At 41.2% G+C, this 72,089-nt stretch overlaps 1 protein-coding gene and 1 long non-coding RNA gene across 3 annotated transcripts; both read right to left on the bottom strand.

Moving 5' to 3' along the window:
- Nucleotides 1-12,316: 12,316 nt before the first annotated feature.
- Nucleotides 12,317-19,388, bottom strand: LOC106600649 (uncharacterized). Its single transcript, XR_006767601.1, has 3 exons — nt 19,285-19,388; nt 19,087-19,171; nt 12,317-14,551 (listed from the first exon to the last, which is right to left on the bottom strand). It is a non-coding gene; the product is annotated as an uncharacterized lncRNA (long non-coding RNA).
- Nucleotides 19,389-39,246: 19,858 nt separating this feature from the next.
- LOC123739073 (gastrula zinc finger protein XlCGF17.1-like) lies at nt 39,247-60,462 on the bottom strand. 2 transcript variants are annotated; one of them, XM_045713635.1, is made up of 4 exons: nt 60,354-60,462; nt 58,467-58,702; nt 46,304-46,552; nt 39,247-43,044 (listed from the first exon to the last, which is right to left on the bottom strand). In XM_045713635.1, the coding sequence occupies exons 2-4, from the start codon at nt 58,564-58,566 to the stop codon at nt 42,293-42,295; spliced, it is 1,101 nt and encodes a 366-aa protein (XP_045569591.1). In that variant the 5' UTR covers nt 58,567-58,702; nt 60,354-60,462; the 3' UTR covers nt 39,247-42,292. The 2 variants fall into 2 exon arrangements, with proteins under 2 accessions (XP_045569591.1, XP_045569592.1); XM_045713636.1 differs by having other exon boundaries at nt 58,467-58,712; nt 60,354-60,456.
- Between the last annotated feature and the right edge of the window lie 11,627 nt (nt 60,463-72,089).

The following is a 72,089-nucleotide window of genomic DNA, read 5'->3' as shown; positions in this document are numbered from 1 at the left end:
AGGCAGCAGAACGTTCTCCACGGCGTCTCCAGACTCTGTCACGTCTGTCACATGCTCAGTGTGAACCTGCTTTCATCTGTGAAGAGCACAGGGCGCCAGTGGCGAATTTGCCAATCTTGGTGTTCTCTGGCAAATGCCAAACATCCTGCACGGTGTTGGGCTGTAAGCACAACCCCCACCTGTGGACGTCGGGCCCTCATACCACCCTCATGGAGTCTGTTTCTGACTGTTTGAGCAGACACATGCACATTTGTGGCCTGCTGGAGGTCATTTTGCAGGGCTCTGGCAGTGTTTCTCCTGCTCCTCCTTGCACAAAGGCGGAGGTAGCGGTCCTGCTGCTGGGTTGTTGCCCTCCTACGGCCTCCTCCACATCTCCTGATGTACTGGCCTGTCTCCTGGTAGCGCCTCCATGCTCTGGACACTTCGCTGACAGACACAGCAAACCTTCTTGCCACAGCTCGCATTGATGTGCCATCCTGGATGAGCTGCACTACCTGAGCCACTTGTGTGGGTTGTAGACTCCATCTCATGCTACCACTAGAGTGAAAGCACCGCCAGCATTCAAAAGTGACCAAAACATCAGCCAGGAAGCATAGGAACTGAGAAGTGGTCTGTGGTCCTCACCTGCAGAACCACTCCTTTATTGGGGGTGTCTTGCTAATTGCCTATAATTTCCACCTGTTGTCTATTCCATTTGCACAACAGCATGTGACATTTATTGTCAATCAGCGTTGCTTCCTAAGTGGACAGTTTGATTTCACAGAAGTGTGATTGACTTGGAGTTACATTGTGTTGTTTAAGTGTTCCCTTTATTTTTTTGAGCAGTGTATATTAGGCTACAGTGTTCAATATAATAGTATAATAGTCTATTAGGGAGGAGTGAAAGAGACAACTTGCGCCATTCAAACAGGCCCTCGTCTTTTCTGCACTGCGTGCAAGTTTGAGCCCTAATCAATTGTCAGCCCCTGAGAAGGACAACTTTAACCGGAGAAGCAAACACATTTATCCACTTCTAAATAAATGATTATTACTGCACAACACAAAATAGCGATAAACCGGTGGTTTGAGCCCTGAATGCTGATTTAGGTGCCGTGGGGAACCTGTAAGATGCTCCATATCTATTAGTCTTTTCTATAACTTACTGTGTTTATGTTGGTGTTACAGCTGCATTGAAGAAATGACCACTGACCATGACGTTCAGAGAGCTGTGGCAGACCACACATAGCAAGGACCATCACATAGGGTCGTTGCTAACGCAGTGTAACAGTGTAGGTTCCGTCCCTCTCTTCGCCCCAACCTGGGCTCGAACCAGGGACCCTTGCACACATCAACAACTGACACCCTACGAAGCATCGTTACCCATCGCGCCACAAAATCCGCGGCTCTTGCAACGCAAGGGGAACAACTACTTCAAGTCTCAGAGCGAGTGACGTCACTGATTGAAACGCTATTAGCGCGTACCACCGCTAACTAACTACGGTTACAGCAGCAAAATATATCTATAATTTTATTAATTAATTGAATAATTATCCATCAAAATTATAGATATATTTACTATATTTACATATACTTAACAGTATTTTGTCTTATCACTGTACTAGATAGCATTCTTTGACTGAATGTTTTGTGCAAATACTGGAGTAATGTAATGATTAGTGTGATTGACAATTTTTTGGTTACTGCGTCCATGTGTATAAGCTACAAGTACATTTAAATTATGTTCTTTGCAAGTCCTTAAAACAACGACCTGAAAAATACTAATTTTCAACTTTCAACCGTAGGACGTCTTTTCAACGACATGAAAAATGCGTATTTTTAACGACATGAAAATACATCTTTTCAACTTTCACTTTCAACCAAAGCCAAACGGGCATAGTCCTCTTTTCAACGTCTTTTTAAAGACAGTTTGCTGGGTGGGCAGCTTGCTCCGATTCTGAATACGTTTGTGTCCGTTTCTTTCTAGCTGGCAAAACAAGTGAGCTAGACTTTGTTTGATCCTGCCATACGTCGATAACATCGTTTGTTTGTCACTGGTATGGGCTAAATATCCTAAACCTAGACAGTGACAGCAGCAAGCTAAAACCAGGGAAAGGGGGGAGATAATTCAGGTTCTGTTTCATCTGCTGCTGGCTTGATAATGTTCACTCAAATACGTTTTTCCATACATTAAATGAGATTTGTATTCTCTAAAGATTGTAATTGTGTTCATATCTGATGAATATTGAAGAAAAATCATCACAGCCGTTTTCCATACCAAAATGTGAACTACAATTTGGTGCGCACCATTTTACCATGTACAATAGGCAGTAAGCTCACCATGTGTCATCAAAATTACGATCTTGTGTTAGTGGTTTATATATGCGGGGAGCATAAATTGTACAAGCGTAAACGAATAAATAATGGTTCAAGTTAGAACCCATGTATATTAGTTAATATACTGCACCAACTACATAAATATATGATCGGATCCATTGTCTTCTATTTGGACTTTAAAACGCAGACAGCGGGCGCCGCCATTTTACCAGCTCGTCATACTTTTTTTAAATACACAAAACCAATAACATAAAACGAATCTCAAATCTCAAATAAATTGAATATTTTTAAATTACCTTGACGAAACGGTGTACATTAAGTCAAACAAACCCAAAATCTGAAGCTATATGACTTGTAAAATCGTTTTCATCACGACACAAATGTAACATAAGAAACCTGGCAATCCCTTGACGGATTTGTAACCTATCATGGTATGACATGTTCTTTCGATTTTAGATAGTTTAAACGTGCTATTACCTTATTTTTTGGGCCTTATTTCTATAACAGCATATTGGATGACTATAATTCATATTCCATTCACCCAGCTCAATGTAACATCGACAGGTTTAGGCTACTGCATGATACTCTAATTTTCTTATTTACCCATCATGAGGTTGCTACAACCTAGCCTATGTATGAAAGTTTACAACATAGGTGCACAGGTCGAGAGAAATATGAGTAATCAAGGTGACGTTGACACATTCAATACCACCTTGCACACTCTTGCCTGTATCTATCTGATCTAGGGTGTAATCATTAGTCCAACAGTTGCAAACAAGAGTTTCTATTGGACAAATTCCGATATGTTTATCTTCGTTTCGTTTGCTTCCATTTAAGGAACGTTTTTCGGCGGAATGAATACACCTCTGATCACACACAAACACAGTTCACTTTCAAAGCAGCCACATACAAACAGCAGATCCTGGACTATCCATTCACTTCAGTCAGTCTGTCTCATCTTCCAATGTCAGGAATCCATTACATTGAATGAGCAGGTCCTGGATGAGAGCGCGTGAGTGATTTCCATAGTTTTTCCTTCTGCGTGCGGCAGAAGCTCTTCCATGTAATAGCATGAATATAAAACGTTAACTTTAGCTGTGATTTGTGGGGGGGGGATCAGTCTTTAAGACAATTCATGGACAAATTCCATTGATATGTTTGGCACAAAGGTGATAACGAAACTGTCTTTTTTTTTCATTTAGAAAATGTTCTTCTCTATGGTGGCGTCTATTGGAATTATCTTTCTGAAAAGGTGGCATCCTATGACGGTGCCACGTTGAACGTCACTGAGCTCTTCAGTAAGGCCATTCTACTGCCAATGTTTGTCTATGGAGATTGCATGGGTGTGTACCTCGATTTTATACACCTGTCAGCAATGGGTGTGGCTAAAATAGCTGAATCCACTCATTTGAAGGGGTGTCTGTAATATTCATATGTGAATACATACTGAATTATAATTGGATGCATTTTACCGCCGTATCATACTGTGCGGTGATTGGTTAAGACCACCCAGACGGTTAGGTCATGGCCAGTTGATCGTGGTTGGAGATAGGCTAACATGTAGTTGTAGCTAGTTAATAAAGAGTTATGTTAAGAAACATCCTGTAGTTCTGCGTTTTATTATTTTGTACAAAGTGTATAAAACAAAACATGGTGTCAGAGTAAATGGTCTTAAAAGATGGATTTTTCTGGAGTTCCTTCACCTCGAATGGACTGGGAGTCTACAAACTTACCCGATGCATGGCGTAAGTACAAACAGCATGTGGAGCTAATGTTCACGGGTCCCCTGAAGGAAAGAGGAGAAGAGGAAAAATGTAGCTACCTGCTCCTCTGGATCGGTGAAAAAGGGAGAGATATTTACAACACATGGACACTTACCGAGGCTGAATCAAAGGTACTGAAAACATACTACGATCGTTTTGAAGCATATGTTGTGCCGAAGACTAATACAATTTTCGCTAGGTACAAATTCCATGAGAAAGTACAGGGAGCTAGCGAGTCTTTTGAACAGTTTGTGACTTAGCTGCGTCTGCTTGTGAAAGACTGTGATTATGCAAACAAGGATGAGATGGTCAGGGACCGTATTGTATTTGGAATACACTCACCGCGAGTGAGAGAGAAACTTTTGAATGTTGGGTCTGAGCTAACGCTGGACAAAGCTATCGACATAGCCAGATCTCACGAGCTAGCACAGGCTCAGATGAAAACCATTTCGCGCCGCAGCACGAGCGCATCACGTGAACAAGCAGTGCACGCAGTCAGGCAGACATCAAAGCACACCTCCGGTGCCCAGAGAGAGCGTTTCAGAACGGAGAGAGACATAACTCCAAAACAGAGCGACACAGACTCAAAACGCCCCAAAACATGTGGATATTGTGGATACAAAGTGCATGGCGAACAAGGAAATTGCCCAGCTAAAGGCAAACAGTGTACTAAATGTGGTAAATGGAATCACTTTTCAAAAGTGTGCAGAGCTTACCGTGGAAAAACAGTACACACAGTGAGTGAAGATGAAATGTCAATCAAAGAGTCAAATGATGATGAACTGTTTATTGATTCAGTGACACAGAAAAGTCACATATCAGAGACAGAGCAAGCCTTTGCTGACATTGAGATAGGAACACAAGGCACAAAGCTAAAGTTCAAACTAGACACTGGTGCACAAGTAAACATTATTCCTCTGAATAAGTACCGCAGCTTGACATCTGAGTGCGAGCTACAGCCCACCATGCGCAGACTGAATGGTTATGGTGGTGAACAGCTCCCAGTAAAAGGCACATGCACTTTCAAATGCAAATACAAGGAAAGTGACATGATGTTGGACTTTTACGTTGTTGACACTAGAGCACCTGCAGTGCTAGGTCTTAAAGCATGTTTAGACATGGACCTCATCAAGCTAGTTTTATCAGTAACAGCACCAGTAGAGACAGAAAATGTACTGGAGGAGTTTGCTGATGTCTTTACAGGAATAGGATTATTCCCAGGAGAATGTACCATTCACCTTGACCCAGACGCAACCCCTGTGGTCTACCCACCGAGAAAGATTCCCCTTGCTCTCCGTGCCCGTCTGAAGAAAGAGTTGGAGAGTATGGAGCAATCTGACAGTCACCAAGGTTACAGAACCGACTGACTGGGTAAACGCGTTAGTGGTGGTGGAGAAACCACGCACAGGCAAGCTCCGAGTATGCCTCGACCCAAGAGACTTGAACAAGGCTATCAAACGGCCCCATTACCCTTTACCGACGCTAGATGGTATCACGCACAAGCTAGCGGGAGCACACTACTTCAGTGTCATGGACGCTAGATCAGGCTACTGGGCTATCAAGCTCACAGAAGAGTCATCTAAGCTCACAACATTCAACACACCGTTTGGACGCTACAGGTTCCGTCGCCTGCCTTTTGGGATTATCTCAGCCCAAGACGAGTTTCAGCGAAAGATTGACGAAGTATATGAAGGCCTCGACGGAGTTGTGGCAATTGTGGACGACATCCTTGTTTATGGTCGAACCAAAGAGGAGCACGACCGAAACCGCCGCGCGATGCTGCAAAGGTGCTGCAAACGAGAGAGGAGTCCGGCTCAACCCCGAGAAGAGCACAGTCAGCGCTACAGAGGTCAGCTACTTCGGACATCTTCTCACAGCGAATGGAATCAAGCCAGATCCACAGAAGATCTCAGCCATAAAAGAAATGGAGCCACCAAAGAACCGTGCAGAGCTGGAAACAGTGCTTGGCATGGTCAACTACTTAGCCAAGTTCGCACCCAGCCTCTCCAATGCTAATGCACCCCGCGTCAACTGCTAAAGCAGTCCAGTGAGTTTCTTTGGGACAAGCAACACGACATTGCTTTCCAGAATGTGAAAGACTTGATCACGAGAGAACCAGGACCAATCCTTGCCTACTACGACCCCAACAAAGAGCTCAGACTCCAAGTGGACGCGTCGAAGTATGGACTAGGTGCAGTGCTACTGCAAGAAGGAAAGCCCATCGGCTACGCTTCCAAATCTCTCACAGACTGTGAAATCAACTACGCTCAAATCGAAAAGGAGCTCTATGCCATTCTGTTCGGATGTAAACGTTTCCATCAGTACGTATATGGACGACAAGTCATTGTGGAATCCGACCACAAGCCCCTTGAGTCAATCATGAGGAAACCACTAGCTGCAGCCCCGCCAAGGCTACAGAGAATGATCCTTCAACTACAAAAATACGACTTCACAATCACTCACCGTCCAGGCAAAGACATCCCTGTCGCAGACACACTCTCCAGGAAGTTTCTTACCTACAAGGACAGCAGCCTCAGTGAGGGCATGGACATGCAAGTGCACACTGTGTACAGCAACTTACCAGTTAGTGACACGAAACTGAAGGAGATCCAAGCAGAAACAGACAAGGACTCACAACTCACACAGCTGAGGGAAGTCATACAGGATGGATGGCCTGAGGAGAGGAGAAAATGCCCTCAGAGCGTCTCAGAATTCTGGAACCATCGTGATGAACTATCACAGATCAACGGAATCATTTTCAAAGGAGAGAAAATCATTATTCCTACCAGTCTCAGAGAAGAGATTTTGACAAAGATCCATGCTGGACACATGGGCATGGAAAAGTGCAAACAGAGAGCACGGGACATTTTGTTTTGGCCTGGAATGTGCAAACAAATAGAGGACATTGTTGGTAGATGCACCATCTGTCTTGAAAGACGCCCCTCAAACACCAAAGAGCCAATGTTACCTCACTGTATCCCAGACCGACCCTGGCAGGTTGTGGCAACCGATCTGTTCACCTGGAACAACGAGGACTACATCGTAACAGTGGACTACTACAGCAGATACTTCGAACTCGACAAGCTTCACAGCACCACATCTGCAGCTGTGATACACAAGCTGAAAGCAGCCTTTGCCAGGCATGGCATTGTAGAGACTTTAATATCTGACAATGGGCCCTGTTACAAATCAAATGAGTTTGAATCCTTCACAAAAGCATGGGAGTTAACACATGTCACCACAAGCCCACATTACCCTCAAAGTAATGGCCTTGCTGAAAAATCTGTGCAGATTGCTAAATCACTCATGGACAAAGCAAAAGCAGACAAGAGAGACCCCTACCTCAGTCTCCTTGAATACCGCAACACTCCAGTTGACAACTTCAAATCACCAGCCCAGCTGTTGATGAGCCGCAGACTTCGCTCAACCCTTCCCAGCACCAACCAGCAGCTGCAACCTGAGGTTGTCAGCTACAAGGAAATGCATGAAAAACGTGCACAGAGACAACAACAACAAAAGCGATACTACGACAGGTCAGCTAGACCACTGCCACCACTGATCGACGGAGAGTCAGTTAGAATCCAGGAGCATGGCCTCTGGAAACCAGCAGTCGTCATCCAGCCAGCTGACACTGAACGTTCATATCACGTCCGCACAGCAGAAGGAGCAGTGTACCGCCGCAATCGTCGTCACTTACTGAACACAAAAGAACAACACACTGATGAGATGAACTGTTCCCCTGAAAGAGAACGTGATGGACTAAACACACACACAGCACAACATACACCACACTTACCTGCAACACCACAAGAGCTGTTGACTGACACAGAAGCATGCTCAACATCATATCGCACAAGGTCAGGAAGAGAGGTCAAGCCCAGAGCTGTCCTCGACCTGTGAAATGTCAAAGGGTGTAGGCGGATCGCTGCCCTAAAAGCGTTCCAGACTGTAAACTTGTTATTGAAAGTTCACTTGACATGCTTTGGTATTGTATTTGTTTGAAATGTTAAGATGTCATTTCTACAGTGAAAGCTGAGTTGCTGAGAATCCCTTGTTTGAAAAGTAACAGTATGTTGGATCATTGTTTCAGAGTCTATGTTGATTCAGTTGGTGTATTATGCAATATAAATGGTTACTTACCTTGAGTTCAAACTACAGAGCATGTATCCAAAAGAAAAGCTTAGAATATGTAAAACATTTGTATTTTGTTTAAAAGAAGGGGGATGTAATATTCATATGTGAATACATACTGAATTATAATTGGATGCATTTTACCGCCGTATCATACTGTGCGGTGATTGGTTAAGACCACCCAGACGGTTAGGTCATGGCCAGTTGATCGTGGTTGGAGATAGGCTAACATGTAGTTGTAGCTAGTTAATAAAGAGTTATGTTAAGAAACATCCTGTGGTTCTGCGTTTTATTATTTTGTACAAAGTGTACAAAACAAAACAGTGTCCACATACTTTTGGCAATGTAGTGTGTAAACGGGAACCTATAGACCTATTTCAATGTTGAAATACATTTAATTGTCAATCAAGTGAGTTCTGTTTTGCTACTTGTTGGCTACTGTCTGTAATGTGTCTCAATAGACACTGAGTGTACAAAACATTAGAAACACCTTAATACTGAGTTGCACCCCCTTTGCCCTCAGAACAGCCTCAGTTCATCAGGGCATGTACTCTACAAGGTGTCCACAGTGTTCTACAGGGATGCTGGCCCTTATTGACTCCAATGCTTCCCACACTTGTGTCAATTTGGCTGGTAGTTGGCTGAATTCACTGTCATGTTCATGGAACCATTCCTGGACAATCCCAGCCTTGTGGCGTGGGGCATTATCCTGCTGGGGAAAAAAAAATAAAAATTGCAGATGGATAAACTGCTGCCATGAAGGGATGCACCTGATTGGCAATGATGTTTAGGTATCCTGTGGCATTCAAACGTTGCTCCACTTTTATCAAGGGGCCCAATATGTGCCATGAAAACACACTCCACACCTGATATTGTGTTCAAGTTCGGGCTCTGGCTGGGCCACTCAATGACATTGAGACTTGTTCTGAAGCCACTCCTGTGTTGTCCTGTTGGAAGGTGATCCTTCGCTCCAGTTGGAGGTCCTGAGCGCTCAGGAGCAGGTTTTCATCAAGGATCTCTGTACTTTTCTCTGTTCATCTTTCCCTTGATCCTGACTAGTCTCCCAGTCCCTGCCGCTGAAAAACATCCCCACAGCATGATGCTGCTTCCACCACGCTTCACCGTAGGGATGGTGCCAGGTTTCCTCCAGACGTGAAGCTTGGCATTCAGGCCAAAGAGTTCAATCTTGGTTTCTTCAGACCAGAGAATCTTGTTTCTCATGGTCAGAGTCCTTTAGGTGCCTTTTGGCAAACTCCAAGCGGGCTGTCATGTGCTTTTTACTGAGGAGTGGCTTCCGTCTGGCCACTCTACCATAAAGGCCTGATTGGTGGAGTGCTGCAGAGATGGTTGTCCTTCTGGAAGGTTCTCCCATCTCCACAGAAGAACTCTGGAGGTCTGTCAGAGTGGTTCTTGGTCACCTCCCTGACAAAGGTCCTTCTCCCCCAATATCTTAGTTTGGCCGGGTGGCCAGCTCAGCCATAAACTTGATACTTGTAACCTCACTTTTGAGAAAATGTCCTTTGAATGTTTTGGTACCTACTGGAGAGCTCATCTTTGCTTACACCCATTCAGCATTGTTCACACCCTCTTAAGCTTTAGCCCCACAGCTAAATGGCTAACATTGGCTTGCTTGCTAGCTACTTCCAGACACAAATGAGAGGACACCCAACTGACCATTTTACTCCCCCTAGCAGAGCTGGTTAGGCTGTTGTCATGTTATCCTGAGCGTTGATGACTAACTGTGCCGCTGGCAACAATTTATTTACGCTTTTTTGCAGACATTTACTGAGACCGGCCATATTCAACTGTGTTGAGCGTTCATAAATTCATCAAATGCAACTGAAATGGTTACTTGCATAGTGGAGTCTTTTGTTAAGACATGTAGCTAGCTAGGTAAACAATTAACCATAATCCCAACTCATGACATTACTACCCTGCATGAATCTGCAGGTAGCTAACCAACCAGGTTTAATGTTAGCTAGCTAACATTAGGCTATAACTAGCAAAGCAAATGGCTCTGAGATACGAATAATAAGATTATACACGTAATGTAAGTTTGCGAGCCAGCCAGCTAACGTTAGCTAGATGGCTAACAGTACACATAACCGTATACATCATGGATGGATGCGTCTCCCTGTCACAGATGCCATGTTTGCCCTTAGTTTGAAGATGTAATCCAGAGACATGTGTTTTCTCCATCTCCTTTGCTATCATACTCTAATTCCTCTGATTTCAAAACTCAGTCCTCCAGAAAAGTGGAGAGCAACACTTACGCAGAAGTACTACGCAATACTTTTTTTAAAATAAATGTGTTAGACAGGATTACCTACACATACTGACCAGCTCAAATAGACAGACGTAATATGTAATATGGCAGACCAATACAAACTCATCTCTAGGCATGTCCAGCCCACTTATTATCTCAGCCAATCATGGCTAGCGGGAAGGTTGCTGTCTTTTTCTGTGGCTAAACCAACTAGTCTCGCAATTTAAACAAATGTATTCGTATTTACAGATGGCACATCACATTAGACTATACTAAAACAATTTTTTAGCACGGCTGTGCTGCAGTCATAGGTAAGAGTACCATAGATCAGCAAAGCCATGCAAAAAAAATGTTTTTGTCCAAAACCTCTAGTGAACATTTGCTTTTATACAATGGGTTACCAATTAACCTCTCTAGGGTAGGTGGCACCAAATCGTCCCACCTACGTAACAGCCAGTGTAATCCCGTGGCGCGTTATTCAAAAACCTCAAAAATGCAAAAACTTCAATTTTTCAAACATATGACTATTTTACACCATTTTAAAGACAAGACTCTCGTTAATCTAACCACACTGTCCGATTTCAAAAAGGCTTTACAACGAAAGCAAAACATTAGATTATGTCAGCAGAGTACCCAGCCAGAAATAATCAGACACCCATTTTTCAAGCTAGCATATAATGTCACATAAACCCAAACCACAGCTAAATGCAGCACTAACCTTTGATGATCTTCATCAGATGACAACCCTAGGACATTATGTTATACAATACATGCATGTTTTGTTCAATCAAGTTCATATTTATATCAAAAACCAGCTTTTTACATTAGCATGTGACTAGCATTCCCACCGAACACTGCCGGTGAATTTACTAAATTACTCACGATAAACGTTCACAAAAAGCATAACAATTATTTTAAGAATTATAGATACAGAACTCCTCTATGCACTCGATATGTCCGATTTTAAAATAGCTTTTCGGTGAAAGCACATTTTGCAATATTCTCAGTAGATAGCCCGGCATCACAGGGCTAGCTATTTAGACACCCAGCAAGTTTAGCACTCACCAAAGTCAGATTTACTATAAGAAAAATGTTATTACCTTTGCTGTCTTCGTCAGAATGCACTCCCAGGACTTCTACTTCAATAACAAATGTTGGTTTGGTTCAAAATAATCCATAGTTATATCCAAACAGCGGCGTTTTGTTTGTGCGTTCAAGACACTATCCGAAAGGGTAAATAAGGGTGACGAGCATGGCGCAATTCGTGACAAAAAAAATCTAAATATTCCATTACCGTACTTCGAAGCATGTCAACCGCTGTTTAAAATCAATTTTTATGCAATTTTTCTCATAAAAAAAGCGATAATATTCCGGTAAACAGACGAAAGAAAATAAAGCATTCGGTCGACTCGGGCACGCGCCTAAGCCCATAGTACTCTGATCGGCCACTTGCCAAAAGCGAAAATGTGTTTCAGCCAGAGGCTGCCTCGATATCGTTCAGCTTTTTCCCGGGCTCTGAGAGCCTATGGGAGCCTTAGGAAGTGTCACGTTAGAGCAAAGATCCTCAGTCTTCAATAAAAAGAGCCAAGACGAAACACAACTTGTCAGACAGGCCACTTCCTGCATGGAATCTTCTCAGGTTTTGGCCTGCCATTTGAGTTCTGTTATACTCACAGACACCATTCAAACAGTTTTAGAAACTTTAGGGTGTTTTCTATCCAAAGCCAATAATTATATGCATATTCTAGTTACTGGGCAGGAGTAGTAACCAGATTAAATCGGGTACGTTTTTTATCCGGCCGTGTCAGTACTGCCCCCTAGCCCTAACAGGTTAAATAAAAAAAACAGGTCAAACAGTGCAGCTAGAATAACAGCAAAGTAGCTGCATCTGCATTTGTTTAAGCTGTTTTGGATTTCACATGGCATAGAAAATGTGCTCTCTGGTCAGGACACTGTTCAAAGAAGCTAGTCAGGACACTGTTCAGAGAAGCTAGCCATCTACACAGCAAACACAATTATTTCAAACTGACGCTGGTAACACAGCAAACTAGCTGCATTTCATGTCGTTTTACCTGTTTTTCTATCAACATTTCTTTGTATATATCCATAAAATCACGCTGATTCATGATTTTGATTGGCTGAGAAAAGATGTCCGTTCATTCTATTGGATAGGTTGCCAGAGACTCGATCCAGTCAAAGTATTATTATTCTGTATCTACGGATGCGACCAAGTCGTTTCTTATCCCTTGCTTGCTTGCTAGCTAGCCAACTACGGCTAACAGTCACGTGAAACCGTGTAGCTAGAATAACAGCCAACTAGCTGCATTTAATTTATTTTTACTTGTTTTTCTGTTGGGTTACCAATAGAAAAACAAGGAGTAAGGCATATATATGCTGAAAACTGATCATCACACCATCTCTATCTCATACATGCTGTGTCTACTAGCGCATTCCCACAGAAAACTACAGAGGGAAGCAGTACCATCCAGTCAACCATCAGACTACATAGTTTCAACAAGAGAAACCTAAGAGGATATTCAACACTAAGGGCCAATCCAAGGACATCTCAATATCTTTGCAGTAGAAGCTAACAAAACACACCAAAACTGACAAGATGCACACTGATCAGTAAAGAGAGGCTAACATTCTGTAATGCTCCTTTTCCTCTGCACAGTTCTCTCACAGTGAGAAACAATAGGATTACAGTAGTGTTCTACACTTTCTTCATTTGATCCAATTCACTTACCACTTCTTTAATGAGAATTAAGTGATGGAGTGACTTTAATCTTTGCTGGTCTGAGAGAACTGATGAAGCTTCTCTCCTTTTGTTACCAAAAAAGGATACTTTAAAATGGGTCCATTGCCAATCCACCGAAAACGTAAGATTTTAATCTGCAAAAGTCTTGGCTTGTGTGTATGCGTTGGTGTGCTTCTCTCCTGTGTGTGTTTTCTGATGAACTGTCAGAGCACTTGATGTTGTGAAGCATTTACCACAGTCAGAACAAGAGTAAGGCTTCTCTCCCGTATGTGTACGATGGTGTGTTTCTAAGTTTCCCAGTCGATAGTAACTACCCCACAGTCAGAGCAGGAGTATGGCTTCTCTCCTGTGTGCACTCCCTGATGAACTGTCAGAGCACTTGATGTTGTAAAACTCTTCCCACATTCAAAGCAGGAGTAAGGCTTCTCTCCTGTGTGTATACGTTGGTGTTTCTTTAAGCTGCTGTGTCGAGAGAAATTCTTTCCACAGTCAGAGCAGAAGTAAGGCTTCTCTCCTGTGTGTATACTTTGGTGTGGTTTTCAAGCTGTCCTGTGGAGAGAAACTCATCCCACATTCAGAGCAGGAGTAAGGCTTCTCTCCTGTGTGTATACGTTGGTGTTCCTTTAAGCTGCTGTGTTGAGAGAAGCTCTGCCCACAGTCAGAGCAAGAGTAAGGCTTCTCTCCTATATGTATTCGTTGGTGACATTTTAAGGTATCAATTTGGCTGAAACAAGTCCCACAGTCAGAGCAGAAGTAAGGCTTCTCTCCTGTATGTATTCGCTGGTGACTATTTAACTTATCCAATTGGGAGAAACTCTTTTCACAGTCCGAGCAGGAATAAGGCTTTTCTCCTGTATGTAAACGTTGGTGTATTTTTAAGTTGCTCCATTGAGAGAACCTCTTCCCACAGTCAGAGCAAGAGTAAGGCTTTTCTCCTGTATGTATACGTGCATGTGCTTTTAAGTTATCTAATAGGGAGAAACTCTTCCCACAGTCAGAGCAGAAGTAAGGCTTCTCTCCTGTTTGTATATGTTGGTGTCTTTTTAAGTGGCTCCGTCAAGAATCTCCCCCCCACAGTCAGAGCAGGAGTAAGGCTTCTCTCCTGTGTGCACTCGGATGAACTGTCAGAGAATGTGATGTTTTGAATCTTTTCCCACAGTCAGTACAGGAATACAGATGATCTCTTGTGTGTATTTTTAGGTGCATTTCTAGTTTTGATAGAATTGGGAAAATCTCCTCACAATGTGGGCAGTGGTGAGACCTCTTAGCTCTGATCTTCCTGCTGTTGCTCTCTGGATGTAGAGCATGTCTCAACATGACCTGTGTGAACAGCAGCAGAAGAAAAAAAGTCAGTGGTACAAAATATTATGAACACCTGCTCGTTCCATGACAGATTGACCAGGTGACAGCTATGATCCCTTATTGATGTCACTTGTTAAATCCACTTCATATCGGTGTACATGAAGGGAAGGAGACAGGTTAAAGAAAGATGTTTAAGGCTTGAGATCATTTGGATCGAATGTCTGCCATTTAGAGGGTGAATGGGCAAGAAAACAGATTAAAGTGCCTTTGAACAGGGTATGATCATAGGTGCCAGGTGCACCGGTTTGTGTCTAGAACTGTAATGCTGCTGGGTTTTTCCATGCTGAACATTTTTCCTTATGTATCAAGAACGGTCCACCAACCAAAGGACATCCATCAAACTTGACAACTGTGGGAAGCTTTTGAGTCAACATGGGCCAGCCTCTCTGTGGAATACTTTCAATGACTGGAACGAATTGCAAAAATCGCTGAAGCTGGATTCTTATATTTCCCTCACTAACTTTAAACATCAGCTATCTGAGCAGCTAACCGATCGCTGCAGCTGTACATAGCCCATCTGTAAATAGCCCACGCAATCTACCTACCTCATCCCCATATTGTTTTTATTTTACTTTTCTGCTCTTTTGCACACCAGTATTTCTACTTGCACATCATCATCTGCTCATTTATCACGCCAGTGTTAATTTGCTAAATTGTAATTACTTCGCTACTATGGCCTATATATTTGTCTTACCTCCTCACACCATTTGCACACACTGTATATAGACTTTATTTTTTTCTATTGTGCTGACTGTATGCTTGTTTATTCCATGTGTAACTCTGTGTTGTTGTTTGTGTCGCACTGCTTTGCTTTATCTTGGCCAGTTCGCAGTTGTAAATGAAAACTTGTTCTCAACTACCCTACCTGGTTAAATAAAGGTGAAATAAAAATACATTTCAAAAAACACCTTGCACAGTCCATTAGGGCACCAAGAGTAGTCTGTTCTTTCCACCAATCGATGGGTCGAAAAAAATGTAACATCTATTGCTCCATATATAGACACGTGTTTTAATCAAATCAACCACATGCACTGAGCTTGTCTGATAGTTTAAGCGCAGTTTGATTAAATAATTAAGACACACAAATGGCTAGAGGGAGTTCGACCGCAATTGATACGATTGTGCTCAGACTTCCAACAACAAAACGACTAGCACCCGTTGTCTCTCTCTCTTCCTGCTGCAGCGACCACCACAGAACATCAACAGTGTTCATCACACTGTCCATATTGCTGAAGCTAAAACATAATTACAGACATTTCTGACTGAAAAGTTCTGTTGCTGAAATCCCTCATTTGTTAACCTCTTACATCTAGACGTTCCGCTAGCGGAACACGCTCTCCAATATCCAATGATAGGCGTGGCGCGAATGACAAATTCCTCAAAAATACAAAAACTTCAATTTTTCAAACATATGACTATTTCACAGCATTTTAAAGACAAGACTCTCCTTTATCTAACCACACTGTCCGATTTCAAAAAGGCTTTACAGCGAAAGCAAAACATTAGATTATGTCAGCAGAGTACCAATGCCAGAAATAATCAGACACCCATTTTTCAAGCTAGCATATAATGTCACAAAAACCCAGAAGACAGCTAAATGCAGCACTAACCTTTGATGATCTTCATCAGATGACACACCTAGGACATTATGTTATACAATACATGCATGTTTTGTTCAATCAAGTTCATATTTATATCAAAAAACAGCTTTTTACATTAGCATGTGACGTTCAGAACTAGCATACCCCCCGCAAACTTCCGGAGGAATTTGCTAACAATTTACTAAATTACTCACGATAAACGTTCACAAAAAGCATAACAATTATTTTAAGAATTATAGATATAGAACTCCTCTATGCACTCGATATGTCCGATTTTAAAATAGCTTTTTGGTGAAAGCACATTTTGCAATATTCTAAGTACATAGCCCGGCATCACAGGGCTAGCTATTTAGACACCCGGCAAGTTTAGTACTCACCAATATCAGATTTACTATTATAAAAGTTTGATTACCTTTTGTTGTCTTCGTCAGAATGCACTCCCAGGACTGCTACTTCAATAACAAATTTTGGTTTGGTCCAAAATAATCCATCGTTATATCCAAACAGCGGCGTTTTGTTCGTGCGTTCCAGACACTATCTGAAAGGGTAAATAAGGGTCGCGCGCATGGCGCAATTCGTGACAAAAAAAATCTAAATATTCCATTACCGTACTTCGAAGCATGTCAACCGCTGTTTAAAATCCATTTTTATGCCATTTTTCTCGTAAAAAAGCGATAATATTCCGACCGGGAATGTCCATTTAGCTAAACAGAGGAATGAAAACAAACCTTTCGGTCGACGCGGGCACGAGCCTGAGTCTCACAGTACTGTAACCAGCCACTACCCAAACGCGCTACTTTGTTTCAGCCAGAGCCTGCAAAGCCACGATTCAGCTTTTTACCGCCTTCTGAGACCCTATGGCAGCCGTAGGAAGTGTCACGGGACAGCTAAGATCCTCACTCTTCAATAAACAGAGACAAGAAGAACGACACCTTGTCAGACAGGCCACTTCCTGCATGAAATGTTCTCAGGTTTTTGCCTGCCATATGAGTTCTGTTATACTCACAGACACCATTCAAACAGTTTTAGAAACTTTGAGTGTTTTCTATCCAAAGCCAATAATTATATGCATATTCTAGTTACTGGGCAGGAGTAGTAACCAGATTAAATCGGGTACGTTTTTTATCCAGCCGTGAAAATACTGCCCCCTAGCCATAACAGGTTAAGGAAAAACATTATCTATTGCCTCAACTTTTGCTCTCTTTGTGACCCATGTATACATCACATGCACCTGACCAATAGGGCCAAACCTACAGCATATCATAATCACATCAATAAATTGGTTATAACAAACTCAAAACACTGTAACAGCAAAATTGTTGCAGAGGACGTGACAAACTCGAAACGGGAGAATGTTTACTGGTTGCTCAGGAGGTAAAGGGGAAGTCAGATGTGTGGAATAAATGTGACTAGTTGTGGAAAATTCTGGAGATCAAGAAAAAGAAGGTAAGGAGCAAACACTGTGTGCATATTATGTGTGCCAAACAGGTGCTGTTAGATTACAAGAAAAATGTTCTGACTATTTGGAACAATGTAAACAACACTAAATAAATTATAAGCATAACTGAGTCTGTTGAAACGTTTGGTTAAGCCTTTATTACAGCATAGCAAAGATTTTAAAAAACAGCTGAATTTTTTTAATTGTTTATCCGACATGTTGCGTGAGGCTTTGTGCTCACGGAATCAGTAGGCTATTAAAAACAAACAGGCAACACAAGCAGGATCGGTCTTATTTCTGCAGATATACACTACCGGTAAAAAGTTGCAGAACACCTACTCATTCGAGGGTTTCTTTATTTTTAATATGTTTCTACATTGTAGAATAATAGTGAAGACAAACTATGAAATAACACAAATGGAATCATGTAGTAACCAAAAAGAAAAGTGTTAAATCAAAATATATTTTATAGCCACCGTTTGACACACGTTACTGGCTCAGACCACTGTTTTGCGAAACTAGTACCGGTAAGTTTCATTATGAAAAATTATCTTAACGGGCAAATTTATGAACGCGATGTGCTTTATCTATTACCTAGAGCACAAGTTGACTACAGCTGTTTAAAAAAGTCACTTAGCAGAATGCTATCAAAATGCTAACAAGCACTAAGGAATCCTCATAGAGAATACTAAATGCTAATGAGCGCATTGCGAACATTTTGTACAGTTTCTGACAAACTATACAAATATACAGGTCACTCAAAAACACTACTCAGTTTGCTGCACCCCCAAACGAATATTAGCCTGCAGGGCTCTTGATCCAGGAGGGCATTCTCTGCTGTTACCAAGCGAATGCTTGATTTTAGAAGAAGCTAACCACTTAGCTAGGTAGCTAACTAGCTACTAAATTAGCAAACCAAATAGACAACTGCAGAGCATTTAACACATTGTAGACTGTTAACTTAACAGCTGTAAGATATCTAGCTGGCAAATATTTAGTTGTGAATTCCATACTGTAATTAGATGGCGCATGCTGCACAACAGTAACTGACTCACAAGCCTCCGGTCTCTTCTCGTTGTGTGTTTGTCATCAAACACCACGTGACTGGGGGACTACCGTAAACTTCATAATAATGTGACAGATGTAATGAAGAAAGGAATGTTCTTTATCTCCTCACGTACTGCAAATTTACATGAGTAATTTAGCAGACGCTCAAATCCAGAGCAACTTACAGTAAGAGTGCGTACATTAATACTTTTTTCGTACTGGTCCCCCATGGGAATCGAACCCACAACCCTGGCGATGAGAGGGCCATGATCTACCAACTGAGCAACACAGGAAAAACATCTACCTTCTCATTGAAACAGTTCATCATGAAACAGTTCTACAGTAACTTTTCATACACAGTGAGAAGTTGGAATGAATAAACGTAGTTAGATAGAAACTGTGCTTACCATGAGAAACAGATTTCCCAATCTTCTCCTCTTCTTCATCTTTAATGTTGACATTCAGCTCGTGTTTGACTGCGTTCTTCACTCACTCAGTTTGACACAAAAATAGAACCTTAAACCTTAACTAAACGTGATAATACCTTAACGTTTTTTATGACATGTTCTTTCGATATTAAATAGTTTAAACGTGCTATTACATACCTGTAGCAATCAATTTGAAACGGAGACTAAAGTAATCGTCTCTACTGCACAATTCTGGCGCTTTCTTCGTTATGAAGAATGATGCGCGCCTGACCGGAACTTCCTGTTCTCCCACTACAGCCACAGAGTTACTAAACCAAGAGACGCAACAACGCGAGACTTGCGAGAACGCTTGGGAATCAGACCAAGCCGGGCTTTGAGAAGTTAAGGAAAGAAGTGAACAATTCTGATGCTTTTGCAGCGGCTAATGGGGATCCTAATAAATACCAAAAAGATTAGTAGGTTGATACTCTTCTTCCAACATCAGTAAAACCGATTGACTTTCCTCCTTCTTTCCATCTACACACGGTTTAGCGCTCCAAACACTCCAGGAATCTTCTGCATAAGAAGATGAACCTCATTGTCCGAGGAAACTCCAGATATAACACATTTTATACGACCTTTACATAACACCTTTATTAAACTCACCAGATCATTTTCTATCAATGAATGTCGACTTGATTAAGCAATAAGGCACAAGGGGGTATGGTATATGGACAACATACCACGGTTAAGGGCTGTTCTTACGCACAACGCAACGCAACGTAATTAGAACCAGGGGCGGAAATCCCGGGGGGGGACGGGGGGACACGACCCCCCCCCCCCATCCTGGGAAAAATATGATTTGTCCCCCCCAATATATCACTGAAACATAACTATGTAATTTAAATAATATTAATAATACGCAATGAAAGCAACAGTGCTGATTATAGACACTTAATAGCGCGTTTTTAAGTTTCAAAAGATTGCGACCCCCCCACCCTTTGCCTCACAATGGTTCGATCCACTGCCAGTTCCTTAGTTGGCAAGGTAACAGAGGGGTCGTATCCACTGTCTGAAAGGCACTCAAAGAACGTAACTTACGTGAGGTTAATCCAGTCAATCGCGCACACACACTAGCTAAATATGCAGAGCTAGCGCGCAAATATTAACTATTAAGCTAGCTAGTACCTATTCCATTTATGTGGCCTCGTCAAATATGGAATCTTTGCTATCGTCAATTTATTCCAAGATCAGCATGCAGATGATGTAAGTTAGTGCTTCAAAGTCCCTGTGATAAGGTTAGCAATAAACTGGTGTCCAAACTGAACAGAACTACACTCTCTTCTACCATTGTCTTAAATATATTTAATGGTCTCGTTGCAAAAGCTAAATTGTCGCAAGGGAACTTTTATTTATTTATTTTATTTCACCTTTATTTAACCCGGGTAGCAAAGATTATAGCAAACACCACTGAAACGGAATTGGTGCTTGCTAGCTTTGCAAATTCAGCTTTTGTTGGAAGCCAGCCAATATGAAACAAACTATTAAAATTACAAAAGGTTGCAGCATATGTTGTGTAAATGGTGAACTCATACAGCTGTCAACTCTTGTCATTTTAATCAGTTTCACATTTGCTAGCTACCTTTTAGATCAAAGCCCAAATAGAATGATAAAAGATAAGATGATAGAAGCCCATCTCCTACTGTAAATAACCTACACACTGTGTGTGTGTGTAGCCAGCCAGCCAGGTAGAAAAATGGCAGAAAAATAAAAGACGGACATCACAGTATTTTTCAATACACCAAAACGCAAAGTAAGAACCCTAGTAGCCTAATATCTCAAAGACTAGTTGATATGCAGGGACAGACTGGCAGAGACAGGGAGTCTCAGGTAAGTTTGTTGAGTCTTTGTTTGGCAACATTATGAAAGGTTCTCAATTTTTTTGACTTGTAAAATAGGAACATAATTGGAAAATGCCATGGATAACCCCACTCTCAACTTAAACTGGTGACTGAACTAAGATTTGTTAAAGGCAATGGTATTGCTGTTGTGATTAGTTGTGTAGTTTTGGGTACCGGTAGTTAGGAGTACGGCAAACACCTTATTTCTTTGGTTCCTCAATATACATTTACCATATTACAATGTAGGCTATTTTTTTTTATTTTTTTATTTCACCTTTATTTAACCTGGTAGGCAAGTTGAGAACAAGTTCTCATTTACAATTGCGACCTGGCCAAGATAAAGCAAAGCAGTTCGACAACATACAAAAACACAGAGTTACACATGGAGTAAAACAACATTCAATCAATGATGCAGTAGAAAAAAAAAATAAGACTATATACAATGTGAGCAAATGATGTGAGATAAGGGAGGTAAAGGCAAAAAAATGCCATGGTGGCAAAGTAAATAAAGTATAGCAAGAAAAACACTGGAATGGTAGATTTGTAGTTTGAAGAAAGTTCAAAGATAAAATAAAATATAAATAATATGGTGCAAAGGAGCAAAATAAATAAAATAAATAAATACAGTAGGGGAAGAGGTAGTAGTTTGGGCTAAATTATAGATGGGCTATGTACAGGTGCAGTGATCTGTGAGCTGCTCTGACAGCTGGTGCTTAAAGCTAGTGAGGGAGATAAGTGTTTCCAGTTTCAGAGATTTTTGTAGTTCGTTCCAGTCATTGGCAGCAGAGAACTGGAAGGAGAGATGACCAAAGGAGGAGTTGGCTTTAGGGGTGACCAGAGAGATATACCTGCTGGAGCGCGTGCTACAGGTGGGTGCTGCTATGGTGACCAGTGAGCGGAGATAAGGGGGGACTTTACCTAGCAGGGTCTTGTAGATGACCTGGAGCCAATGTGTTTGGCGACGATTATGAAGCGAAGGCCAGCCAACGAGAGCGTACAGGTCGCAGTGGTGGGTAGTATATGGGGCTTTGGTGACAAAACGGATGGCACTGTGATAGACTGCATCCAGCTTGTTGAGTAGGGTATTGGAAGCTAATTTGTAAATGACATCGCCGAAGTCGAGGATTGGTAGGATGGTCAGTTTTACGAGGGTATGTTTGGCAGCATGAGTGAAGGATGCTTTGTTGCGAAATAGGAAGCCAATTCGAGATTTCACTTTGGATTGGAGATGATTGATGTGAGTCTGGAAGGAGAGTTTACAGTCTAACCAGACACCTAGGTATTTGTAGTTGTCCACAAATTCTAAGTTAGAACTGTCCAGAGAAGTGATGCTGGACAGGCGGGCAGGTGCAGGCAGCGATCGGTTGAAGAGCATGCATTTAGTTTTACTTGTGTTTAGGAGCAGTTGGAGACCACGGAAGGAGAGTTGAATGGCATTGAAGCTCGTCTGGAGGGTTGTTAACACAGTGTCCAAAGAAGGGCCAGAAGTGTACAGAATGGTGTCGTCTGCGTAGAGGTGGATCAGACATTCACCAGCAGCAAGAGCGACATCATTTATGTATACAGAGAAAAGAGTTGGCCCAAGAATTGAACCCTGTGGTACCCCCTATGTGTTACAGCACTACTTTTGGTGTCCCCCTCAGGAATTGCTCTTGAGAAAATGTCATGTAATTGTCCCCTCCAAAGTTGATATCAGATTTTCGCCCCTGATTAGAACAGTAAAAAGTAATGTTTTGTCATACCCCTGGTATATGGTCTGATATATTACGGCTTTCAGCCAATCAGCATTCTGGGCTTGAATCAAGTTCATTATTGTAAATAAATACCCTTTGCGCATGTGCATAACTATAGATATGTAACGTTTGTCGTTAGAGATGGCGGACCAAAACGCAGCAGGTATGTGTATACTCATCTTCTTTATTTAACGGAAAAGAAGGAAAAAACCAAACAAACACGTATACAAAAAATAAGCAAAACGATGAACGACAAAATGACAGCCTTGAAGGCAACACAGCAATCCAAAGACAATCTCCCACAATTAGACAAACAAACACACCCAACTAATATAGGACTTCCAATCAAAGGCAACACCACACAGCTGCCTTCAATTGGAAGTCCACCCCAATTAACCAAACATAGACATACAACTAACTAGATAACACATAGAAATACATAAACACAGACCATAAACCAAAAACCCGGAAATCAAACACTCTATTTTCCAAAACACCACCCCGAACCACATAAAACAAATACCCTCTGCCACGTCCTGACCAAACTACAATACCAATTGACCTTATACTGGCCAGGACGTGACAAGATAAATCCGAAAGGAGAGTTTGAGAGATGAAAGCTGGCAGAGGATCTCGAAATCTCTGAGCAAGAAACATTTGGATGAACATAAAAAAAACGAATGTTAGGCTAATTTATGGCAATTGTGCAGTTATTATGTGCCAGATTGTAAGACTACAACCGTTATAAATGACCTATTTGCGAGATTGACTTGTCATTTCAAAAGACATAGGCAACAGACTAAAATCTGGGTTTATGTTTCTAATTACAGTTTGACATAGTTTGCTTGGATAAAGGCAGGTAGCCTGATAGACCTACATATAATTTCAGATAGTCTACAGTAGCCTAGACAAGATGTAGGCAAGATGTAAACTGAACGATTTAGCAGCTTGCTTACTTCAGATTTCCAGACTAATTTGTTCAACATGAATGCGAGGCAATTCCTCAATAAGAAGTGCTTGTTTCCCAATAGCCTGCTGGAATAGGCTACTGAGGGATGGGCTCATCATTTCAATCACTGAATTAAATATGAATATTGACTGAATATGCTTGTCAACAACAGACAGTGTTTTTTAACATTTATTTTACCTGTAGCCTAATCTGACTACTGTTACCGTCAATCTAATGCGTTCATAATAAAATGTATAAAATTTCTGTTTGAAAAAGCTTGCCTTAGCTTTCCTAACTGACTGAATATATTGGTTCCTGTCTTCCCTGAAAAAGTTGCATATCGCGGTGGCTATTCGATGCTAATGCAGAACGCCACAGGATGTTTTTGTGCTGGTTAACCCTGGTCGGGCTCGGACATCCAGCGAAAAATCCTATCCCTATTAGCATAACAAAATTAAAAATGTTTTTTTTTCAAATATAGGACTATGTTATATCGTTTTATAGATACACCTCTCCTGAATCGAACCACGTTGTCCGATTTCAAAAAGGCTTTACAGCAAAAGCAAAACATTAGATTATGTTAGAGGAGTATATAGTAAAAGTAGCCACATAGCCATTTTCCGACCAACCACATGCATCACAAATAACCAAAAAACAGCTAAATGCAGCACTAACCTTTGACAATCTTCATCAGATGACACTCCTAGGACATCATGTTACACAATACATGCATTCTTTTGTTCGATAAAGTTCATATTTATATATAAAAACAGCATTTTACATTGGCGCGTAACGTTGACTAACTATGTTCTCTCAAATGCATCCGGTGAATCAGCGCTACAATTTACTAAATTACTATTCGAAAACATTTTTTAAATGTGATATTGTCATTCTAAGATTTATAGATGAATATCTCTTGAAAGCACCTGTAATGCCAGATTTAAAAATAACTTTACTGGGTAATCACACTTTGCGATAAAAGGGGATGCAGTACTCAGAAAATAGGCTAGCAATACAGGTCAGCGCCATCTTGGAACAATCGCATATCAAATCTAGTCTTTTATACTATTGTCAATAATCCCTTACCTTTGATTGTCTTCATCAGAAAGCACTTCTAGGATTCCCAGGTCCACAACAAATGTATTTTCGTTCGAAAAAGTTAATCCTTTATGTTCCAATAGCTTGTTCTTGTTAGCTCGTTCTGAAGGCTGCACCAAAAGTTCCATCGTGCGCGGGACACCTCTTTTGAAAAAATGCATTTAAAAAAAAAATGTAGGTTCGTTCAAACATGTCAAACGTTGTATAACATAAATCTTTAGGGCCTTTTTCAACCAGAGCTCCAATAAGATTCAAGGGGGACGATTGCATTGTCTTTCAAAACGTTTCGAAAGGGGAGGGTAGCCAGGGGTGCCGGCATCATAATGGTGATGGCCCTCCTCATGTGCCCACTTTCCATAGCGTCTCATTCAGTCAGTTTTCACAGTAGAAGGCTCAAATCACTTTGTAAAGACTGGGGACATCTAGTGGAAGCAATAGGAAGTGCTCAATGAACCATTGCTCACTGTGTAATTTACAGGCAAAGTGCTGAAGTTGAGTCCGCAATTCAGAATTCCACTTCCTGTTACGATCAGTCTCGGGGTTTTGACTGCCATATGAGTTCTGTTATACTCACAGACACCATTCAAACAGTTTTAGAAACTTTAGGGTGTTTTCTATCCACAAGTATTAATTATATGCATATCCTAGCTTCTGAGTTTGAGTAGGAGGCCGTTTAAAATGGGCACGATATTTTTTCAAAAATCGCTGTAGCGCCCCCTATCCTAGGCGAACGACAAGATTAAGGGCAGTCAAGTCTGGGGTGAACCAAGGGCTATATCTGTTCTTAGTTCTATATTTTTTGAATGGCGCATGCTTATTTAAGATGGAGAGGAAAGCACTTTTAAAGAGCAACCAGGCATCCTCTACTGAAAGGATGAGGTCAATGTCCTTCCAGGATACCCAGGCCAGGTCGATTAGAAAGGCCTGCTCGCTGAAGTGTTTTAGGGAGCGTTTGACAGTGATGAGAGGTGGTCGTTTAACCGCGGACCCATTACGCACGCAGGCAATGAGGAAATGATCGCTGAGACCCAGGTTGAAGACAGCAGAGGTGTATTTAGAGGGCAAATTGGTCAGGATGATACCTAAGAGGGTGCCCATGGTTACGGATTTAGAGTTGCACCTGGTAGGTTCCTTGATCATTTGTGTGAGATTGAGGGCATCTAGCTTAGATTGTAGGACGGCCGGGGTGTTAAGCATGTCCCAGTTGAGATCACATAACAGTACGAACTCTGAAGATAGATGAGGGGTAATCAATTCACATATGGTGTCCAGGGCACAGCTGGGGGCTGAAGGGGGTCTATAACAAGCGACAACGGTGAGAGACTTGTTTCAGGAAAGGTGGAATTTTAACATCAGCACTCCATTATTGTTCAGACCAACCATACCCAGGTACATGCTGATCAGCGTAATGTTTACATAGCAGGTTAAGAGAACTAACCTGGCAGGTTGGGATAATTAACCTAGCAGGTTGGGATAATTCACATGGCCGGTTTGGAGAATGAAGTTAACATTAGGAAAATGGTTAGGATAATTAACGTGGCAGGTTAGGATAATGAGGTTAAGGTTAGGAAAAGGGTTAGGGGTTTGCTTAGATAAAATGCTAGTTGTCAAACAATCAACTGGTTGTGCAACAATCAAATCAGCCACACAAAACGGTCTTGAGTGGCAACAAATCTTCTCAATTAGCTGATTCACTTTCCATACACCCACCTCTGTTGATCCTCCCACTTCAGTCAACACGCCCACTTTCAGACACAATCTATATATGCTGTTACCAAAGACTCTTGCTTATGGCTGGCTGAGCTAGCTAGATTTTTCTACCCAGAGACCACCAAAGAAAATCCTGATTGGATATTTTTTTTCTCTTCAGTGTTAACCCTTCTCTTTCCAACAACAACTGAAGAGATGAAATCAGAAAATTAACACAATTATTGTTAAAACGAAATACAAATTAAAACGAAATTATATTAAAAAAAAGATATACATTTTTATCAAGCCTTAGCCTTCTCTGAAGGCCCTCATGGGTCCACACTAGTTAGATCTAGATTAAATAATCCTGACTTTAAATCTAGACTACGACAAGTCTGAGACTATTTTAAACCATGTCTGAGAAAAGCCATTTCAGTTAGTACAATTTAAAAGTGGAATTTATTCTAGGATTAGGCTTAATCTGTGTCAGCGGAACTGCACCATAGAGTTTACTAGATGAATGAAGTGACGAACCATTCAGACCAGCATTACTGATTGAACTTTCATAACTACATTTGTGCAGTTGGAAGTTCTTCATGGATGTGTAATGTCATAATTCAACATAGCAATAGACTGGGTCATAACTTAGAGGTTTAATTCATGAATAGCATTTAAAGCTAGAACCTGGTTTTACCATGACTGAAAGATTTCCCAATGTTCTCCTCCTCTTCATCTTTAATGATGACATTCAGCTCCATTGTTTGACTGCAGTCTTCCAGTTTCACTGATACCAACTTTATATCCTGCAGTGCAGACTGGGCTCCACTGTCACAATCAGGACCCAGTGACTGTAGGTTTATACTCAGTGTGGAAGGAGAGAGGCAGGTTGGGTTTGTCCTCACTGTCAATCTGTCAACTCTGGATAGGATCCCAGTCCAAAATAGAAGTCTGAGCTCAACCTCCTGGTCCTCCCCTGTGGATGCTACACCCCCTCCCATTGTTACTGTGTGTATGAACACATTTTGAACAATGGCTTCCTAAAATGCTGTGGCGCTTACTAACACAATAGCAAAGGTTGTGGTAGATGTGGATCATCACAGGTGAGTTCACAGCTCTTTCACTCTGAACAATGAGGCATGGAAAGGGTAATGCAAGCTTCCTCTCTGGTTCCATTCCCCAATAGTAAGTGGGTCATACTTGAATTGTGGTAGTAATATTGTCCCTGGACTTTGGCACCATAGAAAACACTAAAATTATTATTTTTTTAATTACAAATACATTCGTTTTATTTCACATTTATTTAAATATGAAAAATGTCCTTTATAGTGCAAAACATTATTTGTATGCATTGTAGAACATACTGGGGGCTAGCTAATTGGCATGTAGAGGTGTAGTGACATGTATTGAGTAGATACATAGACATTTAAATTATTTAGCATGCTATCAATTAAACAAACACATTTTCTGTATAGATAACCCATAGGCTGAGCAGTAGAATGTAGAATATTTATTTTTCATTAGCGGATCAATCAAGTTCCATGCAGTTATCCAAATACATTCTTCATCATCAAGGACGAAAATAATACATCTAGTTTTAAAAGACAATTTAATAAACATATGTAGTAGTTTCAAAGTATGTATATCATTAAACAACAGTCGCTTAGGGAGAGGTGAAATTTACATAATTGTTACCTGGAGGATAATGAGGGAGTGTCATTCTTTTTAGATTTCAGTCAAGGGGAGGGTTTAGTATTTTTACATTTAGTTCAGGGAGTGTCATGTAATTTGCAATCAATCAAATGTCACATTGCTCAGGGTTTGAGAATTAGTTGCCTATTATATTTCATGATGCCCCTCCTTCCTGATTCTCTGCTGGGTGTGCAATATCAAGTGTGCCAAGTGTAGTCTCAATAAAAGGATTGTTAAGTTCTGAACGAACAGAGGAGAAACTCAGATTGACAACTAGTAAAAGCACACACCAGATTTATTCAACCTACTGGATACGTCAGCTGCAAATACAACATACAAGTCACACAATGACATATTTATACCTTCCAACTAGGCGGAGTCACCACTCACCACCTATAAGATAAACAATCAGTCTATTTCTCAGAGGACCTAGGTCTGTTCTTTTTACTGGTATTGTCATGGCCCTGCCTGTTCAGAGCAGCGTGAGCGGAGAGGTGTGTGAGATAGGACTGTGGTTAGTGTCGTTGGGGTGGATCCCTCCGGCCCTCCTCCCAGAGGTTTCTTCTCTCTTCCAACATGATCCATCGACTATACTATAGGCCTAGGCTATACCAAGACCATGCTCGGAGACGAACAGTGCAAAGTTATATTTATAAGAAAATGTACTTTCTTTCCAGTTTTTTGTGTACGATGGCACTTCAGGAGGCGAGGCTGCAGAAATACAAAATATCTGTGTGCGTGGACTAAGCCTACTGATGTCCTGTTCAGTTTGAGAGGGTGAACCTGAAGATAAGGAAAACTAGAGCTATGGCTATAATTTATTTGAATAAAAACAATGGTTAATTGCAATTTTTTTGTTATTATCCTCTCAGTCAACCATATTTGAGTAATTTCTATCATTCTTTATTTTTTAACCCCTATTTGTCCGCTTTATTTTTACAGCTTTTTTGCTACATATACATTTTCCCAAATCATTTAAAAAAATCTATTTAACATACATGCTACTTTTATATATAACAACAATACATTACCAAACAAACTCTTTAAAACCAACCCTCAGCCACTTTCACCATAGACTGTCCTTGGTTTCCATGTGCCATATATTTATCAATTGTGCATATGATGTTTTACAAAATGTTTGAATCTTTTTAATCGTATATTATCCACAGATTGTGAGCTAAAGATGAAAACCGTTCCTACGAGTATTATTGTATTATTTATTGATTCTGTCTCTTCGCAACAAAATCTACAGAGCTGAGATTGTTGTATTCCCCATATATATATAGCATTCTGTTTGTGGCAATACTTTTATATAATAATTTAAATTGAAAAACTAAGTGTTGAGTCAACTGTAGTTTTTTGTACCAGTTCATAAACCATGTGCCATGGAATTGGTACATCGAACATTTCCTCACATTTATTTTGCAACCTGTATGGCGCAGCTGTCAACATTTTTGTCCTCAGATGAAACTGGTATATTTTTCTATTTATACCAATTCCTTTCAGCCAATTTGTATCTTTAATATATGGCAGGCAAACAAGTTCCCTACTTTCTCCCTTTTCCACTTGCCTCCTCCATTTTTGTGGTAGTGCTGCAATCAGTTGGTTGTAAATTTGGATTGAGAAGATATTCCCATATATTTTCGACAACTGCATATGTGATATAAGTCCTCACTTTCTATTCATAATATCATTAATAAATATAATACCATTTTAAAAAAAATCCATAAAGAATGTTTTTTATTAATCAATATATTTGAGTTTAACCATTACATTTGTTCTATCTTTTCTGGAGGATAAATTGAAATTGTAACCAGCTTTGTATGGCTTGTTTAAAGAAAGGGTGATACTTTAAACAAAATTTCATTTTCAATTAGTCGGAAATGAGAAGTTGTAATCTGTATGAAGGCAAAAAAGCAATTTTTGAACAAAGGATGAGCTGTGCTTAATCTACTGGAGAACCATTTTGGGTTTAAGTATAACTTATGTATGAGTGAAGCTTTTAGTGAGAGGTTTAAAGCTTTAATATTTAATAATTGTAGCCCCCCAAACTCATATTCATTATATAAATAGGCACATTTAATTGTGTCTGGCTTAGCATTCCAAATAAAATGAAATATTATTTGCTCATATGATTTTAAAAACAAATCATCTGGAGTAGACAATGCTATTAGTAAGTAAGTAAACTGTGATGGACCAAAGAGTTAATCAATGTAATTTTTCCATAACTAGACAAGTATTTACCTCTCCATGGTTGCAGAATCGTATCTATTTTTGCTAACTTTCAATTGAAATTAATTGTGGTAAATGAATTTATATTTTTTGAGATGTGAATACCAAGTATGTCTACTTCACCATTCGCCCATTTTATTGGTAAACTACAAGGTAGTGTCAACACATTTTTTTAATGATCCAATACGTAATATGGTACACTTGTCATAATTAGGTTTTAATCCAGAGGTGCTAGAAAAGTGATCAAGATCTTCAATGAGACTTGTGCAGGGATCCAGATTGCAGATTTAAGAAAAAATTGGAGTCATCAGCATACATTGACACTTTTGTTTTTATCCCCTGGATTTCTAACACCTTGATGTTCTTGTTGGATGTAATTTTAATAGCTAGCATTTCAATGGCCATGATAAATAGATATGGAGACAACGAACAGCCTTGTTTTACTCCTCTTAAAAGCTCAATACTTTGAGAAGTAACCATTGTTTACATCTGGGGTTGCTGTACATAACTTTAACCCATTGTATAAGAGATTCACCAAAATTAAAGTATTCCAGGCATTTATATATAAATTCTAATCGTACTTTATCAAATACCTTTTCAAAATCTGCTATGAAGACCAGACCTGGTATCTTAAATGTTTCATAATGTTCAATTGTTTCAAGTAATTGTTGTATATTATCTCCAATATATCGTCCATATAAAAAACCTGTCTGATCAGGATGAACAATATCTGTTATAACCTTTTTTCTTCTATTATTCTATGCTATGCATTTCGACAGGATTTTCACATCACATCATTGAGGTGTTAGAGGTCTCCAGTTTTTTAAATGGACAGGATCTTTATACTTACCACCTGGGTAAATTCTTTCTGGTAGAATTTCTGTGTTGAAGATACAAGAAAAATTGTGTGCATTTCCCCCCATTTTCCATCCAATTCGCTTTATTTTTGTAATACATTACACTTGATCGTTCTTGAATAAGTACCTCCAGTTCTTTTTGTTTTTCCACTAACATATTTTGTGCCTCTATAATAGTTTCCATTACCATCTACCTGCTCTGTTACTTCCTCTATTTCCTTTATTAGTCAAATCTCTTTAGACCTAAACTGCTTTTGTTTTAATGATGAGTATTGAATGGCCTCTGAAAGTACATTTGAAAGTGTCGCATACAATAAGAGGATCTGCTGTACCTACGTTGTACAAAAAGTCAATTATGAATTATATTGTCTTAGTTAAGAACAAATTGTCATCCAATAGGCTTTGATTAAATTTCCAATATCCCTGTCCACGTGGAAATTCTGTAAGAGCTATATGGAGGCCAATTAGATGGTGGTCCGATCGCATTCGGTCTCCTATTAATACTTTTGATGCCAGCAAGAACAAGACTAGGAAGTAATCAAGACGGCTAGCTTGATTAAGCCTCCTCCATGTATAACTCACTAGGTCAGGGTTTTTCAACCTCCATATATCCACTAGTTCTAATGTATCCATGATCTTTGTAATCTCCTTAAATGCTTGAGGGTGATAGTTTGCGGAATGATTTCCTTTACAATCCATTGAGGTACTTAAAACCATATTATAATCTCCCACCATAATAACAGATTTCGTTGCTTGTGAGCCCAATAGATTATTACATATATTTTTGAAAAAAGTGTGGATCATCATTGTTTGGCCCATATAGATTAATTAGTCAGATCTGTTTTTGGTCTAATAGCATATTTAAAATAATCCATCTTCCTTACGGATCTATTTGCACAATCGGATAAAAATGTGTATTAATTAGTATAATCACCCCTTTTGAGTTTTTGACCATGAAAAAAATATATATTTCTCCCTCCCATTCCTTTTTACACTCAACCTCATCTATATTTGTAGAATGAGTTTCCTGTAAACAATATATTATATTATTTCTCTTTTAGCCATGTAAAAAAAAAAATATATATTTAATGAATACTTGACCAGTCTCAACGTCAACAGTGAAGAGGCGACTCCGGGATGCTGAGCCATATCTGAGACTGGCCCATAAAAATAAAAAGATTAAGATGGGCAAAATAACAGACATTGGACAGAGGAACTCTGCCTAGAAGGCCAGCATCCTGGAGTCGCCTCTTCACTGTTGACAATGAGACTGTTTTGCGGGTACTATTTAATGAAGCTGCCAATTGAGGACTTGTGAGGCATCTGTTTCTCAAACGAGACACTCTAATGTACTTGTCCTCTTGCCCAGTTGTGCACCAGGACCTCCCACTCCTCTTTCTATTCTGGTTAGAGACAGTTTATGCTGTTCTGTCAAAGGGAGTAGTACATAGCGTTGTACGAGATCTTCAGTTTCTTGGCAATTTCTCACATGGAATAGCCTTCATTTCTCTGAACAAGAATAGACTGATGAGTTTCAGAAGAAAGTTATTTGTTTCTGGCCATTTTGAGCCTGTAATCAAACACACAAATGCTGATGCTCCAGATACTCAACTAGTCTAAAGAAGGCCAGTTTTAATGCTTCTTTAATCAGAACAGTTTTCAGCTGTGCTAACATAATTGCAAAAGGGTTTTCTAATGATCAATTCACCTTTTAAAATGATAAACTTGGATTAGCTAACACAACGTGCCATTGGAACACAGGAGTGATGGTTGCTAATGATGGGCCTCTGTAAGCCTATGTAGATATTCCATACAAAAAATCTGCCGTTTCCAGCTACAATAGTCATGGACAACATTAACAATGTCTACACTGTATTTCTGATCAATTTGATGTTATTTTAATGGACAAAAAAAAAAGTGCTTTTCTTTAAAAAAACAAGGACATTTATAAGTGACCCCAAACTGTTGAACGGTAGTGTACATTCGTTGTTACTGTTGATATTGTCCTGCAACATACTGATCTCCTGGGAGGGATCAGCTGAGGTCATTTAAGAATTTTCTTAGTACCTCTGACTTTGCTAGGTTTCTGTCTATTCGGTGCTGGCTGACATGGGGGAGTATAAAACAATTTGGTTCCTCTGGACCCACTAACGTGGTGGATTGTCGACCTTTCCTGATTTGATAAGCTACAGGTGACAGTTACACCACAATCTCGTGTGGCCCCGTCCAGTGGGGCAAGAACTTTGCCGCAATGCCCGCGGGTTTGGTGTATATGTAGTACCACATATAATCCGACCTCGAACACCTGAGGCCTTTTTGTCGTAAATGGGTCTTGTCACCTTCTGCACTTCTTTCCAACTTTCCTTGAGCGTACGCAAAGGTAGTTTGGAGGTGGGTTCGTAAGTCCGTCACGTGTTGATGAGCCGTGTAGGCGGTGGCTGCGGCGACATCTCCCGGTTGGTACAGGAGATGCAGTGGAAGTGTCATTTGCCGGCCCTTCATCATCTCGATTGGTGTTATTCCCGTAGACCTGTTGCGTGTGGCTCTGATCGCAATCAGTACCAGTGGGAGTTTGAGGTCTCAATCTTTGTGGTTGGCTGCCACATATATCCTCAGGATTCTGATGATTGTCTGGTTGCTCATTTCTACCCTGCCAGAGCTCCTAGGGTGGTACGCGATGTGTAGTTTAGCTTTGACTCCCAGGAGCCACCACAGTTCGGTCATTACAGCTGCCGAAAAGTGGGTTCCTCTGTTGCTGTCAACGGTTTCTCCTGGCAGGCTGAAACGACTGAAAATGTGGTTGAGCAAAAGAATGGCCGTGCTTTCCGCTATGTCATTGGTTTGCGGGCAGGCACTCCATCTACTTTGTCAATGCGCAAGTCACTGTGAGGAGATAATTCTCGCATCTGGCCGACCTGGCAACTAGGCCGACCCAGTCGATCTGGATCGAGCTCGAAAATCAAGTTGTCCGGTCTCTTAGCTGTGCTAGCAAGCTCTAGAAGTGACGAAATTGGCAAAGGGCCCTTTGGCAATGTGGGAAGTAGGGCCCAAGAAGTCAATGAAGTTGGGATACATGTTCGACAGAAACAGTTGTTTGAAAGGCAATAGCTCTTCTATTCCTGTTTCAGTGAGCATGCCAAAGTAAGCTGAACAATGATAGTAGGCTTGTGAGTGTTTATTTCGTGCTTGTTTGACATTGTTAGCCAACGAGCTATCATGTTTGCGAGTCTCAGAACCGCTGAATTCTATTTTCAAAGCCGTGGCAAGTTTAGCGTAGTCGTTTTGCACGTGTTGCTGTTGTAGACGGGTGAACCTTGTCACATGTCTGTTGGACGTTAGCTTCAACAGGTAAAGCCTGTCGATATATGTAGCATTAGGGTAGTCATCCAAGGTGTCCTCTATGTCTGCTAAGAACAGTGTCCTTTGGCTTTCCTGGACCGGGGTCAAAGATGCGGAAGTTTGACGATTTTGTCAAGTGCCAAGTGCGCGGGGAGCATCTGCACCCTCCTGTGGGGAATTGTGGGCCGAAAAGCCAAGCTTTGGTTATGTTGGCGAGGGGGCGCCAGGTTACTGTGGGCCGAATGGTCAAGAGGAAAAGACTGAGGGACCCCTAAGAGAGGTGAAGTCTGAAATCTCCTGTCGTCTACATTCATTCATTCCCTGAGCTCCGGTTGTGAGCTAGGTTGCTTGGTTAGGTAGTCCCGTGATATCCAGAACAGTCACGCGCTTTCCTCCAGATGATACCTAGGGTGGTATTCTGCTGTATCGCAGAGTCCACCTGGGAGACGGTGTTTATCTTAAACACGTAGGTGTCGCACTTGCTCCGCTCGGCCTCATACTGATCTGTCATGGTTTTCAGGGAGAGGTCTCGAGTGCGAAGCAAGAGATTAAGTGATGTGATGTTTTCCAACCTGGGCTTTCTCATCGTTCATTAAATCAGCGACTTCAAGGAGTTCCACTGTTTGTCATTCAACTTGGTAAATGTGTTCATTAACTGATCGTCTTTGGTCTGCAGCTTTTGGAATAGAACATTATTGCTTTGAGTGTAGGGCATCAAATTGCTCGCCCCTGTTTTTAGCTAGCTCGTCAGATTCATCTAGTTTTGCGTGGACTTCATCGTATATATTTTGGGCTAAAACGAATTGTTCCTGTAGAATATGGACTTGGTCAAGAGTTTGTTCACGTTCTTTATCATAAGTCTAAGCCAGATCTTTCAATTAATCTGTTCTCAAACGCAGTTCCTCAGCTGCCAGTAGTTTGTCTTTGTCGGCTTTAAATCGTCAACGAGACAGTGATATCCAATCAGTTGAGATTGTTACAACGCTGTACTGTATCCAACCAAACGTGAGCAACAAACTCACAAAACAAAAGGAGATGATCGTGGACTTCAGGAAACAGCAGAGGGAGCACCCCCCCATCCACATCGACAGGACAGTAGTGGAGAAGGTGGAAAGTTTAAGTTCCTCTGCAACAGCACCTCTTCAACCTCAGGAGGTTGAAGAAATTTGGCTTGTCACCTAAAACCCTGACCAACTTTTACAGATGCACAATTGAGAGCATCCTGTTGGGCTGTATCACTGCCTGGTACGGCAACTGCACCACCCTCAACCGCAAGGCTCTCTAGCGGGTGGTGCAGTCTGCACAACACATCAACGGGGGCAAACTACCTACCCTCCAAGACACCTACAGCACCCGATGTCACAGGACGACCAAAAAGATCAAGGACAACAACCACCCAAGCCACTGCCTGTTAACCCTGCTACGATCCAGAAGGCAAGGTCAGTACGGGTGCTTCAAAGCTGGGACTGAGAGACTGAAAAACCATCACTAACACAGAGAGGCTGCTGCCTACATAGACTCAAATCATTGGCCACTTTAATAAATGGATCACCAGACACTCTAAATAATGCCACTTTAATAATGTTAACATATCTTACAATAATCATCTCATATGTTTATACTGTATCTTATACCATCAATTGCATCTTACCTATGCCGCTCATCCATATATTTATATGGACATATTCTTATTCCATCCCATTAGATTTGTCTGTATTAGGTAGTTGTGGAATTGTTAGATATTACTGCACTGTCGGAACTAGAAGCACAAGTATGTCGCTACACTCGCATTAACATCTGCTAACCATGTGTATGTGACCCAATAAAATTTGATTTGAGCATATGGTTGCGGTCACAAGAAAGAAACTATAAAAATGTAATTACTTGCTATTCATCACTTATCCTTGAAAGCTGAAATCCCACTGGATTCTAGCAAAGGCGGGACTTCCAACAATACCAGATCAGTAATGTGGGAGTTGGCTCTAATGAGCTCGTAAATGTAATTGTTCAATTTAAATAATGTTATTGATGAATCATACCTGTCTAGGCTATTTGAATATTAAACTTTAAATTAACCTGAAAACGTTGCTTAATCTAAGTTTATGTAGAAAGTTGAAAAATCATATCATACAGTGTAACCTGAAATATTTTAAAACAATTACTGGCGATTCTTCACCACCAGAGGTCACTGATAGCACAAGCTGAAATCACATGGGATTCCCGCACGGCAAGGGATTTCACTTTGAACAAAGGGTTAAACAAAAATGGCTTTCCCCCTTGTTAGCTTAGCATTTGGTGCAATGCTTAGCGTCACTTGTGCTGGAAAGTGAGGCTCCGCACAACAAAAGTCCCCTCCAACAAGAGAACGGGTTTACTAAGTGACGTCTCACGTTCAATCTTTCAGCAAATTTTTTGGCGATTAACCGGAACCAGGGGCGGGAATCCCGGTGGGGACACGACCCCCCCATCCTGGGAAAAATATGATTTGTCCCCCCCAATATATCACTGAAACATAACTATGTAATTTAAATAATATTAATAATACGCAATGAAAGCAATTGTGCTGATTAGACACTTAATAGTGCATTTTGAAGTTTTAAAAGATTTGGACCCCCCCCGCCCTTTGCCTCACAATGGTTTGATCCACTGCCAGTTCCTTAGTTTGCACATAACCGCTGTGAGGTTCATCCAGTCAATCGCGCACACACACACTAGCTGAATATGCAGAGCTAGCGCGCAAATATTAACTATTAAGCTAGCTAGTACCTATTCCATTTATGTGGCGTCGTCAAAGATGGAATCTTTGCTATCGTCAATGTAGTCCAAGATCAGCATGAAGATGATGATGTAAGTTAGTGCTTCAAAGTCCCTATGATAAGGTTAGCGATAAGCTGAAATCCAAACTGAACAGAACTACACTCTCTTCTACCATTGTCTTAAATATATTTAATGGTCTCGTTGCAAAAGCTAAATTGTCGCAAGGGAACTTTTATTTATTTATTTTATTTCACCTTTATTTAACCCGGGTAGCAAAGATTATAGCAAACACCACTGAAACTGAATTGGTGCTCGCTAGCTTTGCAAATTCAGCTATTGTTGGAAGCCAGCCTATATGAAACAAACTATTAAAATTACAAAAGGTTGCAGCATATGTTGTGTAAATGGTGAACTCATACAGCTGTCAACTCTTGTCATTTTAATCCGTTTCACATTTGCTAGCTACCTTTTAGATCGAAGCCCAAATAGAATGATTGAAGATGATAGAAGCCCATCTCCTACTGTAAATAACCTACATACTGTGTGTGTGTGTGTGTGTGTGTAGCCAGCCAGCCAGCCAGGTAGAAAAATGGCAGAAAAATAAAAGACGGACATCAGAGTATTTTTCAGTACACCAAAATGCAAAGTAAGAACCCTAGTAGCCTAATATCTCAAAGACTAGTTGATAAAATGTTCATAAGAAAGAAATGTTTCACAATGATGTCATTAGGCAGAGCAGGCAACAGATGGCACACAGACAGCAGAGTTGGGGACAGATATGCAGGGACAGACTGGCAGAGACAGGGAGTCTCAGGTAAGTTTGTTGAGTCTTTGTTTGGCAACATTATGAAAGGTTCTCAATTTTTTTGACTTGTAAAATAGGAACATAATTGGAAAGTGCCATGGATACCCCCACTCTCAACTTAAACTGAACTAAGATTTGTTAAAGGCAATGGTATTGCTGTTGTGATTAGTTGTGTAGTTTTGGGTACCGGTAGTTAGGAGTACGGCAAACACCTTATTTCTTTGGTTCCTCAATATACATTTACCATATTACAATGTAGGCTATGTGTTACAGCACTACTTTTGGTGTCCCCCTCAGGAATTGCTCTTGAGAAAATTTCATGTAATTGTCCCCTCCAAAGTTGATATCAGATTTTCGCCCCTGACCGGAACGTGCGTAAAACACAAATACGCCGTTGGTCTACTCGCACCAATGAAAACGCGAGACAGAGATCATTACTAACTTGGTCAAGCCAATATCTACTTAAATTGTAATCGTCTGGCTCTATGTCCACGCTCGAGAAATTAATTACGACCAAGTCTACTCGCTCCTGAACGCGATAGACAGAAATAACACTACATTGGGCCCAACTAGTATTTTTCTCAGAATGCCTGCATCGGGTGGTACATACGCCCTAGCTCATAGCATTCAGTAAATCCCCTACACACTGATTTGTGTCAGATATACAACACGAGTCAATCTTGCTCCACTAGTATCTGAGTGAAAAAGAAAAACCACACACGCCACTCAACAATAATCCTGATTGGTGTATGAGTAACTTGCTACACAATTCCTATGGACTGAATTCAACAGTGAGGCCAAGTTTTATCTTAGATTCCTCGCACAGGGGCATCAATATGTCGTGACGTTGTCATTAATGTGATGACATGCTATTTATTGAATAATTAACTTTATTATTACGTGATTAAATTAATCATGTAACAATTAACTCAGTAACCTGAAGCACCACGGGAAAAGTTTGTTTAATGCGTTAACATTTCCCGAATTAACTCAAAACATAGATTTCATAGCAGTCACCAATTAATTAATTTCCTCAGTCTCATTCTGAATGTTACATAATTAGTAAATCTGCACAAACCCGGGTCTCACTAATTATTCCGTACCACACAAATTGAGTTGATTATTTATTTACTAACCAGTTAAATAATAACATAAGATAAATATACACAAACAGTCCAGGTTATTGGTTAAAACTTCATACAATGGCAACAGGTCCCTAGTGGACCAACACAAGATGGAGATTTACAGAGAGATTGAGAGAGAGAGCGCAAGAGAGAAATTCAACACTTGGATACATTTGTAAATTATGCTTAGTTTCAGCACTAACACCTTGCCCTGAACTGCCCCGGTTATGGGTAAAAAGTGTAATGCATGTATTTACGGTCTCTGTTAGGTATCTCTTTGTGGGTCTACTTCCGCTTAGTGGGAAAGGTTTCGCCAACGCGTTGGTCATTCGTCTTCAGGTGTAAGTCTCTGATTTTCCAAACGATGTCACAATGTCCTTTCATTTAGTTGTCAGTTTCCTTGCACTTCTTCTGTGAGAGTGGGCTTCTGAGGAGGCTAATCAGCCGTGTCGATGCTCCCGGCGTGGGTAAGAGGGCCGTGTAGACAACCGGTGACTTGAAAAGAATAGCCGGATGGTTCTGCTTAAATTCAACTTCCTAGATACAGAACTTAGAATAGCTACTCCACCATAAACTTGATTGTTCAGAGATTTACTTTGTCTTCAACCTCGTGTTGCGTTTCAGGGTCACGACTAGTTGTAGACCTCGGCTGCAGCGCATGGTCAACTTAGTCTGATATGTAAATTCTTAACTCATGTTTTATACCGTAGAGTAGAAAGGGGCCTTTCCATCTTTATGACACACTCTCTGGGTTCCCTAGGTGTAGCTAGTTACAAGGCAAGGTATTAGGATTTACTATGATCTTGTTTAGACAACTAAAATCAGTTTTATCACCAAAACATTCTCTTTCATCTGCATATTTTCTACAAAGTATGTAAACATCACATATACATTATGAAAACTCTTCAAGTTAATGTTTTCGTTATAACATCCTCAACTTTTTAAGAACATCATAAAATAGACATTCATTTTCATATTCCAGCCATCATTGTTTCCACCATTTGGCTGATCAAATATACATGTCCCAAAGTCCATTTATTTGATGTTGTGTAGTTTTGAGCTGTAAACTCTTCCTAAGGCACACAGACATTCCAGTCTCTCACATTAGAGAACAGAATGGAGTTGGGCTGTTGCCTTATAATTTACCATGGGCGTGAGGTCATAAACCCCCCTCATCAATCCCTCTATACTTCTCCCCCTCTTCGGGAGGGAGAGATATCTCTGTAGAACCGTGATCCACTGTAACCTGATCCTCACAGGCCAGTTATGACAGTCCCCCTCTGGTGGGTTCAACTTGGAAGGATCCTGCATTTTGCAACCCACCATAAGAATGACCATCGGATGTCAACAATTGTATATACACAGTGTACGCCATTTGTTTGTGAGAATGGGATCAAATCAATTTGGTTCATATATAGACACCATTTCATTTAAAACAGTTTGTTTCATTTAAAATTATCCACAAGAGCAGATGTTGCCCAGAACAAATTAATATCAATTAACTTCAACAGCTATTACAATTAATTAATCAATGACTAGAACAATGAATCTAGCAATAAAAGACAATTTAATAATCAGGTGCTTCGCTAGATCACATTTGACCTTGTCCGTAAGCTTGAGTTCATTTTCAGACAAACAAAATCATACAATGATGGAAAGACCTGTGTGTTGTCCTTGTTAACAAAGTTAACCATTTTCACTGTAGTGTCCAAAACGTCTTTCAAGCTGTCAAGCATTCCCTTGGCAGCAGGAGCCTCTCGGTTGATGCTGCAGTGTACCCAAGTAATGTTGGGAGCAACTGCTTGCACGCGTGTTACCACTTCACTGTCGCCCTGTCATGACTTTTGCGCCATCAGTACAGATACCAACATCTTGACCACCAAAGTCCATTTGATGTCACAAAGCTGTCCAGTACTTTAAAAAGATGCCCTGTTGTCCCGGTTTCAAGTGGTTTGCAGAAGAGGATGTCTTCCTTAATTGACCCCCCAAAAACGTAACGGACATATACCAGGAGCTGTGCCAGGCCCGCCATGTCTGTTGACTCATCCAGCTGTAACGCATAGAATTCACTGGCTTGTACGCAAAGCAGTAATTGTTTCAAAACATCTGCCATGTCACTGATGCATCATGAAACAGTATAGCTTTTTTGGCTTTTTCCCCCAGCATTGTCGCAGTCATATCCGCAGAAGCAGGAAGAATTAAGTCCTCCACAATGGTATGGTGCTTGCCTGTCCTAGCCACTCAGTAGCTCACAATATAAGATGCTTCTAGCCCCTTCTTATTAATGGCATCTGTTGGTTTATACATGTCTTACTACTGGAAAGTCGTCTCAACTCTCGCTCAAAAAACTCCTGTGGCTTATTTTTCAAATTGGCATGTTTTGTTTCTAAATGTCTGCATTCACAAAAGTGAAGGTTTCATCGAGTTGTGAGATAACACACTGTGGCTGAGTAAAGGCACTATTCCCAATATAAGTGAACCCCAAATCAATGTAGGTCTCATCATATTTGCACCTCTTCGATGGTCCAACATCCCTGTCTGTTGTTTGGTGCTTTCCCGAGTAAGCAGGCAGTAGCTCTGACAGTTGTGATTCTGATGCAGCCGCAGTGTCCATGCTAGCTGGGCAAACAACAAATGTAGAATTACTGATGCTAGCATTGGATGTGCTCATGGAAGCAGAACAACTTGTGTCGTCGACAGGTGCAGTACTAGTAGAGCTGGTATGTGTCTCTATGGACGCGGGCTAAAAAAACACAGCAAAACTGACAAGATGTACACTGATCAGTAAAAAGAGGCTAACATTCTATGACACTCCCTTTCCTCTGCCTTGTTCTCACAGTGAGAAACAATAGGATTACAATAGTGTTCTACACTTTCTTCATTTGATCCAACTCAATGTTGCCAATTATTTTATGAGATGAGAATTAAGTGGAGTGACTAATCTTAGCTGGTCTGAGAGAACTGATGAGGCTACTATTATGTACACCTTGGTGTCTTTTTAACTGGCCCATTTGAGAGAAACTCACCCTACAGTCAGAACAGGAGTAAGGCTTCTCTCCTGTGTGTTCTCTGGTGAACTTTTAGCTCAGATGATGTTATGAAGCATTTTCCACAGTCAGAGCAGGAGTATGGCTTCTCTCCTCTGTGTATACGTTCATGTTGTTTTAGGTAGCTCGAGTGAGAGAAACTCTTTCCACAGTCAGAGCAGGAGTACGGCTTCTCTCCTTTATGTATACGTTCATGTTTTTTTAAGTTGCTCAGTTGAGAGAAACTCCTTCCACAGTCAGAGCAGGAGTACGGCTTCTCTCCTGTGTGTGTTCTCTGGTGAACTTTTAGATCAGATGATGTTATGAAGGATTTTCCACAGTCAGAGCAGGAGTAAGGCTTCTCTCCTGTGTGTATACGTTCATGCTGTTTTAGGTGGCTCGATTGAGAGAAACTCGCCCTACAGTCAGAGCAGGAGTAAGGCTTCTCTCCTGTGTGTATACGTTCATGTGTTTTAAAGTTGCTCAGTTGAGAGAAACTCCTTCCACAGTCAGAGCAGGAGTAAGGCTTCTCTCCTGTGTGTACTCTCTGGTGAACTGTCAGAACCCTTGATGTTTTGAATCTCTTCCCACAGTCAGTGCAGAAATACAGATTCTCTCCTGTATGCATTTGTAGGTGGATTTTTAGCGTTGATAGAATTGGGAAAATCTCCTCACAGTGTGGGCAGTGGTGAGACCTCTTAGCTCTGTCATCTTCCTGCTGTTGCTCTCTGGATGTAGAGAATGTCTCAACATGATCTCCTGTGTGAACATCAGAAGAACCAGGCAGTTGGCGTAATATACAGTACCAGTCAAAAGTTTGGACACACCTACTCATTCAAGGGGTTCTCTTTATTTTTACCATTTTCTACATTGAATAATAATAGAGAAAACATAAAAACTATGGAATAACACATATGGAATCATGTAACCCCCCCCAAAAAAAGTGTTAAATCAAAATAGCTTGTAGTTTAGATTCTTGAAAGTAGTCACCCCTTGCCTTGACAGCTTGGCACACTCTTGGCACTCTCTGAACCAGCTTCACGAGGAATGCTTTTCCAACAGTCTTGAAGTTCACACACATGCTGAGCAATTGTTGGCTACTTTTCCTTCACTCTGCAATCCAACTCATCCTAAACAATCTCAAGCCTGGAGGTGTGTTTGGTCATCTTGTTGAAAAACAAATGAGTCCCACTAAGCCCAAACCAGCTGGAATGGCGTATCGCTGCAGAATGCTGTTGTAGCCATGCTGGTTACATGTGCCTTGTATTTTAAGTAAATCAGACAGTCACCAGCAAAGCACCCCCACAACATCACACCTCCTCCATGCTTCACGGTAGGAAAAACACATGCGGAGATCATCCGGTCACCTACTCTGCGTTTCACAAAGACACGGCGGTTGGAAGCAAAAATCTGAAACTTGGACTCATCAGACCAAAGGACAGATTTCCACAGGTCTAATGTCCATTGCTCGTGTTTCTTATCCCAAGCAAGTATCTTCTTATTGGTGTGCTTTAGTAGTGGTTTCTTTGCATCAATCCGACCATGAAGGCCTAAGTCACACAGTCTACTCTGAACAGTTGATGCGTCTGTTCCTTGAACTCTGAAGCATTTATTTGGGCTGCAATTTCTGAGGCTGGTAACTCTAATTGACTTATCCCTTGCAGCAGAGGTAACTGGGTCTTCCATGCCTGTGGCGATCCTCACGAAAGCCAGTTTCATCATAGCGCTTGATGGTTTTTGCGACTGCACTTGAAGAAACTGTCAAAGTTCTTGAAATGTTCCAGATTGACTGAGCTTCAGGTCTTAAAGTAATGATGGAATTTCGTTTCACTTTGCTTATTTGAGCTGTTCTTGCCATAATATCAACCTGTTTTTTTTACCAAATAGGGCCATCTTCTGTATACCACCCCTACCTTGTCACAACACAACTGATTGGCTCAAACGCATTAAGGAAAAATATTCCACAAATGAACTTTTACGAAGGCACACCTGTTAATTGAAATGCATTCCGGGTGACTACCTTATGAAGCTGGATGAGAGAATGCCAAGCGTTTGCAAAGCTGTCAAGGCAAAGGCTGGCTACTTTGAAGAATCTCAAATATATTGATTTGTTTAACACTTTTTTGGTTACTACACTATTCCATATGTTATTTCATAGTTTTGATGTCTTCACAATTATTCTACAATTCAGAAAGAAAAACCCTTGAATGAGTAGGTGTACAAACTTTTGACTGGTACTGTACATGTCAATCAAATTTATTTTACAAAGCCCTTTTCACATCAGCAGTTGTCAAAGTGCTTTACAGAAATCCAGCCTAAAATCACAAAAGAGCATGCAATGCAGAAGCACAGTGGTTATGACAAACTTCCTAGAAAGCAGGAAACTAGGAAGAAACAGAGAGGAACCAGGCTCAAAGGGGTGGCCGGTCCTCTTCTGGCTGTACCGGGTGACATACACTACATTTAAAAAAAAAAAAAAGTTTGGGTCACTTAAATGTCCTTGTTTTGAAAGAAAAGCAATTTTTTTGTAAAATAAAATATCAAATTGATCAGAAATAGTGTAGACATTGTTAATGTTGTAAATGACTATCGTGGCTGGAAACAGCAGATTTTTTATGGAATATCTACATAGGCGTACAGAGGCCCATTATCAGCAATCATCACTCCTGTGTTCCAATGGCAGGTTGTGTTAGCTAATCCAAGTTTATCATTTTAAAAAGGCTAATTGATCATTAGAAAACTTTTTTGAAATGATACACTTGGATTAGCTAACATAACATTACATTCGAACACAGGAGTGATGGTTGCTGATAATGGGCCTCTGTACGCCCATGTAGATATTCCATAAAAAATCTGCCGTTTCCAGCCACGATAGTCATTTGCAACAATACAAAACAATGTCTACTGTTTTTCTGATCAATTTTATTTTTCATTGGACAAAAAAATTGCTTTTCTTTCAAAACAAGGACATTTCTAAGTGACCCCAAACGTTTGAACGGTAGTGTATGTATTCATATCAGTAGGCTGTACAACACAAAAGGGGAATAAAACTACTAAGTGGGTAAGAGTTGAAAGCTAAAAAGGGGCGTGTCATTCTCCACTCACTATCACAAGGGTTAGTAATGTTAGAGAATTGAGTCATCTGGTGATTTTCAGTTCCGATACTGTTCTCTTTGAAGTAGAATCGATATAAGGTTAAATATTAGACATGTGTAAGCAGAATGAAGGCTGAGCCCATTTGAATGTACAGAGCTGGATCAATATCGAGTTAACCATTAGACATATAAAAAACAGTAAGCAGAATCCGTGTGGATGAGGCAAGGTAGACCAACACAGACGTGACTGGTCTGGGCTATATCTGATCTTGTGAAGGCTACTGGACATGGGTTAATCATACATAGACAACATCAGCCTGAACTTGTGAAGGCCTTTGGACAGAAACATTAGCTAATCAGTTATAGGCACCATTAGACCTGCAGTAGGAGTGTGCTTGTCTGTATGTCACGCCACCAATATAATCTATGACCTAATGTCTGAGCCAATAAGAAAGGCAGCAAGATTAGGGTGGCCAAGGCTAGAAGGTATTAATAATTTACATAAAGTGGAGTGACAATGTTATGTAAGGGTAAAACTGTATAAAAGCTGAGTACTGAGAATCAGTTCTTCCATGGAATTGCTCGGCGTTGTTACTTTTGTAATAAGTCTATTTCAATTCACAAGCTCCGGTATCTTAGAAATACTTGATTCAATATTTCCACGACAGTACCTACACAGACTCATTTCATAGACATTTAAAAAAACACTGGCAGTGTGTCTACTTCACTTCTTTAGTCTACTCTCTGATCACTCCAGATAGCCCAGTGAACAAAACACATGTTGGCAATACTGGTGTCAAACCATGCAAGTCTGAGTAGCATGAAAAAACATCTAGCTTCTCATTGAAACAGTTCTACTGCAACTTTTCATGCACAGTGGGAAGTTGGAGCGAACAACAGACTTAGACAGAACCTGTGCTTACCATGAGAAACAGATGTCCCAATCTTCTCCTCCTCTTCTTCATCTTTAATGTTGACATTCAGCTCCAGTGTTTGACTGCAGTCTTCCAGCTTCACTGATGCCATCTCTGGATCCTGCAGTGTAAACTGGGCTCCACGGTCACAATCAGGACCCAGTGACTTTAGGTTTGGACTCAGTGTGGAAGGAGAGAGGCAGGCTGGGTCTGTCGTCACTGTTGATGTTACCGGACTCTTACTTGCTCTGAGTCGGCCTGTAGTAACAATGAGAAACAGACAAGTTATTGTCTTGACAGTTCCGGTACATTCTTTATTCTCAAAAAATATATTATATTGCTTCTTGTTCAATTATCTAATTCACCACATGACTTGGACTGAAATAGGTACCGGTACTGTATATATTTAGGTGCAGGAGCTCCACAATACTGTTGAGCTAATATTCTATAAGAGGACCATGAGCTCAAACAGTAGACATTTGAGGTGACGGTTCTCAGCTCCGGTGAGCTCCTGTCCAAGTCAAGCACTGTTGTCATTTCAATAGATCTGGTAGCTAAGCATTGACAACAAAACACGAATTCATCCAAATTAGACCCTTTAAATAAGTGCGCTTAACTTATAGTAGATTTCACAAATTCACATAAATGCACAAAACCATATAGTACGAGGTTACTGTTTGTGAGACCGTGAAATTGTCTCTCTCTGATGCACCCGCACTGAAGTCCGTTGACGCAGACAGGGTGGGCGCCGCCATTTTACCAGGTCATGAATTTGACACAAAACCAACATGCAGGAAATGTACATCCATTCAGACAAACCCAAAGTTTCTAGCTATGGGACTTTGTAAAATAGTTATCACGTTCACTGTTTGACAGAAAAGGTATTATCAGGTTTGATGTAATTTAACAGATTTGTTACCCATCATGGTATGACATCTTCTTTCTAACTTTAGAAAGTTTAACACCTGCTATTACATACCTGTAGTCATACAGAAACAGACTGCACAGTTCCGGCGCTATCTTTATTCTGAAGAATGGTGTGTGCCTGCCCGGAACTTACTGTTCCCCCACTACCACAGCGCAGCCACAGATAGAACAATGAGACAGATATTTCACCAGATATATAAATGTGAACCATTCGCTTTGCGTTTCCACGCACTACCAAATAGGCTAGTGAGAGTAAGCCCACTGGCCGGCAGTGGGAGAAGATGGAACGAGATGGATTTTGGCCGACATTCTGCAAATGTTCTAATCGATGAAAAATCTGATCTTAATACAGTTCTGTTCCCAAAACTAAAATCAGTTGTGAACAGAGTGGACTAAGTTTTGTAGAGTTTACCCTTTGCAAAATAAATAAAAAGTGCATTGTTTAGAAGGAACGCGAATTGAGTTTTTTGCACATGAAGGCTTCACAGTGGCGTTCCCTAACAGAAATATGCAGATATGTGCTAGAACACACCAGTAGGATCTCACTAGCTCATGCTCGGTATTGCCCACTGACTCAACTGTTCCCATTGGAAGCGTCCAGTTATAAAATCTTTGGCGCAACCGTCCGTGCATTCAGGGATCCTTGGGATGGCCCTACCCCATTATATGAGAAGAGCGGTGCTTAATTTTAGCCAGATCCTCCGGCATCTCTAAGGTTTGTAGTCTTTCATTCCAGAACCCATTTGCCAGTATCAGGTAGACTACCTCATAGCATGAAAAATTATTGCCACTGTTTGCAATGTAAAAATCCTAATAAAACCAGAGTAATTACATTTAGATTCCTCTGTAATTGTCATGCCTCCTAAAAAACGTAATGTGAAGAAATGCCTGATCTTCTAAGAATGTATTAATGTTGGGCCGCCCCAGGTTTATGGTTTGTGCAACATTGTAGCCCATTTAGACCAAGGCGTGGCCATTGCTGTGGTGAGAGAGAAGCACGCCTGTATCTCTCTCAGAACTAAAATGAGATTCACTTTCTATGCTCTCTCTCCCTCTCTGTGCTGTTATAGACATGAGCCAGCAACTCATCTCTCCAGCATTGCACTTCATTTATTTCCTAACAGAATAGAACAGCAGTCTGAGAAATTAAGTAATACCCAATACTGCACCAGGAGTAAGACTATGATTTAGCCATAGAGGATCAATAGCTATTTATTTTTTAAATAGCCTAGCTGTGGATTGTGTGTAGCCAAATCACAAGGCATGACTACAGTTGGGAACGTGTGGCAAATCTGTCAGTGAACAGCATGCAGCCAAAACAGGCCTGTAGCAATATTTCTAATACAGTCACTGGAAAACACAGGTTGTAAAGCAAATGGATCCTGCAGAAAATAAAATACTAATCTGTCTGTATGTTAAGAAGTTATCAACTTCCATCTAGGCCTATTGAGCAACCAGCATGTTTTACAAAGTAAAGCAAGAGAGAGATGAGCTTTTGGCCGGTGAGTGAGCTGCACATCATTGGGTGAGTCAGTGAAACTGGAAAGCTTGTTAAGGACTATAACTTCCTCCTCATATTGTACAATGTGTTTCTCCTCACACCTGGCCTAGGCTATTGATGGATTAGAGAATGTCGTTTTTATTGATCTCAGATTCTCAGTTTGTCAGGGTCAAAGTAGCCTGTCATTTTGGTCATTTGTGAGGTATTAAAAAAGATTCTGCGAAAGTCTCCAGTCATCTAAAATGATGTAGAATTGAATGAAAAGGCAACATTTTTCCCAGACTCCAGGCTACAATAAATGTACTCCATGTGTGCAACTTTTGCAAGTGTCTCCACACCACTGCTCTATGCCAGTACACTAAAGCCACGATAATGCATGCAATGCTTTATTATAAAGGTATTTTGTGTGTTCTGGTACCTCAGAGACCCCCAGGTCACCACCTCTTGGGCTCACTTTTGGTTCCAGCCCCTCCCAATTTACACATTAAGCACTGGAGAAGTGGGTAGCTGCCGCTGCCTATTCCGGGACACATCTCCTTTACATAGAATTTGTGAGGATGTTGATTGTGGCCTGTGGAATGTTGTCCCACTCCTCTTCACTGGCTGTGCAAAATTCCAGGATATTGGCGGGAATTGGAAACAAGCTGTCGTACATGTCGATCCCAAACATGCTCAAAGGGTGACATGTCTGAGTATGCAGGCCATGGAAGAATTGGGTCATTTTCAGCATTTTTAATTGTGTACAGATCCTTGCGACATGGAGCTGTGCGTTGTCATGCTGAAACATGAGGTGATGGCGGCGGATGAATGGCAGGACAATGGGTCTCAGGATCTTGTCATGGGATCTCTGTGCATTCAAATTGCCATCGATAAAACGCAATTGTGTTGGTTGTCTGTAGCATATGCCAGCCCATACCATAACCCTGATACCACCATTGGGCACTCTGTTCACAACATGGACATCAGCAAACCACACAATGCCATACACGGCAGTCTGCAGATGTGAGGCTGGTTGAGCCTACTGACAAATTCTCTAAAACAACATTGAAGGCGGTTTATGGTAGAGAAATTAACATTAAATTATCTGGCAACAGCTCTGGTGGAAATTCCTGCAGTCAGCTTGCCAATAGCATGCTCCCTCAAAACTTCAGACTGTGGCATTTTTGTATTTGTATTTATTAGGGATCCCCATTGGCTGCTGCCAAGGCAGGACCTACTCAGCTACTCTTGTCACCAACACAAGATGCATCTGTGTAATGATGATCATGCCATTCAATCAGCTTCTTGATATGCCACAACAGTCAGGTGGATGGATTATCTTTGCAAAGGAGAAAATCTCACTAAGAAGGGATGTACACAAATTTGTGTACAAAATTTGAGAGCAATAAATTGTCAATTTCTGCAATACAATTGACAACCATGGCTATAAATGCTAAAAAGCCCACCTTAATGAAGCACATATTCTTCCCATCACTCTCTCTTGGTCTATGCCTACTCACAGGAATCCTCTCAAGATCCCTCACCCTGTACCAATCTTCCTCTACCACTCTCTTCACTGCTTTGGCAAAGAACACTTTCTGTAATACTGTAACCCTGGCAACCTCAATCTGCCTTTCTCACACCTGACACCTCAGATCTCCAGCTCCATTTGCACCCCCACAACTAACACACAGAACGTTCTTCATCGCAGAGACTCTGCATCAAAACTCCACATGACGACGTCTTCTCTCACCAAACATCTGGAATCTTCCATTTCAACTGCTCCTCCTCAACACTTAAACCTAACCCCGTTATAACTCCTTTCAATTCCGCAGAGCAATTCAAGTCAATTCTTGTCCCTAGTCACACCCACTCCCTCTGGACAGAAGAGAAACAATAAATCACCACGAGTCCCCTCCGAGTTACCCTCACCACACTCAGCTCATTTCCTCACCACACTCAGCTCATTTCCTCACCACACTCAGCTCATTTCCTCACCACACTCAGCTCATTTCCTCACCACACTCAGCTCATTTCCTCACCACACTCAGCTCATTTCCTCACCACACTCAGCTCATTTCCTCACCACACTCAGCTCATTTCCTCACCACACTCAGCTCATTTCCTCACCACACTCAGCTCATTTCTCGGCGGTCATCGCTGCACCCGCCACCCCAGTTAATTCATCACTCGTCACATTCACTTTCCTCCTGTAGCTCTTCTAAAAGTACTGTGTGAGCTCCATTTCATATTAACTAATCCTTTCCCCCCCCTGTCCACCATCACATCTTCCAGAAGGCTTGTGCAATCCTCCACTCCACCCCCCCCATTTTACCACGTGTCTCAGCTCATCCACACCCCACTAGCTTCGGGTAGCTACATACCAATCGAGTACCACAGTATAAATCCTAATACGCATAAAACCTAGCAGTCAAACAGGAAAATGGTTCCAATAATTTTTCCCATAAGGGATTTTAGAAACACCTAAAACTAGGGCTGTGTTTCATGTAGGCTTACGCTGGCGTTTTGATAACTGTGTAAATCTCTCTAGGACAAGATGACTTATCAATATATTTGACTGTATTTACCCCCACAAAAATGTTATGTAATTAGCTGCTAATGTGGCTATCATAAACAACTACAAATTCTGATGGTCTAGACAAGATTGCCAAATCAAGACAAAGGTAAGGATCTCTAACTAATGTCAGCAAAATTTAGTAATGAATAAATGGGATGCATTTATTTAAATTGACAATTCTGTGAACTGTCTTGTGCAAGCTTTAAATTGACACAATACCTATTAGCAAAGGTGTCAGCTAGAGATGATGTGCAGGAGCATGCAGGGATTTGTAGTTTTGCATGATGTCTACTTTGACGCTAATTAGCATTTTCAAATCTGAGAAGAAATACAGCCGAATATATTGATAAGTCACATTATCCAAGAGAAATTTACACGGTTATAAAAACGTCACGCCAGGGTAAGCCTACACGAAACACAGCCCTTATTTAAGTTCTTCTAAAAGTAACTTAAATTTGAACCATATGATACAAAAAAAAACTTAAATATCACACTTACATAAGTTCAGACCCTTTACTCCGTACTTCGGCTTTATTTTTATTGGAGATGTGAGGACTTTTTTTGTTAATGTTTGGTTATGTTTTTGTCCATCTTTGGGTTGGGGTGTGTGTGGGGGGGAGGAAAAAAACAAGAAAATGCTATTTCTGTAATTGTTGATTGTTCTATTTGGAACTAATAAATGTGTAAAAAAAATATATATAAATAAGAAAGATGGAGGCAACTGTTCTCAGGGACCTTCAACGCTGCATAAATGTATTGGTTCCCTTCCCCAGATCTGTGCCTCGACATAATCTTTTTCATAGAGCTCTACAGGCAATTCCTTCGACCTCATGGCTTGGATTTTGCTCTGACACGCAGGATCTTATATAGACAGGTGTGTGCCTTTCCAAATCATGTTCAATCAACTGAATTTACCACAGGTGGACTCCAATTAAGTTGTAGAAGCGTCTCAAGGATGATCAGTGGAAACAGGATGCACCTGAGCTCAACGTCAAGTCTCATAGCAAAGGGTCTGAATACTTACACTAATGGTCCAAAATTTTAGAACACCTACTCATTCAAGGGTTTTTCTTTATTTTTACTATTTCCTACATTGTATAACAATAGTGAATATATCAAAACTATGAAATAACATATAGAATCATGTAATAACTTTTTTTTTTGAAATTATATTTAGACTTATTTGAGAATCTTCAAATAGTCACCCTTTGCCTTGATGACAGCTTTGCATTCTCTCAACCAGCTTCATGAGGAATGCTTTTCCAAAAGTCTTGAAGGAGTTCCCACATATGCTGAGCACTTGTTGACTGCTTTTTCCTTCACTCATAGAACTTTTAAAACACTGGCAGTTTGTCTACTTCACTTCTTTAAATCTACTACCACCTGGCTACCCCTACCCCGGTCAACAGCCCTGCACCCCCCACAGCAACTTCCTCAAGCCTCCCCATTTCTCCTTCACCTAAATCCAGATAGCTGATGTTCTGAAAGAGCCGCAAAATCTGTACCTCTACAAATCAGCCGGGCTAGACAATCTGGACCCTCTCTTTCTAAAATTATCCACTGCAATTGTTGCAACCCCTATTACTAGCCTGTTCAACCTCTTTCGTATCGTCTGAGATACCCAAAGATTGGAAAGTTGCCGCGGTCATCCCACTCTTCAAAGGGGGAGACACTCTAGACCCAAACTGATACAGAGCTATATCTATCCTACCCTGCCTTTCTACGGTCTTCGAAAGACAAGTTAACTTCTTATGGATGGTGGCAGTATTGAGTTGCTTGGATGACTGACGTGCCCAGAGTAAACTGCCTCCTACTCACTCCCAGAAACTAAGATATGCATATTATTGGCAGATTTCGATAGGAAACACTCTGAAGTTTCTAAAACTGTTTGAATGATGTCTGTGAGTATAACAGAACTCATATGGCAGGCAAAAACCTGAGAAAAAAAATCCAACCAGGAAGTGATTTGTAGTTCTATCTAATCCTTATTCAAACTACAGTGTCTGTGGGGTCCTTTTGCACTTCCTAAGGCTTCCATTGGCTGTCAACAGCCTTTAGAAAACGTCTTTCATGTGTCTCCTGTTACTGGGCAAAGAACAGGAGCTCAGTTTATCAGTGGACTGCCTGGGAGCAGGGAGTTGTTTACTGCGCGTTCACTTTTGGCGCGCCGCTCATTCTTTTCCTCCTGGAATGAATACGCTATTGTCCGGTTGGAATATTATCGACATTTTAATGTAAAAAGACCTTAAGGATTGATTGTAAATATCGTTTGACATGTTTCTACGAACAGTAATGGAACTATTTGACTTTTTGTCTCTTATTTTACGCACACGCGTTATGCCTTTTGGATAGTGATCTGTACGCACGAACAAAACGGAGGTATTTGGACATAAATATGGAGTATTTCGAACAAAAATAACATTTATTGTGGAAGTGGGAGTCATGGTAGTGCATTCCGACCAAGATCAGCAAAGGTAAGAGAATATTTATAATACTAATTCTGAGTTTAGTTGACTCCAGAACGTTGCTGGTATCTGTATAGCTTGCTTTGATGGTTGAGCTCTGTACTCAGAATATTGACAAAATGTGCTTTCGCCGAAAAGCTATTTTAAAATCTGACACAGCGGTAGCATATCTATAATTCTTTCAATAACTGTTGTAAATTTAATCACTGTTTATGATGAGTATTTTTGTAAATTGATGTGCACATTCACCGGATGTTTTAGTGGGAATACATTTTCTGAACATCACGTGTCAATGTAAAATGATGTTTTTGGATATAAATATGAACTTGAGCGAAAAAAAACATACATGTATTGTATAACATGATGTCCTAGGAGTGTCATCTGATGAAGATCAAAGGTTAGTGAATATTTTAGCTGCATTTTTGGTTTTTGTGATGCATGTCCTTGCTTGGAAAATGTCTGTGGTTTTTCTTGTGAAGTTTATGTCCTAACATAATCTAATTTTATGCTTTCGCCGTAAAAGCCTTTTTGAAATCGGACAATGTGGTTAGATTAACGAGAAGTTTATCTTTAAAAATGGTGTAAAATAGTTGTTTGAGAAAATGAAATTATGAGATTTTTGCTGTTTTGTATTTCGCGCCATGCTATTTCACTGGCTGTTGAATAGTGTGTCCCGCATAGTGGTGTCGTCCCCCATAGAAGTTAACCAACCTGGTAGACCAGGTGTGTTGAATTAAGGCAATAACTGAACTGATCAAATAGCTCAGTAGTTCAGGATTTGGGGAGAAAAATGAGGATAGGGGAAAGAGAAACAAGGGTTAGGGGAATCTTATCTTTAAAATGGTGTATAGCACTTGTATGTTTGAGAAATTTTAATTATGAGATTTGTTGTTTTGAATTTGCCGTCGTGCACTTTCACTGGCTGTCGTCATATCAATCCCGCTAACGGGATCAAGCCATAACAGGTTAACTTCTCTAGGGTAGGGGGCAGTATTTTCACGGCCGGATGAAAAACGTACCCAAATTAAACGGCCTACTACTCGGGCCCAGGAACTAGAATATGCATATTATTAGTAGATTTGGATAGAAAACACTCTGAAAACTGTTTGAATGATGTCTGTGAGTATAACAGAACTGATATGGCAGGCAAAAACCTGAGAAAAATCTAACCAGGAAGTGGGAAATCTGAGGCTTGTAGTCCTTTCAAGTCATTGCCTATCGAACACAGTGACTTAGGGTTCATTTTGCACTTCCTAAGGCTTCCACTAGATGTCAACAGTCTTTAGAAAGTTGTTTGAGGCGTCTATGATGAACAGAGAGCGAACAGAGGAAGTTGGAAGTTGTTGACTCAGGAAAGCACATGAGTTCATTGGCGCGCATTCACGTGAGAGTTAGCTGTGTTCAAAAACGTTTTTCAAGACACTGGAATCGTCCGGTTGGAATATTATTGAAGTTCTAAGTTAAAAAGGCCCTAAAGATTGATGCTATAAAATGTTTGACATGTTTGAAAGAACATAAATACTACTTTTTTTTTTAAACTTTTCGTCGTGACATTTTGGGCGCGCTTCCTACACTTGGAGTAACTTACTGAACGCGTTAACAACAAGGAGGTATTTGGACATAAATTATGGAGTTTATCTAACAAAACAACATTTATTGTGGACCTGGGAGTCCTGGAAGTGCCTTCTGATGAAGATCAAAGGTAAGTGAATATTTCTAATGCTATTTATGATTTTAGATGACTCCAAAATGGCGGGTATCTGTATTGCCTAGTGTATTTTTTGAGCACGGTACTCAGATTATTGCAAAGTGTGCTTTCCCCGTGAAGCTTTTTTGAAATCTGTCACAGCGGATGCATAAAGGAGATGTTCATCTATAATTCTTTGAATAACAGTTTAATATTTTATCAACGTTTATGATGAGTATTTCTGTAAATTGTTGTGCTGATTCACCGGCAGTATTGGAGGCAAAATATTTTCTGAACATCACGCGCCAATGTAAAAGGCTGTTTTTGGATATAAATATCAACTTGATCAAACAAAAAATGCATGTATTGTGTAACATGATGTCCTAGGAGTGTCATCTGATGAACATCGTCAAAGGTTAGTGCATAATTTTAGCTGAATTTCTGGTATTTGTGATGCCTGTACTTGCTAGGAAAACGGCTGTGTGGTTTTTCTTGTGTTGGAACTGTCCTAACATAATCTAACTTTATGCTTTCGCCGTGTGTGGTTACATTACATTAATGTGGTTACATTAAGGAGACGTGTATCTTTAAAATGGTGTAAAATAGTCGTGTGTTTGAGAACTTTGAATTATGACATTTTGTGGTTTTGAATTTGGCGCTCTGATTTTTCACTGGCTGTTGAATAGTGTGAACGTCGGTGGGACGGTAGCGTCCCACCTGCCCAAGAGAGGTTAACAAACAGATCACTGACCATTACGAATCCCACCGTACCTTCTCCGCTTTGCAATCTGGTTTCCGAGCTGGTCATGGGTGCACCTCAGCCACGCTCAAGGTCCGAAACGATATCATAACCGCCATCGATAAGAGACAATACTGTGCAGCCGTATTCATCTAACTGGCCAAGGCTTTCAACTGTCAATCACCACATTCTTATCGGCAGACTCAACAGCCTTGGTTTCTCTAATGACTGCCTCGCCTGGTTCACCAACTACTTCTCTGATAGAGTTCCGTGTGTCAAATCGGAGGGCCCGTTGTCCGGACCTCTGGCAGTCTCTATGGGGGTGCCACAGGGTTCAATTCTCGGGCCGACTCTTTTCTCTGTATACATCAATGATGTCGCTCTTGCTGCTGGTGATTCTCTGATCCACCTCTACTCTACTGCTCTTCAACTGAACCTGCCCGTATCACTACTCTGGACGGTTCTGACTTAGTATATGTGGACAACTACAAATACCTAGGTGTCTGGTTAGACTGTAAACTCTCCTTCCAGACTCACATTAAGCATCTCCAACCCAAAATTAAATATAGAATCGGCTTCCTATTTCGCAACAAAGCATCCTTCACTCATGCTGCCAAACATACCCTCATAAAACTGACTATGGTACCGATCCTTGACTTCAGCGATGTCATTTACAAAATAGCCTCCAATACTCTACTCAGCAAATTGGATGCAGTCTATCACAGTGCCATCCATTTCGTCACCAAAGCCCCATATACCACCCACCACTGCGACCTGTATGCTCTCGTTGGCTGGCCCTCGCTTCATATTCGTCGCCAAACCCACTGGCTCCAAGTCATCTATAAAAGTCTTTGCTAGGTAAAGCCCCGCCTTATCTCAACTCACTGGTCACAGCACCCACCCGTAGCACACGCTCCAGCAGGTATATTTCACTGGTCACCCCCAAAGCCAATCCCTCCTTCGGCAGCAGAGAACTGGAAGGAAAGGCAGCCAATGACTGGAACGAATTGCAAAAATCACTGAAGCTGGAGACTCATATCTCCCTCTAACTTTAAGCACCAGCTGTCAGAGCAGCTCACAGATCACTGCACATAGCCCATCTGTAAATAACCCATCCAACTACCTTATCCCCAGACTGTTATTTATTGTTTTTCTCCTTTGCACCCCAGTATCTGAAATCTGAGGTTTGTAGTTGTTCCAAGTGATTCCCTATGCAGTATACAGTGTCAATGGGATCATTTTGCACTTCGTAAGGCTTCCACTAGATGTTACCAGTCATAACGTTGTTTCATGCTTCTACTGTGAATGGGGAGAGAATAAGAGCCATTGGAATCAGATGACTGAGAAAATGATATGAGCTCAGTGGCGCGCACTCACGTGAGAGTTAGCTGTGTTCCTTTTCATTTCTGAAGACAAAGGAATCGTCCGGTTTAAAAATTATTATGGAAGATTTATGATAAAAACATCCTAAAGATTGATTCTATACATCGTTTGACATGTTTCTACGAACTGTAATATAACTTTTTTGACTTTGTCTGAATTCACTGCGCGAGCACAGTGGATTTGGATTACTCGACTGAACATGCGAACAAAATGGAGGTATTTGGACAAAGATGAACTTTATCGAACACAAACATTTATTCTGGAACTGGGATTCCTGGGAGTGCATTCTGATGAAGATCAAAGGTAAGTGAATATTTATAATGTAATTTTTGTCATTTCTGCTGACTCCAAAATGGCGGGTATCTGTATGGCTTGTTTTGATATCTGAGCGCTGTACTCAGATTATTGCAAAATTTGCTTTCGCCGTAAAGCCTTTTTGAAATCGGACAATGTGGTTGGATTAACGAGAAGTGTATCTTTAAAATGGGATATAATAGTTGTATGTTTGAGAAATTTGAATTATGAGATTTATATATAGACTTTTCTATTGTGTTATTGACTGTACATTTGTTTATCCCACGGTAACTCTGTTGTTTGTGTCGGACTGCTTTGCCTTATCTTGGCCAGGTCGCAGTTGTAAATGAGAACTTGTTCTCAGCTGGCTTATCTGGTTAAATAAAGGTGAAATAAAACATGTATAAAAATTTTTTTGAAAGACTCTGAGCACTCCAGATAGCCCAGTGAATAAAACAAATGCTGACAATACTGGTGTCAAACCATGCAAGTATCAGTACCATAAAATAACATCTACCTTCTCATTGAAACAGTTAATAATGAAACAGTTCTACAGCAACTTTTCATGCACAGTGGGAAGTTGGAATGAATAACAAACTTAGTTAGAACCTGCTCTTACCATGAGAAACAGATGTCCCAATCTTCTCCTCGTCTTCATCTTTAATGTTAACATTCAGCTCCAGTATTTGACTGCAGTCTTCCAGCTTCACTGATGCCATTTCTGGATCCTGCTGTGCAAACTGGGCTCCACTGTCACAATCAGGACCCAGTGACTGTCGGTTTGGACTCAGTGTGGAAGGAGAGAGGCAGGCTGGGTTTGTCGTCACTGTTGATGTTACCGGCCTCAGACTTAATCTGAGTCAGCCAGTAGTAATAAAGAAAAATAGACAAAAGTTAGCCTTGACAGTTCAGGCACTTTATCCCTAAAAATATATTATATTTCTTCTTGTTCAATTATCTAATTCAGTGCTTGGCTTGGACTGAAATAGGTACCGGTACTGTTTTATATTTAGGGCCAGGAGCTCCACAATACTGTTGAGCTAATATTCTATAAGAGGAACATGATCTCAAGCAGTAGAAATGTAAGTACTCTGCTCCGGTGAGCTCCTGTCCAAATCAAGCACTGATCTCATTTCAGTAGATCAGGTAGCTAAGCATTGACAACAAATACAGGACTAACATCTGGACTAAGATCGAATTGTACTACACCAGGGCTGTATTGGAGCAGGTTGATAGCTTCAAGTTCCTTGGAGACCACATCACCAACAAACTAACATGGTCTAAGCACACCAAGACAGTTGTGAAGAGGGCACGACAAAACCTATTCCCCCCTCAGGAGACTGAAAAGATTTGGCATGGGTCCTCAGATCCTCAAAAAGTTCTACAGCTGCACCATCGAGAGCATCCTGACTGGTTGCATCACTGCCTATGGCAACTGCTTGGCCTCTGACTGCAAGGCACTACAGAGGGTAGTATGTACAGCCCAGTACATCACCGGGGCCAAGCTTCCTGCATTCCAGGCAGTGATGGAGGAAGGCCCTAAAATTGTCAAAGACTCCAGCCACCCTAGTCATAGACTGTTCTCTCTGCTACCGGACAGCAAGCAGTACCAGAGCACCAAGTCTAGGACCAAGAGGCTTCTAAACAACTTCTACCCCCAAGCCATAAGACTCTTGAACAGCTAATCAAATGCTACCCAGACTATTTGCATTGCCCCCACACACGCTGCTGCTACTACTACTCTCTTATCTATGCATAGCCACTTTAATAACTCTACCTACATGTACATAATTACCTCGACACCGGTTCCCCCACATATTGACTCTGTATATTGCTCCGCTATTGTTATTTAGTGCTGCTCTTTAATTATTCTTCTCTTACTTTTTCTAAGGTATTTTCTTAAAAATGCATTGTTGGTTAAGGGCTTGTAAGTAAGCATTTCACTTTAAGGTCTACACCTGTTGTATTCGGCGCATGTGACAAAATGTGATTTGAAAACAATTCATTCACATTAAACACAACGTAAGAGCACTTTATAGTAGATTTGATAAATTCACATAAAATTGACCAACAAAAAAACATGTAGTACATTACAAGGTCACTGTTTGTTTTAGGCAGCATTGTTACTATTTTCCCGAACAACCGCGTCTTTATTGTATCATTTCAATCAAAAAACTATTGTATTTCCTGTTCACACTGTAGTAACAGACCGAGTGGGCGCCGCCATTTTACCAGCTCGTTAATTTTACACAAAACCAATAACATGCAACAAAAAATCTCAAATAAATGGATTCTTTATGAAATTACCTTGAGAAAAATATGTACATCCACTCAGACAAACCCAAAGTCTCTAGCTATGTGACTTGTAAAATAGTTTACCACGTTCTTCACTCGGTTTGACACAATAATTACACATCAAACGTGATAATACCTTAATGGATTTGTTACCTAGCATGGAATTACATGTTCGTTCGATATTGTAAAATTTAAACGCGCTATTACATACCTGTAGTAGTAAATTGAAACGGACACACACAACGGTTATTTTCTTGACTGCACCGTTCTGGCGCTTTCTTTATTCTGAAGAATGGTGCCCGCCTGCCGGGAACTTCCTGTTCTCCACTACCACAGTAGTGCATTCTGGGATCCTTGGGATGGCCCTTACCCCATTACATGAGAAGGGGATAGATGCTGCTGCCGTCGCCTCCTCAGCGGTGTAAACTAAAGTACTTAAGTAAAAAATTCTTTAAGCAGTTTTCTTTAAAAAATAAATTACTATTTATTTATAGCACAACTAAATGTAACTCCAAAGGAACGGCAATATAAGGGATAGTTCAATCAAATTACAAATGTACACAGGATTAGGGTACACTGCAGTACATAGCAAAAAAGTGTGATGATGCAAATTACATGCAATAATCATTTGTCATTTTCATATCATCATCATCATCATCACCACACTTTTTGCTTTGTACTGAAAGTTCTCGAAAACTTGATTGCAGTGTACTAATGAACAAAATACTACAATAAAGTTTTTTGTGTGAAACATCCTTTCATAGAGCCTACCACTCCATTAAAGGAGTAGTTTACTATTTTACAACTTGAAGTCCTGTATGTAAGATTACTTGATTGGTATTCAGGGGACTAGGTACAGTATGTACTCAGGAGATGAATCTCTGATCTTAGCAGCGCCATTCTTACACCTCCACGTAATGTCACTGTGGTTCTTCAATGTTTCCTGATTTTTTTTCTGTAGGTTATTTTGTCTAATAAACCTGGGTCAATGGAAACCTGTCTACTGATGCCATCTCTGGATCCTGCAGTGCAAACTAGGCTCCACTGTCACACTCAGGACCCAGTGACTGTAGATTTAGAGTGTGGAAAGAGAGAGGCAGGCTGGGTTTGTCCTCACTGTCAATCTGTCAACTCTGAATAGAATCTGAGATCAACTTCCTGGTCCTCCCCTGTGCATGCTACACCCCCTCTCATTGTTACTGTATGTATGAACACATTTTGAACAATGGCTGCCTAAAATGCTGTGGTGCTTACTAACACAATAGGAAATGTTGTGGTAGATGTGGACCATCACAGGTGAGTTCACAGCTCTTTCACTCTGAGCATTCATATCAATGACTCACCCTCGAATGGACCATCAGTACCACAGTTCTACAATACTATTTACATAATCAACTGCATTTCAACAGCCTGACCCTCAATATAGTCCCAGTAGTACAGTATAGAAGGGGCAGACGGAGCGGTCTTCTGGTCAGGCTCCGTAGACGGGCACATCGCACACCGATCCCGAGCATACTACTCGCTAATGTCCAGTCTCTTGACAACAAGGTAGACGAAATCCGAGCAAGGGTTGCCTCCCAGAGAGACATCAGAGATTGTAACGTTCTTTGTTTCACGGAAACATGGCTCACTCGGAATACGTCATCAGACCAGTACAGCCACCTGGCTTCTTCACGCATCGCACCGACAGAAACAAACATCTCTCTGGTAAGAAGAAGAGAGGGGGTGTATGCCTTATTATTAACGAGACGTGGTGTGATCATAACAACATACAGGAACTCAAGTCCTTTTGTTCACCTGACCTAGAATTCCTTACAATCAAATGCTAACCGCATTATCTACCAAGAGAATTCTCTTCGATTATAATCACAGTCGTGTATATTCCCCCACAAGCAGACACATCGACGGCCCTAAAAGAACTTCATTTGACTCTATGTAAACTGGAAACCACACATCCTGAGGCTGCATTTATTGTAGCTGGGGATTTTAACAAGGCTAATCTGAAAACAAGGCTCCCTAAATGTTATCAGCATATCGAATGCGCGACCCGGCTGGCAAAACCCTGGATCATTGTTATTCTAACTTCTGCGAAGCATATAAAGCCCTCCCCGCCATCCTTTCGGAAAATTTGACCACGACTCCATTTTGTTGCTCCCAGCCTATAGACAGAAACTAAAACAGGAAGCGCCGTGCTCAGGTCTGTTCAACGCTTCAAGATTGCTTCGATCACGTGGACTGGGATATGTTCCGCATAGTGTCGGACATGAACATTGATGAATACGCTGATTCGGTGAGTGAGTTTATTAGCAAGTGCATTGGTGATGTTGTACCCACAGCGTCTATTAAAACATTCCCCAACCAGAAACCATGAATTGATGGCAGCATTCGCGCAAAACTGAAAGCGCGAACCACTGCTTTTTTATAAAAAAATATATTTTACCTTTATTTAACTAGGCAAGTCAGTTAAGAACAAATTCTTATTTTCAATGACGGCCTAGGAACAGTGGGTTAACTGCCTGTTCAGGGGCAGAACGACAGATTTGTATCTTGGCAGCTCGGGGATTTGAACTTGCAACCTTTTGGTTACTAGTCCAACGCTCTAACCACTAGGCAAGGTGACCGGAAACATTACCGAATACAAACAGTGTAGCTATTCCTCCGCAAGGCAATCAAACAAGATAAGCGTCAATACAGAGACAAAGTAGAGTTGCAATTCAACGGCTCAGACACGAGAGGTAGGTGGCAGGGTCTACAGTCAATCACGGACTACAAAAGGAAATCCAGCCCCGTCGCGGACCACGATGTCTTGCTCCCAGACAAACTAAATCAAAATCAAATCACATTTATTTATATAGCCCTTCGTACATCAGCTGATATCTCAAAGTGCTGTACAGAAACCCAGCCTAAAACCCCAAACAGCAAGCAATGCATGTGAAAGAAGCACGGTGGCTAGGAAAAACTCCCTAGAAAGGCCAAAAACCGAGGAAGAAACCTAGAGAGGAACCAGGCTATGAGGGGTGGCCAGTCCTCTTCTGGCTGTGCCGGGTGGATATTATAACAGAACATGGTCAAGATGTTAAAATGTTCATAAATGACCAGCATGGTCAAATAATAATAATCATAGTAGTTGTCGAGGGTGCAACAAGCACGTCAGGTGAACAGGTCAGGGTTCCATAGCCGCAGGCAGAACAGTTGAAACTGGAGCAGCAGCACGGCCAGGTGGACTGGGAACAGTAAGGAGTCATCATGCCAGGTAGACCTGAGGTATGGTCCTAGGGCTCAGGTCCTCCGAGAGAAAGAAAGAAAGAGAGAATTAGAGAGAGCATATTTAAATTCATACAGGACACCGGATAAGACAAGAGAAATACTCCAGATGTAACAGACCCACCCTAGCCCCCCGACACATAGACTACTGCAGCATAAATACTGGAGGCTGAGACAGGAGGGATCAGAAGACACTGTGGCCCCATCCGATGATACCCCCGGACAGGGCCAAACAGGCAGGATATAACCCCACCCACTTTGCCAAAGCACAGCCCCCACACCACTAGAGGGATGTCTCCAACCACCAACTAAGACAAGGCCGAGTATAGCCCACAAAGATCTCCGCCACGGCACAACCCAAGGGGGGGGGCGCCAACCCAGACAGGAAGACCACGTCAGTGACTCAACCCACTCAAGTGACGCACCCCTCCCATGGACGGCATGGAAGAACACCAGTAAGCCAGTGACTCAGCCCCTGTAATAGGGTTAGAGGCAGAGAATCCCAGTGGAGAGAGGGGAACCGGCAAGGCAGAGACAGCAAGGGCGGTTCGTTGCTCCAGCCTTTCCGTTCACCTTCACACTCCTGGGCCAGACTATACTTAATCATAGGACCTACTGAAGAGATAAGTCTTCAGTAAAGACTTAAAGGTTGAGACTGAGTCTGCGTCTCTCACATGGGTAGGCAGACCATTCCATAAAAATGGAGCTCTATAGGAGAAAGCCCTACCTCCAGCCGTTTGCTTAGAAATTCTAGGGACAATTAGGAGGCCTGCGTCTTGTGACCGTAGCATACGTGTAGGTATGTACGGCAGGACCAAATCGGAAAGATAGGTAGGAGCAAGCCCATGTAATGCTTTGTAGGTTAGCAGTAAAACCTTGAAATCAGCCCTTGCCTTAACAGGAAGCCAGTGTAGGGAGGCTAGCACTGGAGTAATATGATCAATTTTTTTGGTTCTAGTCAGGATTCTAGCAGCCGTATGTAGCACTAACTGAAGTTTGTTTAGTGCTTTATCCGGGTAGCCGGAAAGTAGAGCACTGCAGTAGTCCAGCCTAGAAGTAACAAAAGCATGGATTCATTTTTCTGCATCATTTTTGGACAGAAAGTTTCTGATTTTTGCAATGTTACGTAGATGGAAAAAAGCTGTCCTTGAAACAGTCTTGATATGTTCTTCAAAAGAGAGATCAGGGTCCAGAGTAACGCCGAGGTCCTTCACAGTTTTATTTGAGACGACTGTACAACCATCCAGTCTTTGCTCGCTTTGAGGACAATACAGTGCCACTGACACGGCCCGCTACCAAAACCTGCGGGCTCTCCTTCACTGCAGCCAACGTGAGTAAAACATTTAAATGTGTTAACCCTCGCAAGGCTGCCGGCCCAGACGGCATCCCCAGCCGCATCCTCAGAGCATGCGCAGACCAGCTGGCTGGTGTGTTTACGGACATATTCCATCAAACCTTATACCAGTCTGCTGTTCCCACATGCTTCAAGAGGGCCACCATTGTTCCTGTTCCCAAGAAAGCGAAGGTAACTGAGCTAAATGACTATCGCCCTGTAGCACTCACTTCTGTCATCATGAAGTGCTTTGAGAGACTAGTCAAGGATCATATCACCTCCACCCTACCTGACACACTAGACCCACTCCAATTTGCTTACCGCCCCAATAGGTCCACAGACAACGCAATCGCAATCACACTGCACACTGCCCTAACCCATCTGGACAAGAGAAATACCTATGTAAGAATGCTGTTCATCGACTACAGCTCAGCATTTAACACCATAGTACCCTCCAAACTTATCATTAAGCTCGAGACCCTGGGTCTCGACCCCACACTGTGCAACTGAGTCCTGGACTTCCTGACGGGCCGGCCCCAGGTGGTGAGGGTAGTTAACAACATCTCCACCCCGCTGATCCTCAACACTGGGGCCCCACAAGAGTACGTTCTCAACCCTCTCATGTACTCCCTGTTCACCCATGACTGCGTGGCCATGCACGCCTCCAACTCAATCATCAAGTTTGCAGACGACCCTACAATGGTAGGCTTATTACCAACAACGACGAGATGGCCTACAGGGAGGAGGTGAGGGCCCTTGGAGTGTGGTGTCAGGAAAATAACCTCACACTCAATGTCAACAAAACAAAGGAGATGATCGTGGACTTCAGGAAATAGCAGAGGGAGCAGCCCCCTATCCACATCGACGGGACAGTAGTGGAGAAGGTGGAAAGTTTTAAGTTCCTCGGCGTACACATCACGGACAAACTGAAATGGTCCACCCACACAGACAGCGTGGTGAAGAAGGCGCAGCAGCGCCTCTTCTACCTCAGGCGGCTGAAGAAATTTGGCTTTTTACAGATGCACAATCGAGAGCATCCTGTCGGGCTGTATCACCGTCTGGTACGGCAACTGCTCCGCCCACAACCGTAAGGCTCTCCAGAGGGTATTGAGGTCTGCACAACGCATCACCGGGGGCAAACTACCTGCCCTCCAGGACACCTACACCACCCGATGTCACAGGAAGGCCAAAAAGATCATCAAGGACAACAACCACCCGAGCCACTGCCTGTTCACCCCATTATCATCCAGAAGGCGAGGTCAGTCCAGGTGCATCAAAGCGGGGACCGAGAGACTGAAAAACAGCTTCTATCTCAAGGCCATCAGGCTGCTGCCAACATACTGACTCATCTCTAGCCACTTTAATAATGAAATAATTGATGTAATAAATGTATCACCAGCCACTTTAAACAATGCCACTTTATATAATGTTTACATACCCTACATTACTCATCTCATATGTATATACTGTACTCTATACCATCTACTGCATCTTGCCTATGCCGTTCAGCCATCGCTCATTCATATATTTTTATGTACATATTCTTATTCATTCCTTTACACTTGTGTGTATAAGGTAGTTGTTGTGAAATTGTTAGGTTAGATTACTTGTTAGACATTACTGCATGGTCGGAACTAGAAGCACAAGCATTTCGCTACACTCGCATTAACATCTGCTAACCATGTGTACGTGACAAATAAAATTTGATTGGATTTGATATTAAGCTTTAACAATGGGGTGTTGAAAGGGTTTGCAAGTTGGAAGGCCACCTCAATACAAGAATGAATGTCCCATGTAGTGGCACGATTGTTTGGTCACCTCACTAGACCGCCATTTTGGTTGCTCCCTGTTTCACTAATCTATCCTCTATCCTTATTGAACCATATTGAAATAACATTGTGCAGTCAAACCAAGTGTATTCATAATTTTGTTTTCAATTGTGTGCTCTCACTGAGTGCACTTTCATTGAGGGAGTTTTATTACACTGGCCGAGGTTGAACCGGGAAATGCCCACGTCACGTCAATGGGAAAAAGCAGGGAGGGAGGAGCTCCCATTTCAAATCAAACAGTAATCTTTGCCGCTCTGTCAAATTTTCCACATTCACAAAAAGCTTATTTCTCTCAAATGTTGTGCAACATCCCTGTTAGTGAGCATTTCTCCTTTGCCAAGATTATTGTAACATAGGCACAGGGAGTCAGGAAGTACGTGCGGTTAGATTGCTTTCAGAATGCACTGCAAATAGCATATATGCTCGGTCTAACTGTGCATCTCTGCTCTAAGGTTAACTTAATTTAATGCTAAGACATAGATTGTAAGATATTAGCTCCTTGTTCCTCAGCCTCTTAATAATTGCATAACGCTAAACCTAGACACTTGCATCTTATTCTGAGTGGTGACGAAAGGTTCGCAACCTTGGCTATACCCACTGGATACGATTATAGGTCTATAGCATTCACATAGTAATGGAGTCAGATGGATGAATGTAGTTTATTATTATTATATTAAACATAATGTCTGGATCATTTCCATCCACCTACATAATAGTGACTCATCCCGTTGATGGGTTTTTCTGTTTTTTCCAACTTCAATATCAGTTATTGTTAAATCTTGGTTCCAGTAGTTTTTTCTAAGAGATTGTCAGTTGTATAAGTTTTCTGCAAGGTTTTGTATAGCTTATCTATCATATTAATATCATTTTCTGACTCAAATAGAACTCCCTCAAGATTGCTGTGATGTCCAAAAGATTTCAAATCAACATTGTGATATAAAACCTTTAAGTTGAGTGTATTTGAAAATATCTACATTGGTCATTCCAAAATTGCTTTTTAGAGCTGTCACCAAGATACATGTATTTCCTATTACCAAGTCTTTTACAGTTTCTATGCCTTTAGTTTTCCATGTGGACCAATTTATCGATGAATTATGAAACGCTATCCAGGGATTGTTCCATAAATCAAATCAAATTTGATTCGTCACATGTGCCGAATACAACAGGTACCTTACCGTGAAAAGCTTACTTACAAGCCCTTAGCCAACAATGCAGTTCAAGAAATAGAGTTAAGAAAATATTGACTGAATAAAATAAAAGTAGAAAATAAAATAAAGTAACACAATAAAATAACAATAACAAGGCTATATACAGGGGGTTGTGTTTCTAGCACAGGAGGCTGCTGAGGACAGAACGGCTCATAATATTGTCCGGAACGGAGCAAATGGAATGGCATCAAACACCTGGAAACCATGTTTCATGTATTTGTAACATTCCACTAATTAACAGTGTCCACTAATTCTTGTGGTTTCTAGGGAGTGATATTGGTTCTTGTAGAATACGTTTCATCTTCTTCCATATTGTTATAGTGTTCTTAACTACGAAGTTATTCATGTTCTTAGCTTTAGCTTTTGAATATAAACACGTAAAATATTCTGGGGATGAACATGCACATCTTCAATATGAACCAGACACCCATTGTTCCTCTTTAGTGCATTTAACTATATGTCGCAAGTAAAAGCCCTGAGTAGTGAGTTGATACAATTCCAAATCTGGAAGGTTAAAACTACCCTCAGATTTAGGAAGATGTGAAACTTTCCTTTTTATTCTATGAATTTTATTTGTCCATATACAGTCTTATGACAGAGTATACTTTTTAAAGATTGTGGGGTAATTGGTATTATGGAGAATAAATACTAAAACTTTGGGAGCCATGCCATTCTTTAGAGGTTTATTCTACCTGTCAGATTGGGAAGATTATTCCATTTAATTACATCTGCTGTCATATTGTTAAGTAATGGAATAAAGTTATCTATAGTGTTTTGTTATTTGTTGTCACCTATTAAGCATCCAAAGTATTTCCCATTTTGTGGTCCAATATTGGTCAGGTATATCAGGAGATCATCTGTAAATAAGTTTATTTTATATTCATGTTCACCAATACTGATACCTGTTACGTTTGGGTCCTGTCTAATTCTTTCTGCAAGCGGTTCAACTGCCTGCGCAAACAGGAGGGAGAGGGGACATCCCTGTCTTGTGCTCCTTTATACAACTATTTCATCAGATAATATATTTTTGTATATTTTAGCTTTCTGACATTTATACAATCTTTTTAGAACATTTATTTTTTCTGCTCAAATTTTAAGTTTCCAAAGTTTTGAATAGGAAAGGCCCTTCAAGACAGTCAAAAGCCTTTTCGGCATCAACCACCATTTTTGATAAATCTATATAGTTTTTTTGCATATTGTATTAAACTGAAATGTGTTTTTGCTTGTCTATTTTTAATAAACTCTGTTTGATAGATATGTTAAGTCTGGTAATACTTTTGCCATACTTATAAGCTTTATTATTTGATCATCACAGTTTATTAAACTTGTGGGTCTATAATCAGTAGGGGACTCTCCAGATTTTCCTGAATTTAATATAACTGAAATTGTTTGATCCATAACGTGTTGTCATTGGAGTAAATTGGGCCGCTACTTTGTCCCAGCATGTCAAATAAAATTCTATGGGAAAGCTGGTGCTTTCCATACCTGGTGCTTTTCTTCACGCGAATGTTTAACAGTGTCTAATATTTACTTTTAGGTGATTTCTTTGATTCTTTTTTGCTGATAGTTGAGTCTAAGAAAGCTGTAGATCAGTCCAACTGTTATTTCATTCTGATTGATATAGATTTTCGTAGAAGCTTTTTAAACTGATATTAATAGTGCTATTTGTTTTATAATTATAACTGGTTTGACATGTTTTTGTTTTATGAGGGCTGTGATTGGCTATTGAGATTGACTGTAGGCCTAGGTTGGACATGAGACACCCCATTAGAAAATCTGGATTTTGAGTTTTTTGTAGAAGGGTCTGCTCAGTGTAATGGTAAATAAGACCCTATTAGTTGGTAACGCTGTTGTGACAAGTTTAGAGACGATGGAGTTTGCAAGGCTCCCATCGCACTTGTCTGCTCAAGCAGCATAATTATTTGATTTGACTAAAGCTTGTATTTTGGCTAAAGATAGCTCTGTTAACATATACACCGACAGTAGATATGCGTTGTAGTGCATGATTTTGGAACATTGTGGAAGAATAGAGGGTTTTTGACTTTCTCTGGAAAACAAATCGTTCACAGTAAGCTTGTGTCCTGTCTGTTGGAGGTTGTTCAACTCCCCTCATTAACCTCAGTGATAAAGTATCAGGCCCCCTCCTACAGATGGCAATAGTTCCAGCTCCCACCAACTTTTTCTCTGTTAATGATATCGTTGCTTTACAGGCTACGGCTGATGCTTCAGAGAAACACAAGTGGGCTGGGTGCTGTCATAAGGACGCCTCGGGTGTATGGCTGGATGAGTGGAGCAGACCTGCCATGCCCCGTTGTACATTCCACTTCCTCACAAAATTGTCACATGGTCAGGATCATGTGTCTAAAGGAGGAATGGTGGATCTTGTAAATAAATATTGGTGTACAGTAGGTTTTACTGTTTTTGCAGAACATTTCTGCAAGAAATGTTTGATTTGTTTGACTAACAATGATGGACGCGGCCTTTCAATATCCCCCGCGTCCCATCCAAGGCCTGAAGGACCCTTCGAGCACTTAATTGAGTTGATCCTTGTGGAGGAATAATTATTGTTTGGTGGTTGTTGACATATTTTCGAAATGGATTGCAGCTTTCCCTTGCAGGAGAGCCACAGCGGCCGTTGTGGCGAATGCACTCATGAGAGAGATCAAATCAAATAACATTTTATTGGTCACATACACATGGTTAGCAGATGTTAATGCAAGTGTAGCGAAATGCTTGTGTTTCTAGTTCCGACAGCAACAAGTAATCTATCAATTCCACAACAACTACCTTGTACACACAAATGTAAATAGATGGAATAAGAATATGTCCATATAAATATATGGATGAGCGATGGCCGAGCGGCATAGGCAAGATGCAATAGATGGTATAAAATACACTATATACATATGAGAGTAATGTAGGATATGTAAACATTATTAAAGTGCCATTGTTTAAAGTGACTAGTGATCCATTTATTAAAGTGGCCAATGATTTGAGTTTGTATGTAGGCAGCAGCCTCTCTGTGTTAGTGATGGCTGTTTAACAGTGATGGCCTTGAGACAGAAGCTGTTTTTCAGTCTCTTGGTCCCAGCGTTGATGCACCTGTAATAACACTTAAGATTTTCTGGGCTAACGATGTAAGAAATAATACATAAAAAACAAAATACTGCATAGTTTCCTAAGGATTTGAAGCGAGGCGACCATCTCTGTCGGCGCCATCTTAGGAGATGGGGTCTGCCGTCAAAAATGTATTCTGGCAACGGTCGGCATTTCGTAAATAAGATTGTTCAAGCCTTGTCAGAGGCTTTGCAGATTGATTTGAGAACTCATTGTGTCTATCATCCCCAATCTGCTGGTGCGGTCGAAAGGGTGAACCAATCTCTGAAAACTAAATTAGCTGACTGGCCATCCTATGCGAATGACAAATGCACATTTTGCCCAGAACAGGTTGTCCCTGCAAGGGATGGAGGAAGACATGGTTGAGTACTGTGTCACCCTTAACAGTATTCTTAAGACTCTTTTCCCCCGGGTGAAGGCTTCTTTGCCAGATCTAGCAGGTGGAACTGAACACTGTTTTAACCCAGGTGATTTTGTGGTGGTGAAGGACTTCAGGAGAAAGAGTTGAAAGGACCCCCGTTGGAGAGGCCCGTACCAAGTTCTTCTGACCACCCCCACCACGGTGAAGGTTGCTGAGAGAGATACCTGGATCCACGTGTCGCACTTCAGACGAGTTCCTGATCCAGAAGACGATGGGCCCTCACCAGTTCCAGTGGTGCAGTGTGGCCCTCCTCTGCATTAGCACAGGAGTGCTAATGAGAACAGTAGGTTGTCCCCTTGTGGGAACCTGACAGAGGGTAGAAGGAGCCCTGAACGAAAGGAACCGACGCTGGTCCGGAGCAGTGACCCAGAAGCAGATGGTCATCGTGGAAACAGATGATCACAACAATGAGGGCAATTTGTTTCATCTAGAGCAGAAAAGGTTGCTAATCTGGACAAAAGGGTGCTGAGTTTGGGGTTTAGGGCCAGTTAAGATAGGAGCAGGTTTACCACTGATGGGAGTTCTCATAGGGGTAAATCTGTATGTCTGTATTCTTTTTATATAGTGGTGTGGGGGCTGTGCTTTGGCAAAGTGGGTGGGGTTATATCCTGCCTGTTTGGCCCTGTCCGGGGGTATCATCGGATGGGGCCACAGTGTCTTCTGATCCCTCCTGTCTCAGCCTCCAGTATTTATGCTGCAGTAGTTTATGTGTCGGGGGGCTAGGGTTAGTCTGTTACATCTGGAGTATTTCTCTTGTCTTATCCGGTGTCCTGTG

Source organism: Salmo salar, unplaced genomic scaffold (assembly GCF_905237065.1).
Source record: "Salmo salar unplaced genomic scaffold, Ssal_v3.1, whole genome shotgun sequence".
Lineage (NCBI taxonomy): Eukaryota > Metazoa > Chordata > Actinopteri > Salmoniformes > Salmonidae > Salmo > Salmo salar.
This window is presented reverse-complemented; position numbering and strand designations above follow the sequence as displayed.

What these genes read in the sequence shown, in the direction of transcription:
- LOC123739073 (XM_045713635.1), bottom strand. Translation starts at nt 58,566, where the DNA reads ATGGCATCAGTGAAGCTGGAAGACTGCAGTCAAATACTGGAGCTGAAT. An exon ending in TGGGACATCTGTTTCTCATG is followed by an intron (nt 46,553 to 58,466) that starts GTAAGAGCAGGT and finishes TTGTTACTACAG; the next exon opens with GCCGACTCAGAGCAAGTAAG. An exon ending in TGGGACATCTGTTTCTCATG is followed by an intron (nt 43,045 to 46,303) that starts GTAAGCACAGGT and finishes ATGTTCACACAG; the next exon opens with GAGATCATGTTGAGACATTC.